General features: G+C 35.6%; 1 long non-coding RNA gene across 2 annotated transcripts; it reads right to left on the bottom strand.

Annotated features, from left to right (window-relative positions):
• Positions 1-4,972: 4,972 nt before the first annotated feature.
• On the bottom strand, positions 4,973-13,266 carry LOC136290721 (uncharacterized). Of its 2 annotated transcripts, XR_010721332.1 has the most exons (4): positions 13,108-13,266; positions 7,342-7,390; positions 6,422-6,842; positions 4,973-6,151 (listed from the first exon to the last, which is right to left on the bottom strand). It is a non-coding gene; the product is annotated as an uncharacterized lncRNA (long non-coding RNA). The 2 variants fall into 2 exon arrangements; XR_010721331.1 differs by having other exon boundaries at positions 4,973-6,842.
• Positions 13,267-60,948: the final 47,682 nt, after the last annotated feature.

Genomic DNA, 60,948 nt, shown 5'->3' with positions numbered 1-60,948 from the left:
AAGTGTTGATTTATTACCCTGAAATTATTTTTTTTCAAAAATCATTTATAATGTATTCCAAAGCACCAGTCACAGAAGACAGAGCACTTGAGCTTCAATCAGCACTTAAGTTCCCCCCTGCTCTTCTGTCATTCTATCATTCACAGATAACTAAGGACAAAAATATTTTCAGAAGCCCTTGAGGGGTGCATGGCTTTGTCTTTCAGAGTCTGCTCCACAGAGCAGAGCAGCTTTTAACTGAGTGAACCATCATGGACATGTGAGGATGTCTCAGGCATCCTGGAGATAAAGTTTCAGCAGTAGGTCCTTTAATAGTTCAAGAAATAATCAAGAAAACACATAAAAAATCTGGAACACAGGCTTAGTTCCCAAACTAATCTGCCTGCAGTAAAATATTGTGAAGAGAAATCATTTTCTACATAGGACTAATTTTTTTTTTTTTTTTTACTAAGTCCCCTGGGGTCTAGACTGATGACTATACTGAACAATAACAAATTATTCTATTTAACTCCCACGTGCTGCTTGTTTTAGTTATTTACTAGGTAATGAAAAAAATTCATGTCTTAGTGTTTCTTAAACCCTGCCTTTTTATGTCCTAATATCCAAGCTGGCAATCTTCAGAAAAACATGTATAAGTTAAATTCTCCCTCCACCACATGGGAAACGTAGATATGGTATTTCAGACTTTGTCAAAAAATTTGAATAGTTGTTCTCTGTAGCGTTTTTCTCCAAACTCTGGTCTCCTACTCAAAAAAAAAAAAAAAAAAAAAAAAAAAAAAAAAAAAAAAAAGGCAAATTGCTGTGGGTTTTTTTTGTGTACCCTGAGTTTCTATCCACGGAAACACATCATTAACAGAGACTGGAGAAAGGTATTGTACCAAGACACGGAGCAAGGACTAGGAGCCACACAGAGCAGAGAATTTCACACACACACAGCAGAGTGCAGCTTAGTCAAGGTTACTTTAGAAACAGTGTGCACAGATCTGACACAGGGAATGAACATCTCCCTGAAACCCAGCTCGGGCTAATTACTTCAGTGAGAGTGGGCATTTTGGGACCCTGAGATACAGCTGAGAAAATTCCTTTTAATGACTTACCTATATCTGTGCTTGCCTGATTCAGATCAGAAGCTACAGTTGGAAAACATGATTTTAGCTTGCCAGCAAGCTAGAAGCTAAATGCTGATTTCATAGTATGTGTGTTACAGTCAGCAATATTTCTCAGGGCAAGGAAAATTTACAAGAAATCATATGCTTTGGAACAGTCCCATTCTGGTCATTGATCAGGTTTTCTGGATCACAGAGCTGTCTACAGTGATAATACAGCAGCATTCAGCAAACAAGGAACTCAGCAGGTGCATACATAACATAACAGCTTTGAAAATAAATCTTTGATACCACCAGAAAATACTTCTTTCCTATAAATACTTGCTCTGTATATGAAAATGCATGTCATCTTGGTATGACTTTTATTCAACTAAAAACTCTTTCCTTCATCACAAAAATAAAAGTGCAGATCATAGTTATTTGTATTAGAAATTTCTCTTTATAATTTAAACACCAATGATAACTTGTTCAAGCATGCCATAAAATAACTTCTGGCCTAAATACCAGGTTTTCTTAGTCATTTTGAAGTGGGATAAAATCATAAATGATAGTTAATAAAATTATCTATCACAAATCTGTTTCTTTACTTTCTTACTACATCTTCACCTGTTCCCAGGGACAGACTTCCTGGTCAGGGAACACTGTCAGGATTGAGAACAACGTGGGACTATTGTACACCAAGCTATAATGTGAATTGGGAGTTTGTATCATGCATATCCTGGTCCACAGTTGTCCTGATTTTTAATTTCACAGTTTTCCGTTAGTCAGGCAGAGTCAGTGCAGGATAAGAATGTAACTGTCATTATCACCCACAGGAGAAATTGCCCCTTGATGCTGCTTCTGTCCTGGTTACCCCCCACCCAAGAGTGGATTCAATTGTGAATTTCCCCACCAATCTCACAAAAACAAACATCAGCAGTTTCCTGTTAATCCCCTTGGAGGCAAATTGGAACAAGACAAACTTCAGCCAGGACATTCAACCCCAGACTGATGGCAGCGGGTCATGAGGCTTGGAAGTTAAAGCCCAGCACTTAAACATCTAATACATACATAACATTAGGCACAAGTCAGAGGAGTTTGAATCACTGTGGTTTGAAAGTTGCATCACTCCTCTTTATAAGTCTTGAAACATCCTTTGAAAAGAACATGAAACACCCATGAAAACAAGGATGCCAAGAAGCTGCATTTTTACATGGTTAAACTCACAAGCTGCACTACAGTTGGGTCCTTGTTTTCTTTTTTTTTTTTTTTTTTTTTTTTTTTTTTTTTTTTTTTTCTATTTGTTTGTTTTTAACTGCAGCAAACAAGCACATAACTGCATTTCCACACACAGACTTTATGTTCTCTGCTTAGGACACTTGTATATATTACAGAAAACTGGCAGTCAATGACAGAAACTAAGAGAAAGGGAAGAATTTCTGATGTAGCCTAACATAAATCATTTACCACTTACTTCAAATATTCAGCTGACTTGAAGAAAATGAACAGTGTCTGATTATTCCAAATGACAAATTATTCTGCAACACTGAAAGAAAAATGTAAAAGCACAGGTAGGTAATTATTCCTTAAAAGCAATCCAGACTAACATTTATAAATGACAGCCTTAATCACAAGCATTCACTGTAGGAGAAAAAAACGTGATGAACTAGAGCAAATGGTCTTTATGCATGTGGTTACAGAGTCAGCAAGCAGAAATTCTCCGAGTACAATTTGTTATTTAGAATTACATAACTATCCATTTTTATTAGCTCTAAATGCTTTCAGTTATGTTTTAAATTTCTGCATCCAAGCGCCACTTCAAGATGATTACTCTCCATTCTTACAGTGAAGATGTAAAATTTACAAGGCTTCTAATGCAAACTTTAGGAAGTGCACTTGTTTCCAGATATTTACAATCTTTAGCTAACAAGTATAACACAACAGGATGATTAAAAAAAAAAAAAAAAAAAAAGCTAACACACAATATGAAAAATATTTGGAATCAGTTTTTTCCCCTCCTTCTTTTCAAATCAAATTTACTTTGGTGCTTTCATCTATTACATTACAAATACAAGATGTTAAGTAGATGCTAAGTATGGTGCAGAAGTGTCTCTAGTTAAACAGCAAGTTTTCACTGATGTTATTTTCATATCTGCATTTTGGCAGATGTGCCAGGTTCAAAGGTAATGGTTTCACAGCTAACTAAGCAAATTGCAGAAATTAAATCATGTGTAACAGAACTAACTGAGGCAATGTACCACCAGCAACCTAAAAGCTCTAAAAGTTAGAATATAATTTTGAATTTCAGACCTTGAAGATCTTCCAGATACGTTAAAGACAACAAGGCTAGAAAAATATCCCTCTAAAAACATTCTCCTTATTACTCATTGATCCTAGTCAAAAAATGCTGGGAAAGAAACAGCTGTGTGATAGTGATGGTGGCAGAAGACTGACCAAACTTGTGAAACTGCGTTTTCATTTATGCCATCACTGCTGGCTAATGATCATTGCAGAGGATTTGTACTTCAAACATTTAGAAATTTGGCAGTTTCTAACAAAAACTTATTTTCTAACAGAAATTTTCCTGACAAAATGAACAATTTCTGTATGAATTTTAAATTTTTTCAATACTAATACTGTAAAAAAAAGCAGTCCTATATCAGCTTTCCAGGACTTAAAATAGAAAGGTTAATAAACAGTATAAAGCACTTTATTATAGAGCTTTTACCAGAATGGCACAGGTAAATATTGAGACAAGAGTGTGGATTCCATGCCCTTAAGAAAACTGAAGGGCAGAAAGTGATTTCTATGTGCATTGCACATGAATTGACATAGTTGGAGCCACTGCCTTTGCAGGGAATAAAGGATCACTCCAGAGACACTAAACAGGCTTTCAGATGTATATTCATATACCTTTAGGGACATAAAACTCTAAAAATAACTGACAAAGTGACTGAGAGTGTCTCTTGAAATAACTATCTCTTTTTTTTTTTGCATGCTTAGCCAACCAAGAAAAAGGGAACTGTGAATCAAAAGCTACGAAGCCGCAGTTATTTTGAGAAGGGTGCTGACCATGACCACAGTGTCTTTGCAGTACATTTGCCTCGTGTGCAGCAGCCTTGCATGAGCTCCTGGCTCCCACAACCCTGCAAACACCTGCGTCACTCACACTGCCAAAGCTAGAATGAGTTTGTTTAGCCACACCCCACTTCGTGGTTCTTCCACTGCTCTGAGCAATGGACAGACAGACAGGACTCCAGGCACCACCACCTTCTATTAGCATTGCCTGAGTCACAGAATTAATCCCAAAACATAGTCATAAAACTTGCATCCCAAGACATCAAGAGGAAGTAATGAGGTAGGAAAAAAACTGTCATATAAAGGCAAGGGCAACAGGCAGTTTCTTTAAAATTAATAAATAACCAAGTTAAACATACACACCAAGTTGCAGATTCGTGCTGCCACTGATTGGCAGGAAATATAGAGACACCAAAAAACATTCCAGTGAAAAGTTCCAAATGCAAATGAGCATCAATCAATAGATGTACTAGGTAGGTACTTCTACCATGGATGAGGTAATTAACCACTCTGAATAATTTAGCGTTGTATCAAGAGTCAGTTTGAAATAAACCACAGTACATTTCATTAAACAGAAGCAGTAGCTAAATGAACTTTTACTACTGTAACTATTTTAATTTCTAGGATAACAAAATAAATACAGAAACCTTGATCCTGACATTCTATTTTGATTATGTGAGAAATCAATAGAGAATCAATAATTGAGAACTTGTAAGGGGCTACAGTATGAACATTTTCATCATGTAACTGAACATTTTCTCTCTGAACTATCTTGGTTATATAGTTCATTAAAAAAAGTACTACTGAAATCAGTTCTTTATTTATTATGAATAGTCTGGTTAAAGGAGCTAAAAAGTAAAGAAAATATAATTCTGACATTACATACTGTTGTAAAAAATGATGTTTTATTATGCAGTTAAGCATGAAGTGCTACATATAAGTAGTACCAAACACCCTTTCACTAAAGCTATACATAGAAAAATATTTTAGCATACAGTTATGATAACTATAATTACTTTACTGCCCTGAAGACACGTAGGTACGTAGCTGTCACAAGTTATATTTGTTAATGACAATGACTTGAAGACTACAACGAACTCTTTTTTTTTTTTTACACTGGTTTTAGAAAGGTAGTATAATTACAGAAGAAAATATATAACGCTTCAGAACAACTAATCAATTTTTATAAACTCCCATGCAAAACCCACTGAAGAAAATAAGGCATAAGAGAGCTACCACTCCTAAAGTGCAACTAAAAGCATCCTTTTTGAAGAATCCTGTTGTAAGACTGCAGACTGTTTTTCATTTCAAGTTAACTTTCAGGTCCGCAAACTAGACCAGAAATATTTGTTTTCCTAATTAAGACGGACTCCAAAAAAATGTCTTTATGACAAAATTAAAAAGGAAAACTGAGGTCAGTTTCCTCAGAGTCAATATTCAGTTTAGAACACCATTTGACCAATATTTTAAACATGATTTTTATTTGACACTGGACTGTCACAGAATACAGTAATGCCAGACTAAAATCAATTTTTTTTTGTTAATAGAATAGGTACACTGCAAATGTGAGGTTATATTTACACTTGAAGCAATTTATTTACTATTTCCTTTCAGTCTTACTCATATTAAGTAAGACTATCTGGCCACAATGGAAGTGTTGGCTTTAACTTAACCTCAAATTCAAGAACAACTCTGACTATTTAGCCACATGAAAAGGAAGGGGAATTGTTTTCTCTGTTTTAAATAATTTGTATGAGGTATAGCATTTCTTAGCCAGCTAACAATAAGGTCTGCTGATTTAATCTACATATATAATTGCTAAAATATATCTCTGAGTTACGTCCCTTTATAAATCATGGCAGTGCTCTTTCCATGTATTAGTAGAGATGACAAGTGTGCTCATAAAGGACTTATGTCTTACATGGGAATATCTGTGTTAGGTCAAATACAGTAGCATGCAGAAAAATCCCCCTCAGCAGTGCCACAAACTGTGAAAAGAAAATGTGAGAGAAGATATTCAGTACCATCTCCACTGGATCAATTTCTAGGTCAATTGTTTGTCCTTTAAAAAATGTCAAAGCAAGAAGAATGTTCACAACTCTAGTTCTTTTAAATAATATGCTACAGTTGAAAACTCAAATATACCCTATTGTAGCTTTTGACATCATTTTAGCTTGAAGAATAAGTTTGTCCAGAGGACAAACTTATTTGTGAGGAGAGAAATTTAAAATAAGAATAGAGAGTCCTCAGGTACATACCCTGGCTCTGACACACACGTCATATGGCAGCACACAGCAAAAAGGCTACTGGTGATCTCACAATTTCAGGGCAAAGGATTTGGAGAATGGGTCATTGACACCTGCTGCCTTAAACTATGCTTCTGCCATTCATTCCATATGCTGTTGCAGAGCTTTCATCCCTTTAGGAAAGTACTTCTTTGTTGGATCACTTCTAAAGTAGGTAATTTGAGCTTTATTAATTTTTGCAGGAATGTCCTTCACTCACGTAGGAGCTAATTAGTTGAAGTCCTGAAACAATCTACAGTGCAACACAGAAGTTTCTCATTGAGGCAAAAGAGCTCTTCGTTTTAGCCAATGCTAATTGTTCCATGAAGTTAAACAAGATCAGGCTTCCACTAAAGAAAGATGGTTCTGCTTTGAAAAACTTGGACACAGAGTTCTGAAATGAGAATACAATTCAAATGAGGCAATTTAAGCCAGCTACTAAACAGTGACAGTTTTCTAGTTCTCGTATTAACACATACCTAGTCCTTTAAGGATTAATGAGACCCTTGGGAATTAATAAATCTTTCCATGTAGTATTAAACAACCTCACTCTTACAGATGCTGAATGTCCTAATGACCAAAAAAAAACCAAGTTCATCTTCTTTCAGCATTGCACATTATTCATTTTATTGCCTACATACTGATAGGTACAAGAAATTTAATAAACATATGTATTTCAAGGCACTTTCTTCATGATTTTGATTTTTTCTCATATTTTTGTTCATGGCACTCCACAGATCATGTTGGCTTACACCAGGAGGCAATTAAGACTTTTGGCCACTCTTTCTCCTACCACCCTGTGTCTCTTCAAAGCTGACCATCCAGCTTTCCTGTTCCATGAGGATCATCACACAGGGCAACACAAATTACTTACAAAACTTACTTTAACTCACTTTTAATGAAATTATATGCCAATGTAGCAACAAAACCTCAGCATCTGACCTATGTTGAAAAAGAAAAATAAAGTAAGAAATTACATTACATAGCAGGGTAGGCAAACTGGCACAAAAAAGCATCTTCTAATCTCACCAAATGATTCTCTACCAAAAGGGGGAGAGCCTAATACTGTTAGGATTACTATTGATGAACAGAAAGAAGACAAAAAAACCCATTATTTTACTTTACTTTTTTTTTTTTCCACAGACCAATCCATTAGGTCTTTACTTAAATACAGAATTGATAAGAAATGTGGAATGATGATTTAGAGAAATAAAGTATCAAGCACAGAATTGTGGTTGTGACAAGTAGCTTTCACTAGTTCGATGTCTATGCATAGTGTAACATGTGTATCCTGAAACTGAGAGGCCTCTTCTATTCAAATCCAAACATGAATAACATCAAATGGAATGATGATTAAACAATGAAGTGATATGATAATGTGAGGTTTCTGTGCCATTGGGCAATATAAATAATACAAGGAACCTGCCAATACCAGAACTTTCATTATGTAAGTAAATAATTTACATGTTTAATTAAAGTTGGGAAATATCATTTAGCTTTGTATATTTACCAAAAAAGAAAGTGACCAACAACTAAACCAATCACATCTTTGTTATTCAAACAGAAAAAAATGGCAAACCCAAAACAATCAGATCAGTTTTAAAAATCAGCATCTTCTGAAAAATATTAAATTGCAAGATTGATATTTTTTATACACAACAAAAGTAGAAAGACTCTGTTGTCTCTTTTGAATTCTGGTAATAAACTGGGCATCAGCTATGCCAGATTTGGCAGAACAATAGATCCTAACAAGAATTGTGAAATGGTCAAAACTTACCCATCTGTCTTAAAATGAAAAGTACATTTGACGAGGGCTGTTTTCACTTTCTCATAGGGGTCTTTGTATCTTTTACGTATTGAAAGAAAAGTATATAAAATATCAGATTTAATGTGATTTTATTTAAAGAGTTTACTGCAGGTTTTCGTTGGTCTTTTGGTTAGCATCTGAATTTGAATGAAAAGTCCATTCCAACTATCCAAATCCTACCTGTTCAGAAACTGGGCTGAATATACATGAAGAACTATACAGTTTGTGAATAATACAATGCTAATACTAGAACAAGTATCTTGAAAAAAAAAAAAAAAAAAAAAAAAAAAAATTGTGAATCTAATATTCTCTATTAAAAAAACCTAACGCCTTGCTAAAGTCCATGTAATATTAATTTTCCAGTCATTTTAGCAAGCATGGAGCTCCTATTGTTTTCATGATTTCACTAAATTGTCCCGTTTCTAGCATCTTATTTCAATATATTATCTCCCACTAATGTTCTGGAAGAAAAAAACCAAAACACCTGCATAAAAAACCAAACCAAAAAAAAAAAAAAAAAACAAACAAAAACAAAAAACAAAAAACAGGAAAAATTATTTGTATCAAACCTGCATCAGCTGGAGAAGAAGCAACAAGCTTTAGTTACCCCTGGATCTGAATATGGAATCATATATTTTAGTGCCTTTCTGCAAATTTCACCTTTTAGGAGGATATTCTAGCAAGATGTTCTCGTGGGAGAGGGTGCAGCAGCAGCTGTGGCTACAGGCAGGGTCAGACCTAAGGGAGCACAGAGAGACAACATCCGAACACCTCTCTCCAAGCCTCTTTCCCAGAAACCTCAGGGGAATCAAAGCTTCTCATCCAGAGGAGAGCAGAAGAAATGCTGCCTTGGCAGCAGGAAGCATATATAGATGTCAGTGTCACCCCTCTCCTTCCCTGCCAGATTGCCTGCACAAGTCTCTCCTCATCCACCCCCAAGCTTAGATGTGATACTGCACAGATGAAGTCAAACCCACTTATTTTGGCTCTGGGATGGCAAGAAACAAACCCATCCATCTCTTTCTGCCATTCAGGCCTCCAGTATCGTCACCAATATGCTGTCCTGGGAAAACATTTGCCTACTGTCAGCTAGCTGACAGCAGCTTTGCTTTTTGTATTTTAAGATTCCCCATAATATAGGACAGCTATCATTAAAATTATCCTAGATGCTCCTCATACCTATTTAGAATTTGAAACTGGGTGCCAAAGTACGCTTGTCTGTATTAAAAGTTAACTGAAGCTAATTTAAGTAATTCATTTTTGCCATTATTATACCCTGTTTTTCACATATTTTTGCATCACTGTTAATTTATTCAACTTAGACCTACTTTGGAGCATGTAGAAGTATTTTGCATAACAGGAATGTGTTAATTAATGAAAAGATTTATAAAATGTTTAGCACATCTTTTTTTTTCAATTTTTGACATTTGACAGAAGTTGAAATACCTCATTAAGGATGGCATATTGCATGAGATACAAACACACATAGCAGAAGATCTCACGTTGACAAAAAGAGTGAAGAATATTATCAGATTCCTCTCTTCAGCCCCTTTCTACTTCTCATGGCATCCTACCAACCAAAAATATTTTTCAAGCTTTAAGGGGTAAAACAAATAATTGCCTAACAACAAAACTGCCTTTTACTTGAAGTTCATGTTTATTCAAATATTTAGTTGAATGCATTTAATTTTCCAAGATTGCTACTCCTACCATTTTACATTGTAAAATGTTACATTTCTGTAACAGCACATGTAGATACCTAGATTTCTACAGCTTTATGCCCCAAGATCATGAACTGTACTATTCATGGTTACATAAATGTGCCACAGTTTTTAAAGTATGCAATTACTTCTTTGAAAGCTGTACATTGTTATAACCCGCTAACTGACATTAATTATTCTATGTCAAATCTGCATGCTCTCCTGCATTTGTACACATATCTACAATGTTCAAATCTATAGAGTTTTCTGCTATGCTTTACAAAGGATTCTTCTGGTTCAAGACCATCCATGAAAAAGAAAATATTCTCCTAGATTAATATTTGGTAGAATAATTCAGTTAGGCCATTTGGATTAATCTCTATTAAATTCTATTAAGACCATTTCCTAAGGGTAGTGCTTTCATATAATAAAATCCTGTAAACACAAGGTCAGACAGTGAACCATGGCTAAGCTCCACAAAATTAAATTCAGGAAATGCAAGGTTTTCCTTTTTGTTCATCTAATCCTTGGATAAGTCATGGTCAATGCGACATAGGAAATACTTGGCAGACATGACCTTACATGCCTGTGCAGCAAACTGCAATCTCCTCTAGTTGGGCACAATGGGACTCTTGCCCCTTTAAAAAACATCTCCCAGATTTCACATCCAGGCTTCTCCAAGGAAACTGCAAGGCTAGGGAGTGGCAGGGCTGCCACTAACACATAATTTGTCTTTCCTTGGCAGTGGTGTAGAGAGTAGCCAAGACTGAAATGTCCATCATTTTAGTCTTGGCCTCAAAACTATCAGAATGCTCTAATTTCCAAAAGTACAGTACACCAAGCATGAATAGAAAGTTCTTACTTGATAGTAAAAAAATCTTTTTTAAAATACCCAACATTAACTCTGAAGATCATCTACACTGAAATCAGTTGTTACAAAAGAAGAAGTCATCACAAAATCTATGTCTGAAACTCTTTATTTCAGCTGTCTTCATTGGCTGAGAACAAAATTCTCCGAGTCTTAGAGCATTAAAGTATTTCATATGCTAACTTGCAGAAATGCAGTGTGAAACTGGCATTTTCACAATGATGATTGCACTCCTAGCTGGAAATAATCCTTTCCGTTTTAATCACAGAATCACAAGGTTGGAAGAGACCTTTGAGATCATCAAGTCCAACATAGCCCTAACACCTCAACTAAACCATGGCACTGAGTGCCACATCCAGTCTTTTTTTAAACACATCCAGAGATGGTGACTCCACCACCTCCTCAGGCAGACTATTCCAGTACACTATCACTCTTTCCGTAAACACTTTTTCCTAATATCCAACCTATATTTCCACTGGTGCAGCTTAAGACTGCGTCCTCTTGTTCAGCCAGTTGCTGCCTGGAGAAAGAGACCAACCCCCACCTGACCACAGCCACCTTTCAGGGAGTTGCAGAGAGTGATAAGGTGATCTCTGAGTCTCCTTTTCTCCAGGCTTAACAACCTAGATAAAGAACCACGAAGCTTTGCATGAAGCTTTTGAGGTCTACTGATCCTGATTTTTCTAATGTCATAAGGGGGGAAGCGGGGAAGTCAGTGCTGTACAATAAAGAACTTGGCAAAAGGCACTTCAAGCTAGTAAAAAATTTGTGCTGTTTTGCAAGGTAATAAATCCAATATCACTGAACAATTAATTACCTGCATTAGGAAGTAAATTCAATGCTATGTCTGGCAGCCTCTTACCAGGAAAGCCATTCTAAATCAGTTTAAAATGGGAAATATGGCAAGAAATGATCCAATGCACTTTTTGCACTCTTTGTGGTGTAACTTAGATATATTTAGGGGCTTTTTTTTTTTTTTAACATCCAGAGGGAAAGAGAACTCAAGGTCATACACCTGATCAAAAGCTTTGTTTATTATGATGTAAATTTTTCTGAAAATGCTGCATTAGAAGGCAGGTGTGGCATAGGGTTGTCCTCTCTTGTCAAGCAGGAGAAGTACAAAGATTAAATATTACCTGCTCTAGGAGCAAGGTACTCAAGTTATCCAAGACATGTGTCTGCAAATCCTTTAGCAGACCTATTTTTGATATAGCCACCATGCTTGAAATTGCACCTGCCTGGTAACCTTTCTGAGGTTCAAGAGATGTCTGCTTTCAGAACAGGTAAATAGTATAAATATTCTGTCCACCACAGACACACTAGTAAGTCAAACTTAGAATATTTTAATTGAATGAATCTCCTGAAACATTCAACAGGTAAATCTGGAATCCAGTTACTGAAAGTGTGAGAGTATAAACTTTGCTTTGCAAAAGTGTCACGTCCAAGGAACCTGGAACATTCAGCAGAACTGAAGGTGTCATGGGTTTTGTAAAGAGCATATTATTCTATTCCATCTGGGCGGAGCAGAATTGCTTATCTTTGCCCAAATGGGTCAGTGTCACTTATCAGATGGTGGAGTGCTACTTATCTCTCTTCATTGTTTTACTACTTCCATGGGAATGTCTTCTGCTACTGGACCATTAAGAGCTCATCAATGACATTACACATTACAGTGCACTATTGTAAGCTGCTCCACACAGGGAGGAGGAGCCAAACCATCCTAACCTAGATAAAAAGGACCCACAGTCCCACTAGGTATCTGGTTTTCCCACGGGATCCCTGGAGGAAGACCGGACCCATCTCACCATTACTGGACCCTGTTTCTTCAACGAGACCATCTCTACTCCAACAGAACTACATTTGCCACTCCAGGAGGGATTACTTTGGACTGCTTCCAACACCCTGATCAACAGGGTGTCAGGTTGTATTTTTGACTCTGTTAGGGTTTTCTAGGATTTCTTGTTTGTTTATTTGTCTGCTTATTCTTCTGTACTACAACATCTGTATTTTTATATCCCTAGTAAAGAACTGCTATACCTATTCCCAAAATCTTTGCCTGACAGCCTTTTAATTGCAAATTTATGATAATTTGGAAAAGGGGGGGAGGACCTTACATTTTAAGGGAGACTCCAACCCTCCCTGGCAGATACCTGTCTATCTAAACCAAGACAGAAAGAAATGAGTTACTGGTAAAAAGTAGGTAAGATCAGTGACAGAGGAGGTACGACTGACACTGAAGAAGGCTTCAAGCATCAGCACCTTGTTATCTAAAAGTCTCTCATACCTTTTCTCTGTAGCCTTCCATGGGCAGCTCCACACAGGTCTGGCTCTTTCTCTCCTCTCTTCCTTCTACAGTTCTAGCTAGCTCATTCCTGTCCCCAGCACAGCCACCTGACCCTTTCTGTCCCTCACATGACTTCCAGTCCCTCCCTCCTCACAGCATGGCCAGCAGAGCCCAAATGACCGCAACCAGCCCACTCACTCTTTATCACACCCACAGCTGTGAGGGCAAGGCTGTTGCCACTCTCTGGTAATCAGCACAGCTGTAATATATCGGGGGCAATGTTGCCTTCAGCACCATCTCTGTCTGTCCTCCCACAGATCACCTTTGCTGGAGGCAGAGTCTCATCACAAGACAATTTCCTAACAGGCAGAACTGTTAGTGAAACAATAGTTAGAAAGCACAAGGTATTGCAAAACAATTTATTGACCAGTTAAAAAAACAAAACATGAAGACTGATTATTCCTTCTATCTTCCCACAGGTCTGAGCAAGAAAGAATTGGTCCAATGCTGACAATAATACAATACTTACTATCCTTCTGTAGAGGAAATTGTGAGATCAGTGCAAATAATTAAAATGCATCTTAGGCTGATTAAAATATGTGCTTATTCAACACCCATACAAAAGGAGAAATTTTGCTTCAGTAGGAAAATAGGCAATTCAGCTTTCGGCCATTTTGACATGTGTAGTTTGAGTTGGCAGTACTCTTTGATCCATGTCCTTCAGGCAAATTTGACATCTATTTCACCTGAGGCAGGCACGGATTTTTTGAAGGGTATTTCTATATAATGAATGACTGACTGCTGGAAGTCCTGTCATTGTCATCCTCCGCCTCTTCAGATCCGATTTGCAGGCCAGGTGAATCTCATGACATGTCTCCTGGTAAATCAGGCAGGGAGAAGAAATGCCTGAAATAGTCCCCATCGTGCTGACACCAGAAAATCTAGATGATGAGTGATTTGGAGAATCTGAAGAGAAACTCAGCTTAGCCTTACATTCATTTCAGACTAGGGTAGCAATTTTAAAGAAAATTATGTATTTCAAATAATATATTGGATTGATTCTGCACAGAAAAAAAAACACCACAACTCCTTTAAATAAAATTTGTTTTCCCCTCTTAGTTCTCTCATTTTCTGCTTGTATGCATTTGCTGTATTTCCTTCAGTAAAACACTTCTTTGATATCATATCTGTTTATTTTAACTATGGGATCTTTATTTCTATGGAATATACTTTTATAATAGTTTTATTACGCACCCATATTTACTTCAGGGAAGGCTGTGTGACCTGTTGGTTAAGGTGATGGACATTTTTATAACTGCCTAGATAATTAAATCGTGGACATAAAACCAGGATCAAAACAACTGTGAGCCTTCCTAATTGTTGCCTTAGCAAAGTTCTCACTCTGGATGCCTCTCCAAGTGATTACAAGGTGAACTTCTTTATTTATTTGTCTTTCATTCCACACATTCTGCAGTAGCAAAAATACTCTACCCATGCGTAAGAGCTAATCAATTAGAAATAAGTAAAGGATAAAATATTTCTGGAGGCAAACAATCCAGAGGGGGAAAAAATAAAAACTTGCCCTTTCCAAATGCAATTTTATTTCCTGAAAATATGAAAACATTTCTACTCACAAGTTTGCTACAGCAATTTGAATCCTTTTTATCTTCCAAAGAGCAGCTGTGCAAGGTTTTGTTTTGTGCAAATTCAGCATAAAAATGAGAAATTAGTTATCCACCTGTAAATATTTTTCCTGCTTTTGATGAACAGTAAATTCTTTCAGTAGTTGTCTTAAGGAGAAAGGAATATGGCCAGAAACATATTTAAATATTGTGGCTCTGCAGTATTATTAAATGGAAATAGGGAGGTGAGGTTTTTGCTTTTCCTCTGGGCAAGGAATGTTGTTCATCTCCAGCTTAATTTTACTGATCTTTGTTTGGCCAAAACTGAAAATTCATTAATTTTAGCCAGACTGAAATAATGTGGTTGGTTTGCAGTGATGATGTTTCACGCAGTGCTTAATAATGAATATCTGACTGCATATTAAGCACACAGCAAGGTAGTTGAAGCCTTAGCGCTAAAGAAGAATACCTAGAATGGAAGTTGCCTTATAAACTCCATAATACGGAGCCCTTGTGGAATAGAATTTCTACTAAAATGGGGGGAAAAAAAAAAAGAAAGAAAATCCTCTGAGAAAAAATCTGATTCAGATAGATACATAGAGATAGATATAAATATACTCTCATGCAGATATACACATGTATGGTATAGATTTATACCACTATTAAACCTATGTTAAGAAAGTTCAGAGCAAGATGTTATAGATAGTTAGAAATCACAGGTATAAATTAAATGAGAATTTTTAAAAGATATGTTCTGTACTTACCACAGAGTATATTAAAAGGACCTTTAGGGCTGTGAGTATACATCCTTGCTATACTGCAGGTGTACATGCAACACCTTTCTTAATACCTATCAGAAGAATAACTGTGTCTCTGCTAAAACAAGTGCAAAAGAGTGGACAAACTGGGAAATGATTCGATAGCAAGGAGAAATACCTCATCGCAACACTCATACCATACATCTTAAGTGAAAAGAAAGGTTGAAAACATAGAAGTGAATTGGTTTCCGTAGGTTTGAGACTTGAAAAGCCATTATCTTATCTTTGAAATTCTAGTCAAAGAAAAATGTTTAAAAGAATTAAAGGGCAATAATAAAAATCCATTTTTAATGTATCAAAATATGTTAACTGTATTTTTTCTTCTTTTATAATAACTCATTGACTTGCAAAAGGGAGTCCCATTTTTTCATCCATAATGGAAAAATCTCTACCTTATCAAAAAATAAAATATACTCAGTGACTGTACTTTTGATGAAGATGTATTTTCTGTCCCAGATGGTTTCAGGTTATGGTCTTAATCTCAAAAAAAAATAAAAAAAAAAGGAGATAAGCCAAAGGCAAAGCCAGAAAACCCACACTGAAGTGAAATCTAAAGGAAGTTGCTGAAGATGGGGAGTTACCTTTCTGGGTTTGTTGTTTTTTTGGTGGGTTGTTTTTTTTTTTTTTTTTTGGGTTTTTTTTTCTTTTTGAGTTTTTTTTGGGGTTTTTTGTTTGTTTGTTTTTTGTTTTTGTTTTTGTTTAGTTTTTTGTTTGGGTTTCTCTGAGGATTTTTTTTTTTTTGAGCTGTTTGGTTTTGGTGGGGTTTTTTTTGTTTCTTTCTAATAGCCACACCTATATCTTTTCTCTCACTATGTCCTGACTAGAGATGTATCTTTCTGCTTTGGAAAAGGCACAAAAAGACTCACAAATCCAACGGAAAGACACCAAGTAACATCTGAAACAATGTCAGAAGTGAAATATAATAAATAAAAAACTCGACCAAACCCCTATTCCTCTCTCTATATACTGTTGTAGCTTATCCTTAGCTACGTGGCAAAATCCTTCATAGCCACTCTTACATTCCCTTCTCACCAGGGAAAGGAAATGAGTGGATTAAGGTAAAAAAAAAAAAAAAAAAAAAGGGAGATAATTTACCAATCACTCTCAGAGGGAAAAAAACCCAAAACATGACTTGAGGAAAATTAACTTATTTCCAATTTAAATGGAATTTGATAGTGATAAGCAAGGATGAAATCTAAAACACCTTGCTCCTACACCCACTTTTCTTCCCAGGCTCAGCTTCATATCTTCATTCCCTTCACCCCAAATGGCACAGAGAAGGTGAGGAAAAGGCAGGGTATGGTCAGTCCATAATAGCTCCTTCCCAACACTCCTCACATATTTTTTTCTTCCTCCAGCATGGATCCTTCTACAGCCTGGAGTTCTTTAGGACCAAACTACTCCTGCATGGAGTCCACAGGCCTCATTTCTTTCAGGACATTCCCTCCTGCTCCACTGTGGGCTCTTCCATGGGCTGTGGGGGAATCTCTGCTCCAATGCCAGGAGCAGCTCCTCCCTCTCCTTCTTCACTGACGCTGGTGCCTGCAGCATTTTCTCTTGCTCTTTTAGCCCCTTTACCTCAGTCTGTCTGGCATTTTTTTTCTGCTTTTTTAAAAAAGCTCCCTGGGGTGTCACCCGAGGGGCTGAGCAGTGCCTGTGGTGAACCCTTGGAACTGACAGAATCCATCTGTGTAAGGCATGTCACCCTGAGCCACCAAGCTCCAGGACAGACATCACAGACAGAAACACCTTGTGTGCACAGTATTAGCTCATTATTGTGAGCACAGTATTTAGGGGTCAGGTTCCCCACCTCAACACAGCCTTAAATCTGTGGGTTTTGCTTTTCTGTGTGACAAGCAGCACTATATGTTCCAGAGTGGTCAAGAACACTGGAGCAACCTTGGAAGCGATGCCAGACTGCCATCACTTCCTCCCTATAATACCCACCAAAATGGATGATACCTTTAAAACTCCTGCTAATCTTGAATAGCATCTCAGCTAGAAGCTCCCAAGGACTTCACAGACTGATATGATTTCTCAATACCTCACAGAAAATATTGTACCACTCATGAAAAAGTATTTTAGGGAATTATTTTAATGTCTTTTAGTTGTCTACACCCTAATATCAGAAAGGGCTCCATTTAACTCTGGTTTTGGCACTGATGGTCGTGTCCAACAAACTGGTGTACTGTAATTTGTATTTTTTTCCCCTGCTGGCACAGTTGGAGAATATTCATTTCAAATTTTAAATGGATTCGTCCCAGCTGCCATGAAACCATTTACACTTTAAAGAACATTGAGATTTTCCAAATTGCTTGGAACTTGTTCAGGTGGTTGGCAGAGAGATGTCGCTGCAGGTAGCAAACCCATTCTGCTCAATACAAAGGCCAGGCCTCTACATTTATTGGTTTTATGCTTCATAATAAAATTATAATTCACAGAGATGCTGAGCTAGAGAAGTAAATAAACATTCCCATGGTTGTGCAGCCTTCTCTGTGGATTGCATCCAAGGACCTTTGGATCCCACTCAAGGCCTTAACTCAGATGTTTATGCATAGGCATTTCTAAGGCACTCAACACTCTAGTATCACAGTCCTTTGAGAACATAATAAGACAAGCTTTGCAATATGCTTCAAAATAAAAGAAGGGTCATGACACCTTTTTACAAGCAGAAATACTGGGGGCAAGTACTCAAAAAGTACTCAAAAGCGCAAGGACCTCTTTGCTTTGTCACCTGAGAAATATAATTTACGATTGATCTAAAGGAAAAAGGTAATTAACTGGAGAGGTGGGGGGGGGGGGGGCTATTTTGGGGAGGGCTGGAAATTAGCTTTCAATTTATTACAGGAGTCCAATTGTCTTGGAGCATGGATAGAACACTGTCAGGGTACACACTCATTCACACACAGGACATTGAAGCTCCCAGAGCCACAAACACCACCCACCTCCCCACCTATAAGCCAGGAGCAGCCCCACCTGTGGCCACAGTGCAGAAGTGACTGTGACTAAGAAAGATGTGTAACAGGGCTGAGGAGGAAACTGCATTAATGTCCAGGCCTTAACCAGAGCAGTGGGTGGCAAGGACAGTCTCACAGGACTTGTCATACCTTCTGACGTTCTGCAACACTCAGGCAGGAACTGCCTGCGCTATGAAACTCTGATGTGCAGAGGATCATTAAGAGGCTGGAGCTCATCTCATTTTGCTTTTGTTAGGTATTTAGAAAATTTTCATTATTCAATTCTTACATTAGTTATATCAGAAACCTCCAGTTACTTTAAAACTCAGAGGTGGGGTACCCTTGAACTGAATTTAATTTTATTGTCAAAATCTGCATAAGTGTGCCTTAACTGTACAACTATTTCTTGTTTATGGGTTTCTTATTTATTGCTTTTTGAAAGAGTGAGAAAGTGATAGATAGTGGCCAGGATTAAATATTTGTGTGGTTGCGAATCTCAAGTTGTAAAAAATATCTATGCTTAATATAAGTGATTTGACACTTTTGTATTGTTCTTTTTTTTTTTCTTTCCTGATTTTAGCTTTGTCTAGTATAAGTCTCTTAGGATCATTTCATTTTGTGCTTAATTTTTCTCTTAATCTTTCCAGATGTTAAGAATACTACAGTTTAATTGAGAAGCTAAGTGTAAAAGAATAGTGTATTACCCACATGTTTTTTAATTATGGAAGTTGAAGGACATGTCCAAGGTCATGTAAAACAAGAAAAACTTCAAACAGTTCATCAGACTTATCTTTTTACAGTCTATCACTTCCCTGTGCTACTATATGTTAAACTCAGCCTTAATCACAGAATAAGAAGCAGTCCTATTATATTAATATATATAACATATATAAATATATTAGGACTATTATAATACTCCTATTATATAAATATATATAATATATAAAAAGATAGCATATATATAAAATATATGTTAATAAGGAAGAATTTTATTATTTTTATGCATTTAAACAGATAACCAAAGGCTACTACTTGATTATAATTCAGAAAAGGAAACATTCTTGTATGTGTATTTGTTTTCACTACAGAAGAACAAAAATCTAAACCTGAGATTCTTATGACAAACAGAAGAGCCTTTCAAAAGTTTCTCCAGGTCAACAAACCTGAGATATTTCATATTTGTCCTGAGTATAGCTGGAGACTTGAAAGCCCTTCTTCACATTACTTTCCTGTCATCCCTTCTACTTCTGTCTCTCACCATATACTTATCTATTTGAGTTTTTATTTTATCTCTGTTTCTAGGTTAAACAGAGCAGAAGTGAAGGAATAGTCTGAGAGTTTCATTGCTGCTAAGTTTGTGAACAGTTCAGGAGGTGACTAAAGATTTAGTGTGGCCTAGTGGGGAAAAAAAAAAAAAATGAGACATAGTACGGAGCGCCTCAAAAAAAAGACCTCAACAACAAAAAAAGTGAGCATACAGTTAAAAACTGAAAATAATCTTCTGTCTCTCAGCTTGGAGTCAATGCAACACATTATTTGTCTTTAACTGCAAAGTAAATATTTCTGCTTTAAATTCTTACTCCTCTCTTGCAGTACTCAGTATCAGAAACAAGGAACAAACCTTCATACTTTTCTATGGAGCCTTTATTTGGATATCACCATGCCAAAGTTGCTTCCAAACTGACTCCTGAGTCCTTTGTCTTTTCATCCTGGAATAAATTAACCCTTTCTTATTATTATTTTCTTGAGAAGGTAATATTTGGTACAAATTTTTAGCTTTAAAAAAAAAAAAACTACCAAAAAATGAATTTAAAACATCCCAAAAGTGAGCCTTAGGAATCACTCTAGAAGAAGAGATATTTTAGACCAAGGAGCTAGCTTTTTGGGGCTTTTTTTTTTTGTTTCTTTTTGTTTTGTTTTTGTGGGTTTTTTTGTTTGTTTGGGGTTTTTTTTGTTGTTGTTTTTTTTTTTAAATTATATCACAAATATTTTACCTTTTAATTCCATGGCAGAGAAACACCTTGGCTTGTGTGAATTTCAATATTGATTATTTTAAGGCCCTTTTTGTTAACCTAATAAAAGATTGAGTATTCTTATAGAACTGTTCAATAAGTAACCAGAGAAGTCAGTGTGAATATGTGAAAGCAAGGTCAGGCTGTTATGCCCTGACTGACCCACAAAGGGGAGCATTTACTTATGCAAATGAAAATAAAATGGAAGCAGATGCAAGAGATCATGTTACCATTACAAAATATGATGTCATATTTTTTTACTGATGATTGTTATAGGAAATAAACAAACTCACGAGTTAAAGAAATAACAGCTGGCCACTACAGCATCTTTTTGTCTTCAGTATTAGACACAAAAAACAACATAATATAGGTCAGTGTTTAGCTGCTTCAAAACAGGAAAAGACTTTTCTCACTCAGTGATAGGCTTTTTAAAAGGTACTAATTAAAAAAGTTAAAGTAGAAAAATATTGTCTTTTGTTCTTAAGGAAATGGACATTTTCTTCCTAAGAAGCCCATGAGAGGAAGTTGGGATTAGATCTTTAAACACTACACAACCATGAAATTATGTTATGATTTTTGTAAATATACTGTGCTGAGGTAAGGCCATTGCCATGCATTCCAGCACAGGGCTTTCAGAGATTGAAAAGCCCAAGGCCCTTCATTTGACAAAAAACCATCACAATGAAGTAGCACAGGCATTTGTTGAGGGAATCTGGCATAATTGCCACAAAAGATTAAATTGAAACCTGTGCAGAGGTTTCAGTGCTCTTAGAGGTAACTAAGAGCAGAAAGAATCCCAGATGAGCTCATTTTCCACCAAGGTGGTGTTTACAGACTGCCTAAAGAGCAGGAAGAGGTAGCAAAGCACACCAAAGAAATCTCAAATAACTTTGAAATTAGGTTTTGATAATGATTAAAAAACCCAAACAGAAACAATCAAATACTTCTGTGGAACCTATGGAGGCTTACAGGGTCCACAAGGGAAACCAATAAAAATTACTTGGGGTGTTACTAAAGTAAGCTTCAAAGCATTTCTAAAAAGTTACATTTTAAAAAAATGTTTTTCAGTTTTACAGCCAAACTTATGAAAGTAATCTCAGCTAAATTTACAGTTCTATAAAACTTATTATGGGCACTAAGGTAGTCATTTTGTATTTCGTTTGTGGTGTAGTGGTAAGAAATAGCCATTTTCAAGATGCAATTAATTTAGCTTCTTTTAGATGTCTACTTCAGGATGCAAGTAATTATCTTAGCGATACTGATTAGAACTCTGCTGATTACAACAGACACTTGGAATGATTAGCTCAGAGACAGATAGCACTAGCGATCAAGATATGTAACAAACCTTATGAGAAGGCAAAGGAAGGATTTTGAATCCAAGTCAGAATGATTCAAATTTGATTCATGGAATGAAAACTCTGACCCTTCCCCACCTGACAGGGACCAAATGTCCTTGTGCTACCTTCCCAGGAGCTTGCATGTGGGAGCTGCCATTCCTTGCAGGGAATGTGGCAACTGAACTCTGCCCTTGAGCAACTTCTTGTGCCAATACACTGTTGGTTAAGAGAATGGGGGCTGCCATTCCTTTACTTTCAGGACACATTTACAGATCCCAATCCAACACCATTTCTCACTCATGGATACTTTTCAGAGCTCAGAAATTAGCTTGCTAGTAGTACAGAGTGCCTACAAGTTAGACACATCTAAATTCTTTTTCAGGTTTGTCCCAGAGTTCTAGGTCTAGTAATGTCATTTAAGTGTATATCAACAGAGATGCAAAATCTTTACAGAGGGATATTTACTCAATAAACAAGTCTACAGAATCAAAGTTTAGCATATGAAAGTCAGATTCTATTGAAAAATTAAGCTACTTCACCTCAGGCAGACATTGCTCTCAGTGTTCAACACACAGCTGTGACAACTTTGGTTTTGTTTTCACCACAAGATTTTGTCCTTTTAATTTATTATCAAAAACTGGTTAGATATGATAATTCTGAGTGAAAATCTTAGCGCTCCTTTGAAAGCATATTCCAAACCATGTAGCATGTGCAGGATTAATCTTCCAACATTAATATAATCAAGTTTGTATTAACACACCATTTTCTCGTAATTGACACTTTATATACACCTAAGTAGAAATCAAGCCTATTTTTGTTTTCTAAGGCATTCCACTTAATGTATAACTGGTTCTAATTTTAGTGGTCATAGTGAGTCTCCTAACAATTTTAGCATGTATTTTTACTGATTAATACTTCAGTTGCTACCACTATGATGTAAAAACCATATCAGTTATGATGTTAAATGATGCAAAGTTATTCCATCATTGATATGATCCTACAGTATATTTCACGTGTGATACATTTTCCAGCTTTAGGTTCATCATTTTTAGGTGAGTGGTTACTGGATAATCATAATTTCTCTGATATTTTTCAAGCAAGCAGAGAAGTTTCTAAAGCAGTTTCAGAAGGAAGAAATGAGGTTTGTTGGCAGAGGCAATATCTTTTATTAGAGCAGCTGATATAATGGAGAACAATCAAGCAAACTTTCTAGCACTCAGTCATGTAATCAATTCTTTCTGAAAAACCTATATGAGCACAAAAGGAGAGTAGAATTTGAAATCTTATTTTAACACTTCATGTGCGGAATAGGAGGAATTCAGTTTTGAAACAAAGCAATTTTAAAATATATATTTTTCAAATTTTATATTTAAGTATTTTTATATATATATATTTAGAATAAGACATTCCTTTCTGTTAGTGTACTTCCAGTAATATCATGGGACATAACCAGATTTTTTTCCTAAAAAAAGTCCTTTTCTACATTTTTCCTCTATCTTATACATCTTATAAAAAGCACAAGATCTTTCATCTTCATGCAGAAACAAATTTCAGGGTCATCAAAAACAGAGGGGAAAAGAGACATATGCAGGCATCTGTGTACACATAATGGATACTTAATAATTTTCTATATACTTTTAAATAGGCAAGTATGGGCATTTGGTTCAATAATGCTTTTTCCCTTCAGCATTAAACCATTCACATTGAAAAAAAAAACAAAACAAAACAAAACAAAACAAAAACAAAACCCCACAGCTTTTTAAAAGGGAAAAAAATCTGTATACAAGTTATCTGGGAGACTGGAAGAATTTAAGGGGAATACATAACATTACTATGAATGTAAAAATGAAAAACTCAGAATTAAGGTAGGATAAATATGCTGACGTTAGCTTCAACATAAGCAGGTCTTCAAAGAGCTTACAATTAACCTTGTACATCCTTACCACAGGATTTCCAGATGATTTAAAATTTACAGAGGTTGAAGAAAGTTACTAGTTTTCTCTTATTAAGTGTGAGTGATCTATTCCTTTCCTCAGCACAAGGGAACAAAAAAAAGTCTCAAAGAAGAGTGATGAAGCAGGTGAAGGGACTAGAGGAAGAGTCTTTATTATGAAGAGCAGTCAAGGGAGCTGGGGATGTTTAACTTGGAAAAAAGAAGGCTCAGGGGAGAACTTACCACTCTCTCTCTGCAACTACTTGAAAGGAGGATGGAGCCAGCTGGGAATTGGTCTCTTCTCAGCAGTAACAAAGAAGTTGTGCCAGGGCAGGTTTAGATTGGTTATTAGGAGAAAATATCTTCACTGGACGGGTTGTCAGGCCTTTGAACAGGGTGCCCAGGGAACTGCTGAGGTCACCACCACCCCAGAGGTATTTAAGAGGTGTGTAGATGTGGCACTTGAGGACACAGTTTAGTGGTGAGTTAATTGCTGTATTCCATGATCTTTTCCAACCTAAATTATTCTATAAGTCCGGGATTCTGTGAAATAAACCAAAGGCTGCTATCTATAGTTGAGTGCATCCCTGAAATTCCCTTTTCTGAAGGGTGGGAGCAACAAGCACTACCAACCTTTCCTGTTTACTCTTTCATAAGCAATTGCTGTAGTCTGTTTTCAGACACGGGACAAACAGTTTCATGTTCTTATGTTTTGACCTCACAAATTTAAAGTGCTTTAATTTAGTGCTTTGAATGCTCTGCAGAAGTCGACACAAACACACTTCTATACATAAATATACACACACTAGAGATATTAAAAAGACTAAAACTGAAGATACCAAAAATTCAAATCTATTTCCTATACTTGGGAAACAACACTGGAATGCTAATTAAAAAAATAAAAGCTCCCTGTGCATCTCAGTTTATATTCAAAATACAAGTTAAAAAATGGGAAAATTAAATAAATCTAAATACAAGTAGACTAAGGAACTGTCTGCCATCAACACCCTCTGCAGCATGTGGTAAACTGCAAAAAATAGCACTTTCAGCTATAAAAACAGCTTAAAGGGTAGTGAGCCATCCAGGCTTTGGGGGTAAAATCCCTTACCTTCAATCCTGCATGAAAAAACGAGTCTGTCCCTTCATGTTCTATTAAAACTTGGGTCATTTTAATTGATCTTTTTGTACAAAAGTTCTCTATAATAAAATGCCATGAACCACTTCTGAGACTTCTGTCTGCAACACAAACATCAGGGAACACAAACTGATCTATGCTCATTTAGGAAAATATAAGAGTATATTGATGCACCTAGAGAGTAGTTTAGTGCTGCTAATAATGAAAAGCCAAAATTAAAGCAGTAGACAGAAAATTAAAGGTATGGGGAGTTAAATTTGCAAACGTAACATAAATGGAAGAAAGTTAGCATATAATTAGAGTTTCTAATTTCTCTTTAAATGTCTCTCAGGTTGCATACCAGGCAATTAGATTTCATTGGGCTTCAATTTACTGTTGGGAACAGTTGAAAGTGTAAGACCGTGGAGTAGTAAAGGGAATTATGTTTTTTTAATTAATATGCTGAAAGTTACTGTAATGTGAACACAGATTTCAAGCTACAAAGAAAATTGTTAGCCTTTTCTAAAAGAAATATTATTAATATATCTTAGTTCCCTTGAAATACAGTTTTGTAAAACAGTATAGCAATATTTTAAAATGCTGAATAGAAGTTCTAGAAGTTAAATAAAACAAAATAATTCCAAAAAAAACCAAATAAGAAAAAAAAACATCCCAAACAGCATAATTTTACCAATAGCACCAAAAAACAGAAAATGCACCAGAATTTTTTCTCCACTACTTCACGGCAGTCTTCCATAGCCAGACTGGTATGGAAGTCCTCAGATACTCAAATTCTAATCAGTAGCTGTAACTAACAAATTACAAATGCCTGTCACCAGTAAAAGTAAGTTCATATGAAAGATGGACATGAATTACCCAGGAACAATTGAAGTAACCATTCAAGAGTTTGGCCTCGTCTATCCTTAATGTTCATTGCAGAATTTAGAGTCTATGAAATTACCCTTGCTTTCAAGAAAAGAATCAAATATGAAGGGAGATCTTAGGGGTTTCATCCATACTAAATATTTTAAGGTGTTTGTTATTATTAACTGGGGAATAACATCACTTCACATAGTTGTAATTTTTGGGAACAGGTCTTCTGGAGACACACAGGGAACTAGTGCCAACTCTGAACAATCCACATTCTAAAGTTCAGTTCCCTGCACTCACATTGTTAAAGTTAATACTAGTGCTCAACAAATAAGATTTTCCTTACTAACAAAAAATAAATTGTTAATAAATTTTTCTGCTTTTCCTTTTTTTTTTTTTTTCTGTAAAGAAGGAACAAATCCTTAACCTTTTTAATCTAAATATTAAATTTCTCAGCTTATTTGAGAAACTGGGGCTTCCCTTCAAATCATCAGATAAGGTATTAGAGAGCTGGCCTCAAATAGGGATTTAAGCCCTGTGAATATGGTTCAAATATCAAAATAGCATAGGAATCACACATCCATTTACTTAGCAATCTTCTCATCTGAAATGTAATGGCATGAGAAACAACTTTTATATATCTTTCTATATCATTATGGTATAAAAATTCAGTATTACAACTTTGAGAAATGCTACAAGAAGACTTTCATGGCACCATTTTTTATAATGGAATCCTAAAGGAGGTATAGGAGAGGAAAAACTGGGTAAGAGGGTTTTTTTTATTTATTTAATCTCTTCCATAACACAGCTACTGTATGCCTTTCTGCACATGAGGGATTTGGCACCCATAAATACATGGGCTCAGTAGGAAAGTCTGAATTTTGAAATCCATTTTAAAAAAAACTGTATATGTTTAGGTGTCCTAATCAGTCAGCAAGTTCTTTTACAGCCCTCAAATGGTACACTTTCCTAAATACATGCAAATTAAGCATTTGTAAATGGTAAACAAATATGTCATACTCTTACAGCTCATTTACTGAACAGAACTACTGTAAATCAGAAAAAAAAAACCAAAACAAAACAGATATTTCAGATTACTCCACCCCTGAATTCCTATAAATTAAGCTAAAGAACACTTACATACTCTAAGGAGGTCAGTATGATAGATACTGTCAACAACTGCCCATCAGGATCAACTCCAGGCAAAATAAAGTTAAAACTGCCATTTCCTTCTAAAATCAATGCTGACTAGACAGAGAAACCTCATGGCTACTGCCTGTATGTTTGAGTTCCAGTATTCATCTTATTTCTGACAAGCACCCTTACTGAAAGGCCATGAGCTGATTACTAAGAGAGAAGGAATAAGCTGATTCCCTCCAAGTTATTCTACTGAGCAAAAATTAATTCAAGCTTCAGTGGGTGAAAGTGAGAGCATAAACAAAACTGGTCATGGAAATTCTCTAATGAAATGGGAGGAAAAATTGTCTATGTGTCCCCAAAACAATGAAGATTTTGTATTTCACCCAGTGACTTAGTGTTTACAGCAGAAATAGTACAATAATGAGGACTTTACCTAGATTTCCATTATAACAAAATGCAAACATATTGTAAAAAATAGAATTGCTCTGATCTTTTTACAGAGAAATTAAAAATGAGCTAAAACTATTTCTTAAATCTGTCATTTGTTGTCTCCTACACCTGCAAATGCATATGGCCAACTTTTCAATTCTAACCCAGTCCTGAGCAGTTGTTTTATTACAACACCTATTATGAACTATTATTGATAATAGGTGCTGTAATAAAACTTAGAAGAGACACATTAAAGGGGAAAGATCTTAGAGGAGAAATGTGGTAATTTAACTGTGTGATGCAACTTCAACTGTTAAACATCTACTATTAACAGCTCTGTAGCTTATGGCAGAAATATTTATTCCATGCATCTTTTTGTTTACTGCTTTTATTGCATGTTATTTTCTAGATGCATTTTCTCTGAGGGAGCAGCAAGAATTCCCCAGAAAAGAATTTCTTGCATCATACCATCAACAAGAAATTGAGGCAATGTTCCCTGTATACTGGAGGACAAAATTCCAGTGCATGGGTACATCCAACAGAAACACTGGGAGAAGCATCATGACTACAGCATGTCTCGTATGTTTTTAAAACTATGGGACAGGCCTGGAAAACACCTCAAAATATTTGCATCTTTCAAATAGTAACCTCAGTACTGACTATGAGTGGTTGCATGTCCAGTTGTGGCATGGAGTTAAGATGCATACAGAATCATTTCGCTTAGAAAAGATCTTTAAGATCACTGAGCCCAGCTCTAAATCTCACTGCCAAGCCCACAACTAAACTGTGAATCTAAGTGCCACTTTTGCACATAAAAACCACAAAACAAATGGACCCAGATCTGGGAACCTCCCACAGTACTCCCAAGTCCTGCATTTTGATAGGTGCCAAATAAACTCCAAGTGAACCCTGCTGATGGTTCCATTCCAGTTAGTAACACTATAATCTTATTGTTATAGCTTGCTTCCAAATGTATTCTTCTTCTTCTAAGATTGTGAATGGTGCCAAGCTCAATTCAACAGATTATATGAACCTCAAAATAAGGATGTGTAATATCTCCAACGAGGTCAAATTGTCTGAAAAGGAAGAAACATTTTAGCTGCATTTCTCACACAGAAATTCTCAGCAGTAGTTTTCTCTTTTATTGCCAGTTTATGTCAAAGACATATGGTTTAGAACAGTCTCCCTTAGGAATAGTTTTGCTTTCAATAAGAATTAACACACCATTTCTTCTCCAAACTCTTCCAAGGCTTTGATGTCTTAGCTGAGACACAGCATTCTTTAATCTTGATATTTGGTAAAAGAAAGCATGTTTTTATTTATTTCTTGATTTAAATATATTTATAAATAGCTTAGGTTAATGTAATTAGTTGTCATTTCTGGCTTGACATTCATAATTCAAAGGCCATATTCTCCCAGCTGAAATGGCATGTATAGTTTTTAATTAAAAATAAAATTAACCAAAAAACCCTCCTCTCTTTTGAGATTATCATTTTCACATATATTCTGCATTTTGAAATGCTTAAAAGATGCAAAAGTAAGTTTGGTTCCTCCAGCAGGTTCAGTAAGCATTACCGTCTGAAAAGCTGCATTTTTCATCATTTGAATTTCAGTCATGAAGTCCCAGTAGAGTTGAAATGAGGATGTTTATAACTCACCATAGGTAATGGATGTAGATTTGCCATAGAACTTGGCATTACTCTGTGTATATTTCAACTCCTTCAACATAATCAGCCTTTGTTCCTGAAGTGGCCTCTGCAACAAGGTAGGAAGCAAAACTCTTAAAATGTCTGGTTCCACTGTCGTGTTGTGTCCAATTCCAGATCATTGGTGGGTTCCCAGTGCAGTGGGAACTGCAGCAAAGGTCCAGAACACACACAAGAGTTTACAGCAACTGATTCTTCAGCACCTTTTTTTTCCTAAAAGGTTAGCAGACTACTCTACCTAATTACAAAACAAAAAGCTTTCCTGAGTTGATCAACTTTTATATAATATACACTTGCATAGGAATGTTGTCTCGATACTATAGTTAATCAGAACATAATTCGTTTATGACAACGAAATTCAGTGTATTGAAGCATTGTTTTTCAGTGTTTCACAGTTTTAAAGAACAGTGAAATTTATCAAAAATGCTCAGGTTAAACTGTTGAAATTCATTTTAGAAGCATATATATGTGGCATGATTATGAGAAAAAAACATACACAGTATTTAATCCAATTAGTTGTTGAGATATCTCAATAGGGACATATAATGATTGTCTTCCAATTTAAAGACATTTTATAATTATAAAAGTTGCATTTGCCACTAAAAGTATTTTTCACTTGTTCATTTTGCACAAAATGAAATACTTCTCTACTATTTCAGTTTATTATAATTTAAATATCTAAGGTGTTTAAAAAGTAAAGATCTTATATTTCAAGTATTTTATGTATATTCCTGAGAATTCCTTGTAAAAAGTTAAAATGAAGAGCTAGAATTTTTCTTACCAAGTTTTAGAAGTAATTTAGCAAACACATTTGAAGTTTCAGTTTGTAGCTATTTCACATAATTTTCTCCTAATATAGATTCATTCCTGCTTTTAACACAAATTCAATATTCTTATGAGCAAAGCCCTATTAAGGACTCCTTTCACTGCAGTTTAATTTCCAGTACCTCAAGAAATATTCACCAGTATTGTCACTGCAAAGCACCAAATCCAGCTGAAAATGAGTGAATGAGCACAGAGAACCCCAGTGTCCTACCTTACATAGAGGTTTATCAATTTATTCTGTATTTTATCATCTTCCATTTCCCAGTATAGCATTCCATCTGTGTTTAATCAAAAAAATTAAATTACCATTTTAATAGATTAAGATATTATATCTGAGAGTGTGCGAAGATAAAAGCAATGAAGAGTTCTTTTAGATCCATTTTAGACCTATGCAACTAATTTTGGATCATTAAAAAGTGAAGGAACCAATTACAGCCTGGAGAATCAGTCCATAGGAGTTTATGAAAATGCAATGAAACATTCAAGGCAAATAGAAAGCCGAGTAAATAATTGATCACACACCATAAACTATTAGTTGGAGCCTTGCAGATCTACTTTCATAAATCAAATACTTTGGGAAAATGAGATTATCATTTCCAGTTTTTATTACAGATCACTCATAACAGAAGAAAAAAAATCTCAAATTAAGGTCAAACTACTGTTACTTCATGAAATATTAGAATTTTCCTTTTATAGCCATCACTTGTAACTATATAAAGCAGACATAATAATTTAAAAGACATGCTATCATTAAAAAACATGCCTAAAAAAATCCAGTCAGAAAAGCAGGGAAAAATCAGAAATCCTCTATCAAGACATTTACCTGCCTCCATCATAACAACAGACCTGCTGCATGTACACCTGAAGAACCAGAAAATATAATACATCAGACTGAGGCAGGCCTGGAAATTAGGAGAAAAGACAAAACCCTACATTTACCATACAGACACTTGCATGATTCTAAGATAACATTTTGCATTTTCTGGCCTAGCTGTACCCCTCTCAGTCTTAACAACATCAGTTTTGTAACCAAACACATTGGGGTTTTTTTGTTTTTGTGTTTTTTGGTGGGTTTTTTTTTGTTTGTTTGGTTGTTTTTTGGGGTTTTTTTTTGTTATTTGGAATTTTACATTTAAATTAAAGGGTGGAAACTGTGCATAGGGATCAAAAAAGGGTCAGCCTTTGGCAGGGCTTGTCCATGATCTCAGTGAAAACTGGGAAGTTCCTCAGAGGCAACAGTGACACAGCAAGTAGGATGAACCCCTCACATTCTTATTTCCCTTCTCCCATGAAACACTTCTTTCTTGACAGAAAATAAAAAGGTACCTTCCTCAATTTCTTCTTCTTTCCTTCTCTTCCATGAATGATTTCTGACTGTGATGATGAACGTTGGTACAACATAGGTACATACAAAGAGACTCTGACCACAGGTATTCCTTCACATGGATTTTTTTATCATTAAGCCATATTTTATCAAAAATTTCTGTGCTTCTTCCTGTGATTCAATTCACTCCCAGGACATGCAGAGTGCCCTAGGTCCTGTACCTTGTGTATTCCTGATCTGTCAGCGCTGGATAACAAATGCATTCATGTGAGTGGCACTGATACCCGTTGGCATATTTCCAAATAATTTTAGGTTCTCAAATTCTCATCACACTGACTGATCTTTGGACATTCAGTTTTTGCATGAGTGGCTATTTTCAGCACCACATCAAGAAGACTGACAGCCTTACTGCTTGTCATCCTGCAGTACAGTAGCTGACTGCCCCCGGATAAGGTGACCTGAGGCTTCCCAGTTTGACTTAGCTAGTGTCTGGTCCTGTTTGCTTTTTCAGGATTTTCCTGCTACCATGATAGGGTTCACTGGGATACAAAAATGTCCTTGGTTTTATTTTCCCTCAGACAGTGTGTGCCAAGCTGCTTTATTGACTTCAATCTTGCCATATCTGTACAAGCTTCTCTCCATACATTTTTAGCTCTGATCTTAGTAGCTAATCCCATCTGCAGATTTTTCCTGTAAACTCAAATTATTTTATGTTACTAATTCCACTCTAAAAAAGTGCAAGGAAACCAGAATTGCACTTCATGTTGTAATGATCTGCAGAAATTTTAAAAATATAAATGAAACCACATCAAATGTGATCTGGATAAGAAAAGGAAAATAATAAGCAAAATGGTTTATGCCTATTATTTGTAATTATCACGTCTTCTGAAGCTGAACGATATTATGTACGTGGATTTCAGGAGCACATATATTGCTGGAGTAGAAAATAGAAGTTTCAGGATGACAGATTAACTGTAAAACCCACAGCTTGTACATCACCTGCTCTGTCCTCCCAGTTCACTTCCTCTCTCTAAACCTTGCAGCTGGAGGACTGAAATTATATACTTTTAGCCTGGAAGTACTCACCTTTTCTCCTTGATATCCCCCTGAGTCAGGGCATGTTTAAATCTCTAAGGACCTCCTAATAGTAAAGAAAGAAGGTAGAAAACCTAATTACTGTTCTTGTAACTGTGCTCTTTTTAGTTGTTTTCATAGGACCTACTTTGAAATGCCTTTTTTCTTTATTGTCAATTTCTATTTTTTTCATTTTTAAATTGAAGCAGGTTTTTTACATCTCTAATCTTTCAAAATGACAAGACTTTGACAGTAATTGCCAAGACTATATGATTCACCATATTTAATTTTTTTTTCCCCCAAGTACTCAAAATAAGATTTTGCATAAGCTACTTTCAACTCTGAGCGGTCAGTGAAGAGACAGTGTAATCAAGATTTTTTAGAACATGCAGCCTACACAGTCAGATTCTCTGATATTTTTTCATAAATAAAGTACACTTTTGCAGCATTCCTGAGGCAATGTTTTCTCAAAGCAGCCTGAAGATCTTAACACGGATATTAACCCTAATCAATCAGAACTAGAACCAGTAAAGTAACCAAGTTTACCCTTTTTATCACCTTTCCCCAACTTCTTTGGCAAGAGGAATGGTACACAGCATATTAATCCATGCATTGTTTCTGTGCCTTTCCTACATTGGAAACATTTCTGCAGAAATGTTTACGCAGCTTTTCGAGCAAAGGCCATTTGTGGTTTAATGCCATAGAAACTTATTTTACTTAATCCTGGCTGTGTTGTACAAAAACAAAATGTTTGTAGTATACAAGCCTGATAAAAATAGGATAGGTATCCATGTTGCCAAAACAATTGTTAAAATAACCCACCCAAAAGCCTTTTCAATTACCAGCTTTGAGTACAAGTGATTGTAGAACATTAATCCCATGAAAGACAAACCTGCTGCAGCTGGAAACTGGCCTGGCAAGTTGGAATGGCTGTTTGTGACCTTGCTGTCAGCTGGCTACCTCTGTGACATTAAAATGCAACTCTCCGTAAAAAGTCATATCCTTCAGTTTCCTACAGAAAAAAAAAAAAAAAAAAGATACTCATAGTATATATTTTTGAAGCATCTAGCAACAACTTGGAAAATGCTTATTTTAACAAAACTAGTCATGGATTTAGTCTGTCTACTTGCAGACACGCACTGAAAATTGGCATGAATTAAAATTTAAGAGGGCTTAAGAGGGTTGGCCGGAATATTGTGAATGAAAATTTGAACTATGTTTTTTGTACTTCTATCCAGATATAAAGATAAATGTGAGATGCCATTACTTAGGTTGATGTTTAATTGTTTATTTATCCACTTTCCCAGTGAGTGTCATGTAATGGGGCACAGCATCTTGCATAAGAAGAGGTGTCTTAAAATCGCTTGCTTTTTCCATTAGCTGCCAGCAGGCTGTTCTTTGGGCTGCTCTGCACTCTTTACATTGAATAATTTTTTATCTAACAAAAATTCTGAGATTTCTCTCCTCCATTATTTTCATTTTTAACAAGCAGGTAGAATAATTACTGTAGGGTTTTTGTGGGGTTTTTTAGCAAATCTCACATTGAAAGAGAGCTAAAAGTCACATAAAATTAATACAAATTAAAGTACACATACTAAATCGGGGGGGGGGGGGGGGGGGTGGGCGTTATTCAACAAAATGTTTGGAGGAGAAAGCCACAAAAATACATATTCTTTTGGCCTGTGAAACTCTCATCTTTTTTGGAAACCTCAAAACTAGTTTACAATAAGTTTTCTACCTCCTTGCATGTCTGTCTGTCTCCGGCCATCTGGTAAAATTGAGATGGTAAGTGTGACATAGTGCTGAGAGTAGAATAGTACTTATCTCAGCACCAAACACAGACATGTATTTCAGCTTACACAGAACTCTGTCTTACTTACTGTGACACAAAAATTCTCACCTTCAAGGGCCAAAGGGCCACAAGCTGCACAACCTTAAAATTACAGCCTGTGTAAGATTATTGTCAATTCTGAATATGGAATCAGGATTAGTCTGCCATTTGGGACCCTAGAACCTTAATTTACTTCCCCCCCACCCCTCTCATTTATTTCTTTCTTAACATTATAGCTCCTTAGAAGAACTGGAATGAGGCAAGTCATCACAGAGAAGATGGATGATTGAGATTCACACAGATGAAGCAGTCAAATATGTAAATTAAATGTAGTGCAGGAAATGCATGTCATAGTGAGTATGTACAGTCTGAAAGAGGAAGGCATAAAAACGCATAGAAGCTTTCTCTGTCTACACTGCTTTTAGAATACAAGTCCCTTGTGGCAGAAGTACCGCACAGCTTTGGTCCTCAATAAATATTTATAGAAAGCATTCCTTAGTTCCTGCAGTTTTTTAAGGAACAGCATTTATTTTGTACCACTGGCATCCCTTTCCCACTCTGTTATCTTCTCTCTCCTATGCCTAATTCCCATATTTTGTATGGATTTCAGTTATAAGCAGCTGCTCCAAAGAGCAGATTTTGATGGACAACAGTAAATACAAACTTTAGAAAGTCTTTCTAGTGTACCCATTAAAGAACTTAAATATATAGAATAATCAATTTTTTAAAAATAAAATTAATAAATTAATTTTATTAATAATCATGTTTATCAGAACAGACTTGGGATAAAAGCTGAAGATGAATAACAGTGACTGCATGACAAAATGTTGAGATGGACATCATTGTGGTGAAGTGAATAAGAACGAGTCAGAGCCCAAGGAAATTGAACTTACCTGAACTTTCTGAGACTATACCACTTCCTGAACATAGAAAAGGAGAAATGCTGGGTGTGTAGACCAAGCCTGTTGGACTTTTTCAACAAACTTGGGACTGTTTTTTACCAGTCGGCTTCCTTTCTATAGGCACAGCAGCCATTTCCTCTGAATGGCTTGAGAAAGTGAAGACAGACCTGCTGCTTTCCAAATCCCAGAATAAAAGAACTATTGACAGGAGATCAGTTCAAAACAGATCAAAAGAAACAACTCCTTTCAGGATAGGTAGCTGCATGAATTGTATATCCTTCCTCAATAGCATCACTGTCATTTTCTTATTCTGTCAACAGCAGAAAATCAGGTTGGGCCACTGGCAGACTGTTAGTCTGACTCTGTAGAGCACCCCTCATGATTACAATCTCTGCTGTTTTGGCTGGTTTTGTGATGGGAAGCAGGTGAGGATGGTAGAAAGCTGTACCTCAAAGCCAGCACTTCCAGTAGACTGTGAGACTTTAGGTATGTTAACTTGTGAAGAGTCTGCACAGTTAAATTTCTGCTTGCCCCAAAGCTGTCTGAAAGCAATGGCTCTATCCATTTTACTGTCATTTGTAGCTTTGAAACCCATCGTGTCATCTTTATCTAGATTTTATGCCTGTCCTTGAGCTGGTTCACTGATAAAGTGGTTTGCTGTGGAATGTTTCTACTGTTGATTGCCACTATAGTTATATTCACAGCTCTCCTCAACCACTTTCTTTACATAAATATTATTAAGGGTTGTGGCTTAATGGAAATTATTAGTAGTTTATAGATTACAGGAGCCTTCTCGTGTCTGAGTAATTACATACAGCTCTTATTGCATTTAATGTAAATAACACTATCTAATGAGAAGTCTCATGGTATTTTTACCTTTCACAGCACTTTCTCAAAAATATAAGATATATAATGAAAATTTTCCTTTTTCTTTTTTACAATAAGCCATTTTCTTTACCTTCATAAGCAGCATTTTCCAATTTTTCTTCTTCTCTTTAACAGAAACATCTTCACTTTGAGTTTCTGTTTTCCTGAAGTTGAGATTCAGCTGAATACTTTCCATTACACACTCCTTGCTTACAAAAAAGCAATCACACACCCTTGGTCACAGTTGTCTTGGTTATATTACAGCTCAGGTATACTCTGCAGTGAGCAAATGCTACCTCCTCTCTCAGATTTTTGAAAAGGTATCTATTCGCTGCTGCTAGTATTAAATCAGGTCTCCTCCTTAGCCCTGCAGAGAGGGCACAGCAAAGAGGTTATCTGGACATTCTGCACATCAGCAGTATCAGTTTTCTCTTAACACCCAGCTAAAGGATGGCTCAGTCCCAGAATGACCACAAACAACAGGTGTAGAACTCAGCTGCCTGCATGGAGACCCTCTGCTCAGGTCTCTTCCCCTCCTTTGGAAGTAAACTGGAATTCACTTCCTGCACAATGGTGCACCTTATCACACACTGGTGTGACCCAGAATTAGGTTCTGATTTACTGTAGCTTCCTGAATGCTTTGGGGGCAAAATAAGCTGCAAATAGATCACAACATTAATGTACATATTAGTCTTTAAATTGAATGAATATTATGGCTTTAATTCATATGGGGTTTTTTTACTTCTATTTTAAATTGACACATGTCCATTAAGAGCACAATTGTCTTAACACAGGGCAAATTTATCTAGAAAGAAAACCAAGCCTGCAATGCTGAGCTAAAACAATCCCATACTGGCACCACAGAGACTTTGCATTTTCTTTGAGAGATAGGTGGGTTATTTCCAATACCTGCCGATCTCTACTTTTAATCAGATTGCATTTTTGTACAATTATCATTTCAGGCTTCTGTTGATTGCTTTCACTAGGCATAATGAGTAGAAAGAAACACTATCTCATTGTGCAGAATATTGGATTGGTTGGCGTAATAGACTCGGTTCTATTTTTTGCCTAGCTCTTTGAAAAGTTAATTTTCTCTTTCATCAAATAACTAGCAGACTACTAATAGCATATAAGGTTTTAGAGGGATTTGCATTAAAGAATGCAGCTGAGTGCCTTATCTACTTTTGAAACCGGGGTGACATATGGATGCTCCTTTAGTATTGACTACCTAAGATAAAGTTTAATGCTTGCTGCAAGCCCCCTTAGTTTTAAATTCATGGAATGAGAACATGGATTATCTCTCCCTGAAGCACACTCGTAGCATGGGGAGGAGGTGAGGGTGCTAGTACAGGCTTTGCACGCATAAAGTTGGGGGGTTCAAAGCCTCATCAAAGGACCAGAACCCTGCACTCCGGTCTGAAGCTCAGAGAAATCCTCTTAAGTCATATGCCATTGTACTGGGTCCTCTTTCACAGCCAGCAATAAGTGCCCTGAGGAGAGCTGAAAGCCTTTGACAGACAGGATGCTTTTCCTTTGGTGGATGGTGCCTGGGACTCTTTTTGCCATAGGACATGGACACAGAACAGCATAGAAACCCTAAGATTTTCTGCAATCAATGTAGCAAGTACAGGAGTGCTAGCTAGACCCTGCCAAGTGCCCTGTAGGTGCAAAGGTCAAGGCTGTGCCTGGCATACAGGCTGTCTGCCCCATTCAAAGCATAATCCCTGCAGTACAGCTCCCAACCTTTCCGAATGCTCCAAGTGGTTTGGATGTGATGGAGAACCCTCTGAAAAGACAGATATTTCAAGGAGTAGACCTAAAATCTGCCCTAGACAGAGAAGTTATACATCTAGTTTCTCCCCTAGAAAGCTAGTGACTACAACAATTTGCAGTCCACAGTGCCAGTTGATTGTTCCCATTTGACAACAGAAAAAAAATTAAAGCCTGATTCCTTCAAATAGGATTTGGAATTCACACACTGCCTAATCTGATAGTTTCTGAGCTGTTACACCTACTCACAGTCCATATATTCTAGCAAGCTTTAACACTTTTAACTTCAAAGTGAAATTGAATACAAAGGAAAAGCCCAACTCCTTATCTTCCCAACAAATCTAGCAAATACTACACTAAGTGTATTTCGGTGTGTATTTCCTTATATCAGTCTCCATGCCATACCACAGCACCTAGTTTAGGCATTCTATTGCTGTCTCTAGGTGAGGTCTAAGACAAGGTTCAATTGTCACAGCAGCCCTCTTGTAATAGGGTAGAAATGAGCCCAGACACAGATTTCCTTTTATCACAGCATGAAGAGGGTGCTGGTTTATTCCTCTTTACAGCTCAGCCATCCTGACTCCAACCTTTCACTGACTGGCTACAGCAAGCTCCTACTGCAGGTTTCCCTTGCAGCCTCAGACTGCTGGTCATTTCCTGCTGAACTCTGACGGCAGGGATCAGTTTGCAGACTGACTGCAGGCTTTTACCCAACTAGACGGTGGCTGCAGGTTCCAACAACAGGCTCTGACTGCAGACCCAGACTGACCTCACAGCAGGGATTCTCCCTCCTCAGGATCCTTCCTCTTCTTCACAACCACCACATTCCCCCTTCCTCAACATTCCTTCTCCTTCATAATCCCCCTCACCAGCTAACCCACTCTCTTTTGTCACACTTATCTTTATTGGATGCAGCTGTGACTCCTCAGGGGCAAGGCTGTATTGGTAATTAACACAGCTGTTACTATCAGGGGCAAGGTCACCTGTATCCCCTTTTCCTGCACTCAATCATGCCTGGATAGAGTTTCTGTTTTAATCTACTTACCCCTAACCATCATCGTAAAAACTGACCCTAGACTTTGCCTTGGTTCAGTGGAACCTGAAAGAATGAACTACAAGATTTTTCATGGATTAACCCAATAGTTGTTATGTTAAAACTACGTTGCAGACTCACAGAAACAGTCTATCTTGAATTTTACTGAAATGCACTCTACATTCTTGTTACCAAAATCATTATTTTGAGTCCTTGTCTTACTGAATATAGCACTTACATCATCCCTAACTCCCACCTATGGTGAGAGCTAAGGGCCCTTCAATGGCTCCCAGGGAAATGACATTTCTTATTTTTTCACAGTGCAATGTAATGGCAGCTGTCCTAAAGTCACTCAAGGCTATTTCCTTTGGGCATTTCCATTCAAATTACATATATGTTACTTACTATTTATAACACAAATGATAGCACTTATCTGAGACCAAATTCAATGATTCCAAAAAGCATGATGCAGTATTTATGTAACGTAAGTAACTCCTAATCTTAAAAAAATATTAGCAGAAAGTCTAATGACATGTATAATTCTGTCCACAACCACTGGACCTTTTCACCACTGCTTCTCTTGTGCATATGTCAGCACAAAGAGCTGTTGGACTCCATGTGTCACGGAAACAGCAACTACCCCAGGAGTGGACAGAAAAGCTGCAGAAAGAATTGCAGTGAGCACTTGCTCATAGGACAAAAAAAAAAAAAAAAAAAAAAAAAAAAAAAAAAAAAAAAAAAAAAAAACCAAAAAAACCCCACAACTTTAGTAAAATGTTTGTAGTGTTACTCTACATGTTTTCACACCGTGCTAGCTGGCAATTCACACACTAAACAAAACATCAGACTAAGCCAAGACTGAAAAATAGCACAAGGTAAGATGAAGGGACATTTCTGATTAATTCAGGGAGGAAATTGGTGGGTTATCTGCCAAATGTAACAGATGAGCTCCTCTTTCACAGCACTCTTACTCACCATACAGGTTACTTCTGTGAGCCTTTACATTAAGGCTATTCCTAAACCCATTTTAGGCTGAGATGCCTTGGATGGTACTTAAAAAGTAGAAATGATAAAAACTTTATTGATTCCTCCATGTCTCCATTACAGTGGTGAAGGGGAAGCTGTCGAAATTCAGTGCTTATTATTTTGGTTCACTGACTGTTGTAGGTGTTGTGTGAAAAACACACAAGGCATGTAGTCTAGTTATTAAACGAATACCTACAAGTGAGTGTTTATTATTTCAGCTGTAAGAGGCCTCACAACAGAAAATATAAAGCAGTATTTTGCATTCAAAAGGCCAGCAAGTATGGGACTGACATTTGACTGACAAAAATAATGCAAAACAAATGAGCACAGCTAGAATCTTTCAAAGTGCCAGTGTTTGAAATTTAATGCCTAGCTTTGGAAAGAAAATAATGAAACTTTACAATTCCCTTGGCATTTTCTCTCTTGCCCTCTTGAGTTTGTTCACATAGAAGTATTATGTTAATTTGACTCAAAGCATATTTATTATGATTATTATTAATAACAATAATAATAGCAATAAATATAAATTAAAGTTAGTAATAATTAATTAACTTTGATGCTTACGGACACACAGAGAGCTGGAGCATTGATTTCTACTTCCTAGCTTTTAATTTTCCTTTTAAAAGTTACAGACAACTTTCTTTTGTTTGCTTGATTGTTTTTCTGTAATTCTGTCCTCAGTTCTTACATGGCTGGAGACTATTGTTCCAGTAACTTATATTATTTAAAATAATAACAAAATAATAATAAATGGATGACTTGTGCTTGCATAATAGAATTTCTATATGCTTGTGTTTATTTCATTTCAAAGAGTTTTAGAGTATTAAGTAATCTTAGATTCACTCTCTCCCATTCTTTATTTATTTGCCTTACTTCATGAAATATATAAATCATGGCATGACAACATATCAGAAAATATTGTGAAAAAAATGTTTCCAGAAAGTAATTATATTATGGCAATTGTGATATAGTCTTGACATTATTTATTACTATTTTCTACTTCTGAAACATAATTTCCAGTAGACTTAGTCCATCTCATAGACTTATGCCATTCTCTGTATTAACTAGAAAATAAAACTAAAATTCATGGTATTATGAAATAATAAGGAAAGCAGAGATAAAGCTGATCTACATCAATCTTTTCACTCTAAGAAATATATAATTTAACACTTTTAACACCAAAAATTTTGTATTTTTAAATTAATTCATTTGTTCAAGCACGTGTAGAATCTGTATTTGCCACTTTGTTCTATTAGTCTGGCATGTGAAAATTTAGTCTTGCCTTAAATTAAGAACTTGTTAAATTTATGCAAAGTCAATAACATTTTAGCACATAGAGTGTTTTACTTTTTTGTTTGGTTAGGGTTGTTTCTTTTTTTTTCATTTTGAAGATTTACTATACCTATTAACTTTTTCTTTGTAAATGTTCCTTGTAGGATTGAACACTTTCCATACCTAAATTTTCATACTGAAGTATTTTTCATGCCATAATTTTCCCTAAACACATTTTCAGTGCTCCGGTGTGATCTTAATAAAAACTGAAACCCTAGTTTTCAGAAATCTTATGGTTGGCACAACCTATAAAGATGTCGATTCCAAGTGACAGTCAACACATTGCAGGATATAACCATATGTTTATAGAAAAAACAGAGAAGAATTTATGACAACAAAGCCTTTGTAGGAAGCGTATGCATTTGACTAAAAGCTATTGCCCATCTCTAACTAGATTCAGTCAAGTCAGATAGACTAAGATATTAAATCACCTATGCAATAGTAGGAAACCAGATGAAATCTTATGATTGTCACCCATTTATTGTTGCCACCCATTTGTTGTTGTCACCCATTTGTGACTTTTCAACTACAGTGAAGATGATATTTTCCAAATATAACTGCAATCATGACGATGTTTCTCTTAAAATAAAGTCCAAAGAGAAGTCGTGAAGAGATCAGGAAAAAGCCTTCCAACACATTTGACATGAAGTATTTAAATTATCAGTCACAATTAACTGACTTATTTAATTGGAATTTTTTAACAGGAAATGGCCTTTGTTGAAATTTTACTATTTTTATTTTTCTAAGCAAAATAATTAGAAACATAATAACCACAACCTTGAACTCTATGCTTTGGTATTTTTGTATACTGCACCTCTACCAAACCTATCCTAGGCTCCACATGGAATTTAATCTCCAGGAAGGCAGAGCAGTAAGATTCATCCCTTTCAACTCAGAGGAAAAATGCTGATAGAAAAGTAAGATAATGACCACAGATGATTCAAATTCAACCTCTTTCCCAGGCTGCTAAGAAAAATCACATTATATTATTATAGGTAACCCAAGCAACATTGCTCTGAGTTTAAAGAAATGTATGGTACAGCTTTTAAAAGGATATGTCAGAAGATGGGTGAACACTGGACCTGTGCAAGTGATGTCACCAACATCTGCTTTTTTACAGCATCTTTCAATAGCAAGGTTTTGGGAATGTATTATTTTGACTATATAATATTCCTGGAGACTATCTAACTTTTTTTTTCTAGAAAAAGGATATAGTGATAACTCTGGTATCTGATTTATTTGTACTTAACAGTCAAGTGATATAGGCAGTAAATGCACATTTTATCCACTTTAGTAACTGTTCCACACAAAAAAACTAATAACCTCCTTCATTTGTTTGAACAAAAGGGGTTTGGAGTGTGGACCTGAACTGGAACCATGCCAATCCCACAGTAGTGATTTTGGTCCTGAAATGCTTCTATACGCCTTTATTCTGCAAAATTTGTGTAGTGCCCACAATAAAACAATAAGGCAAAGCACTGTAAAGCAGCACTTCCCATTTTTAACATTTTTGTTGTTGTTGTTACATGAAGTTTTTCAAACTTTAGCTGTTTGGATTAGCCCATTCTAGTTGCATTCATCTTTTGTGTAGATTAACCCTTTGTTTCTGGTGGAAGAGACAGGGAAATCAGTGTACTATAACCTTTGTGAGAAGTGGTTTCCCTATGTTTGCCTGAAATCAAAAATGTCAAAAGGGAGCTTTTGTCGATCTTCTGAAAAGTCATCCAAAGTCTGACAAAATACTAAAAGTTAAGATCAGTGTTGGTGAGGGAGCTGGGTGAAAGTATTATCTTGTACACTCTCAGAGATAGTAACAGATAATAACTCCTTTCTCAGTTCAGTTATGCCTTCAGTGCTTATCAATATGTCATATGCCTTAGATCCAAATTAATCTGACTTTTTCTAAGAACTGTTCAGCTGTTAACTTCAAACATGGCTTTCTTCATTCATGCACAGATTTAAATATCTAGATTTTAGACCATCCAACTGATGCCTGTGTTTTCAAGGAAATGAAATTCACTCTCCACCAAAGGCAACTCTGAGGTAAACATTCAAGGCTATCATTATGTTGTTATTTAGAATAAGGATTTAATCCTATCAGGAGTAAAACTTCCAGACAACTGAGTGAATTAAAATACAGCCAGTAAGCTTCTGAAATTACAGGATATCTAGCTCCTGTTCATCCCTTCCTGACTGTCATTTCTTAGTAAAAGCTGTACTGAGAGATATTTGTGCAGTCTGCATGAGACCATGAAATCAAAGCTTAGTGCCTCGTACATTTGGTGTGATGCTTTCAGATAAATGTGTTCCTTCCACTGAAGCACATCTCCCCAGCTCCTTCAACCATGGAGCAGCTTCCAGATGCAGTGTTGGTTTCCAAGATAATGCAGTAACTTCTCTGGTTAATAATAAAGTGTAGATGAAAGCTCTTTTTTTCCCCCAAGCCTACTATATATGATTCATTGTTCTTTTGCAAGTGAAGTTATCATTTTGATGACCCAAAACCAACGGTGATATTTCATAAGTCTTTGAAGCTCATGACATTGACAATATTTACTTTTTCTGTCCTTGAATACTGTTATTTTTCCTGCATTTGTGTCATGGCTATTTTTATTTGTAAATAATGGAAGTTAAACTGGTATTATGAAAACAAATATTTGTTTACTTTTACAGTCTACATTTATTTTATTTTACTTTTTGATACATTTCTTCTTAAGAAGTCAAAAATTTGAGAAATTTCTATGACAAGCTCATAATATATCCATTTTCTAGTAAAATAGGCAAAAGAGATTTCTTCATGTCATTTTTTTTCCCTGGATTTTCTTATCTTTTTTAAGTGTCATTATAAAACTAAGTAAATTAAAAAAACAAGGGAAAAATCAATTTTCTTTCTGCAATAGCTTGCATGAATTTATTCTGTCATATTTTGTAGTTTATAGTCCTGGCCTTACTTTCTGCTATCATTTTTCTCTCTGCTGCTACATTAGAGGTATAAAAAAATTCAACTAAATTCACACAAAAGATACAAACTTCTAAAGTAGGACTTTATTTTTTAATCTAAATCTGAATTATAACACTTGCAATCCTTAGGTTTGTACCTAGAACAGGTGGTACATTTCATAGTACCTGAAAATTTATTTAGGTCTCTTCAATGCCTACAGCTTTACCTGTGCAAATATTCAGGCCTGACTGTTTTTTCAACATCAGCTCAGTGCCTGTGTTGTGTTTTTCTGCAGTAAAGATCAAGAGCTAAGGATATCTCTGTTATGCCCCCAGAAGTTTAGAATGGCTGTCCTAAAAATACAACTGATAACACTGATTCCTCAAAAAATAAAGTAATTTGATTTTTTTTGTTGTTCACTTTCAGACACAGGGGGAAAATTGTTTGGGTGGCCTCAGAGCTACAGGTATGATATATAATGCTTATTGTCTCTCTGAATTTGATTCTTCCTTTTAATTGATAGATACATCATTTATGTTTACCATACTAAGTGGGAGTTGAAACACTTAGGACTGTGAAGTTTTTTTCTGGTTTTGCTTTCATTGCTTGAGAACAAGATTTTCCTGAAAATTAGTGCATCAACTGTTTTACACTTTTAGACTTAATTACAAATTTTAACAAAGAGACTGATTTTAAACTTAATAGAAACTTTGAAAATATATTAAAACAATGGAAATTCAGTTTGGTTGTCAGTTATATGTTTAAAATTAGTAATGTAGGTACGTAGTTTAAATGACACGTTGGCTTAAAAGAGACAATACTATATATCCTGCAACTATAACACCTAGGGGTAAAATCTACTTCCAGGTCCATGGAAGAGTCTTTATTTGAATGCATTCACCTCAAAAGGCTGAGCAAGCAAGTGAGAAGATTCTACTGTGCACATTGTCTTTAAAGTTACACAATATCCAGAAATATCTAGTGGATTTCAGGGTAAGGGAGTGTAAATTTTTGTTTATAAAGCTCTAATCATTTCCTAAATAAAGTCAATACACCCTTGAATTTCTTTGATAAACTAAAAATGAGACCTCTTGACACAGGTATGAATAGGGACTAAATTATTATTTTGTGGTGGGTCATTACACTGTGCAGGGTTCATGTGAGCCAATATGTACAGGCAAGACAAATCATCTCACCTGTGGCCTGGACCAGTGACCTCCAAGCTCAATCATTGATCCAGTATTCCAATTAGTTCTCGAGGTGAGATAATCCTTTAATTCCAATTAGCTCTCAAGGTGGACAATCCTTCAACATGGGGACAAGCTTGGACTGTCTCAGCTTGATGCCCGTTTTCATCACTGTCAACAGCTGCAGCCAAGCTCCTGTTCCTGCAGCAAACAGCTCCAGAAGCTATTAGTGTTTTTACAGATCTCAACAGACAGTGTTGCTGCACATTTGCAAACAACTGTTACATGTGATTAGTGTCAAACCAACTCACTAAACCAAAATATTCTGAAAGGGAGGTTTAAGACATGAGAATAATAGTGCCATTGAAAAATGTGTATAGACCTCTAAAGGGAGTGTTGACTTTTACAAAATAACATTTTGGTTTTTTATCTTGCTATAAAGTGGAGGTGGGTTCAGAAGGACAAATTTTAAATGCCACACAGAGCTATTCAACGCGTCTGAACAAAGAGCTAAACGTAAGGAGATCTATAAAATCAAAGAATGATAGCAATCTAAATGCTGCTATGCTCACTTTTCTACACTGACTCACATTTATCTTAAAAGATATTATGAAGGAAAATAAACCCCCATATACATAATTTGAGAACATTATGTTATAAACTTGATGTTTTCTAAATCTTTTTTGAATGCATCACAGAGACTAAAGTTGATATATTCAAAAAACTCTTTTTCATGATGTTCAAAATACTACCATATACAGCAGAGGCCCTAAAAAGCTGATGTGAAGGAAAATTCCCTAATGTATTAGCAGCTTTAGGCTTAATATCAACATGTTACAAAGTGGAAAGAGGGCACCTGCAGGCATTTTATTTTGAGGACATCATTTAAGCTTGCATTCAAAAGCTGTGCTTTAAGTCTGAACTTTCACCCCTAAAGTGATTTTTGAATTTGGCATAAACTATCAGGGCAGTAGGCCTGAATCTTAAGTATTACAGCTCCAGAACTTGGGGCTAAATTAGAACCATAATTAGGATGCCTTTGGCAAAGGAGAAATTGAAAGTCATAGCAAACCTCATCAAAGAACAGGTTTGCACTCTCCCACAGTTGTTCTGAACTGCAGTTTCACTCTCATCCTTACCCTTTTTCTTCCCCCTGGAAGAATTCCTCTTTTGTTGCCTTGCACAGAAAGTAGGACAGGCATGTTGTCTTCCAACATCTGGCTGGCTCTGTCCTCTTGCCATCCATTTATGGAAAGAGGTGAAAGAAGCCCTTGTGTTGCTTTTCTTCCTCCATCCACTCTGAACCAGTCTGAGCCTCCAAATAAAATGACCTTTGACTGTTTGAGGAGTGGTATCACTGAGCTCAGTGACTGGTTAATGCTTGTCTTCAGTACTTTTTGTCTCTTATTATATGAGTGCCTATATCCTACTATCAGTCAGGAATTTTTTTCTCTAAACATTAAATGTTTTTTACCTAAACTTTGCCTACCTCCTCGACGGCATAATATCATTTTCATTTACTATGATATCAATTTTCTAGTTCTCCTAAGGTACTGCATTTAAGAAAGATAAACATTACAGTTATTAAACTATGGGGTTTACATCATAATAATTCAGAAAAAAAAAAAAAAAAAGAGCTGAATTCAACTAACAGAGTGGCTGTGCCGCAAGGGAGAAGCAATCTGTAGCAAGACATCAAATTGGTTTCAGGGAAACAGCTGAAGAGCCCATGCCAAAGAATGCTGCTGCTGCATTGTGTTTGCATTTCTGTGATGGGATTTACATAACTCAACACGACATTATATTGGCTAAGACACAAATCTAGTCTTTAATCCAACAAGACGCACAGAGCTTGCTGTGTTGTGTCACCACGATCCCCTCTGCCAGGCTTCTGTCTCTTGCCCAGCCAAACACAATCTTTACACATATTTATCCATTTAATACCTGCTGCATGTTCCCCACTGCTTGCGTGCCCACCAAGTTACAGTATTCACATATAAAGTGCTCTCCTTGCAGACTGGATATTTGCCAATGATACAGAAGTGCCCAAAGGGCAATTGAAATTCTGTTTACACAGTGAATGAAAATACGTCTTTCCTCTGTTGGATCATAACTGCCCCTTTAATCTGTCTGCTTTCTCTCATTCCACTCATATTTACTGGCCCTTAATGAGGTTTTAGCATGGACACAGTTAGAATTGCAATCTGTCCATTAAGATGCCTCCAAAGGGCTTCTTTTGCAAACCACTAATCAAGAATGCAATTGCAAGTGTGCACTGTAGACAAGGTGGCAGTTCTGGAGGATGTGGAATAATTTTGAAAGAACATACTGACCTGATACTTACTTAAACTGCTCAAGTTTTGCCTAAATCTTCACTAAACACTTTCTGTTGCAGTCCATCCTTGGTTCTTTGCAAAAAATCAATGCTTCAATCTCCCTGAAGAAAAGTAGACGCAGGAATAAGTTTATGAGTGTTCTGAATAGCAATATCGGTAATACCATCAGGCTGGTCAGTGTCAGCTTACAATCAGCATAAGAGCAAAATACAATTCTAGCAGTTTAGTGTTTAATCCTAAACCCATGTTTAGATTTCAGTTTTGCTTTTTATAGACACAATTACCATGTAAAATGACAACATTTTAGAGATATTTCTTATGACTCTGCGTGCCTGAAATATTTCTCAACTCTCCATGAAGACAAGCTACATTGACTTATAATATTTAAAGGCAGCTAATTCTCAGTTCTTCCATTAATTAAAAAAAATTATCCTCAATTTATCCTATCATTTCTCATCACTCGACTCCATACTTATGTTTTTGTGAATTTTGATAGGCTTTTTCTTCATTATAAGAGTATTCTTTATATTATAAAAAGTTAGTTTCTTTCCATTCCATTTCACTTCACTCATAAATTTGAATGTGTTTGCTATTTTCAGTCCCACAAAATTACCTGATCCTCCTCTTCAATCCATCAAACCCTTTGGTGCCTATATAGACCATCTTAAATCTCTGTTTCCCATTTGCAGTCCACGAAGATTTCCACAAAGTTCCTTTTTGTTTTCCTTTCCTTAGAAACCCATCTTCAATTTCTCTGGGCAAATCTCAGAGTCAGAAAATCCTTTCCCGCTTCAGACACTTATACCTTTCTCTTTAAAGTGGGGGCTCTTTCAGCTGCTATCTGCAATTCCCAGAGCTTAACTGAATTGAAAACTGCAGACAATACAGTGCTTGAGATGTAATCCACTTACTTTCCTGAAGAATTCTCTCAAGAGAGTCTCAGTTGGCAATGCCATTTTGGCACCTAGATCAGAGTGATCTAGCAATCCCAGGTTAGAATGGAAAATACAAAACTGCAAAAAAAAAAAAAAAAAAAAAAAAAAGAAATTCAAAAAATCACCACTCTAATCCATTCTTACAAGTAGCTGGCTTTCATTTTCCCAACTTTTCTGCAGAGAGTTCCCAGCTTAGTCTATTTTGAGGCAACAGCTGGCTGTTGACTAGGCATAATTGGATTCAGGCAAAAATAAGCTGCAAGAAATGCATCATTTTCCTGTGCACTTGTGGGTTCAGTTTCACTTGGTTGTGAAAATCCCTTAAAAGCTTCCCTCTGCTATCAGAAAAAGGCTGAGGTCAGCTGGAGCACTCCAGTGAACACTGCCTGGATTTAAACTGCTTTGGTTAACAGGTTCATTCTCGGTAAAGATTTGTCAGTTAAGGATTCTCTTCCCCATATGCTCTGGCAGACTTCAAATCTGTTGAGCATGGTTCAGATTCCATCCTCTCACACTTTTCTCTTCATTGGAACCCTTTCTGACTGTTGCCTTTGAACATATTTTTCCTGGGGAAATAAAAATAGACACATGTATTATTAGATTTTATTTCTGTACTCAAATGCTTGTTAGAAAAGGCAAATTTAAAGAATGGGGTAGTTGAAAACATAGGAACATCCAAGAGTCTTTATTAAGCAAAAATTCAACACTCAAATTGGAACGACAGGAAAATAGGATTATTTTTTTTTCAAACTGCTTGAAATATACTATAAAGCTACAATAAAGAAAAAATAAAAAAGACTAAACTCATAAGCTCTTACCAACATCTGTCACCACACAACATCGCAGTAACTATACCTTTATAGTAGTTTAGTGCATCTTCAGTCTAAACCACCATCTGTTCCAATCTGTAAAACTGCATTTATAGCATGGGAGACAATGGTGGCTTTTAAAGTCAGAAAATTAATTTGTGTATGTGAGTTGTGATAATAAAAAAAATGCATATTTAAAGTATTTTATTATTTTATAAGGAAAATAATCCTATTAGCTGAAAAGAGTCTAAAATTAGTTTTGATTGTTGCAGTACTTCCTGATTCAGGAATTTCTCAGCAATATGCTGATGAAAACTCATAGGCATGTCCATAACATTCACAAATGCAAATGTTTGTTTCAGCAGATCCAGTTTCCAAATCCATTGCAAGAAGTTTCATTCTTTGACAAACACATAGCCAGATGCTTTTTAAAAATACAGTTTTCGAAAACATGAGTTCATTCTGTAACAAGTTCTGCCTAATACCTCTATGTGCCTGTGGGCTTCCCATGATGAAAACAAACAAAACCTAAGAATACAGGAAGGAAATTTATCTGTCAGCAGAACATTTCTCTCTCGTTGTTTCTTGTGGTTATTGCATTGGTCATGTCACACCCAAAAGTCAAGTTTTTTTGTGGTTTTTAGATTCATCATAAAGAACTCTTTAAGTAGTAGGAAGCTCTATGATAATATAGAGATTTTGCCAGGGTTTAACATTTTCTTCTATTTCAGTAGAATCATGTGCGCTACATCATAAGTGCTGCTTTGATTGGTAGGCTTGGAAAAAAAAATAGGTTTATACACTTGTGCACTAAAGAGATAAGGAAGCCAAGGGGTACTATTAACATTTGGAATTTAAGAGAAATTAGAATTGTCATATGGAGTGTGCCTTTAAAAATGATACCTCTGGTCAATGGAAACTTTTTTCTGTCTGAGTAAACAGTATTTCAGCCTTTGGAGCTGCTAGAGTACTGCCAGGAGAAAGAATTCAAATGTTGAGCAAGCAAAGCTTCCCACAAGCATATGGCTGCAACATCAGCATGGAAAGTGGGCATTTAGGAGTCAATATCTGCCACTACTTCACTCACCCTTAACAATAATACCAGGAATTTAACTGAAATTCCTCACACATCAGTAATATCTTGGCCACACTGTATTAAAGGAAGTTGAACCTGGCACAGCAGACAAAACTCTGAGGTGTTGCTCATCACTTCACAGTAACCTTCCATGCACTATGAACAGTTACAGCAGCTTCCAAGACTTTTTTTTGTGCCTGCCATATGACCCTTACCCTTTATAGAAAATAGGACAACCTGAGTGTGACTCTGTCCTGGACATAACCTTGTACTACATGGATAATTATATGAAAAGATTTACTTTTCAAGTAAGTACGGAATGGAACACGCAAATCAAAATATGTCTATACATGTGTATGTGTATGTGTATGTGTGTGTGTGTATATATATAGATAAGCACACATATACATTTACACACAGATGTATATGCATATTTTTATGAACATAGATAAAAAATGTTTGCAGGATTTCTTTGAATTATAGTTATTAGAGATTGGCAAAGAGCTTGGTATTATTATGAGTGTTTTTAACCAGAAAATATCCAGCAATAACTGCAAGAAATCAAGATGCTTTGAGTCTTTTCATCAGTGAGATCCAATACTGAGATAACTTTTCTATGGCTAATAGTCACAACAAAACAAACGCGTGAGCAGCTGGTGGAGAAAATAGCTTATTGATGTTATGCTGGGAAAGAACATGAGTCTTGCAATCTGTGCAGCAACCAAATACAATAAGAACTGTAGATTTGATTTTGGATGAAATACTCATTTAAAATGTTTACAATTGTATTACAGTCTTTATTCAATATTTCTTTCATTGCTCTAACTTTGTAGAAACAACTCTTGAGCAGTGGGTAAGCTTCCAAAGTAAAATAAATGATAGAGTAAGAGAGAAAATTTATAAAGCATAATAGATGGAAGAACAGGTGCATCAGAGAGTTTTGTATTTTGGACAGATTTTTAAAGAGATATTTGGATGTGACTGGGTTAATAATTCTGTAAGCAGAGGTAATGCAAGGAAACAGATGTAAAGCAAATTGTTCTAGATTTGATAAGTATTATCATTCATCGATGAAATACTAGACACTTGGATGAGAGAGTGGACATGTCTGAAAGTTAATACAGGGAATCTACCCTCATTTACTATTTTTACTCCTGCTCTGTGCTTAATTTTGTTAATATTATCAGTTTTATTACCCTGTGTTATGAAAAATTATACCTAAAAATTCACTTCTAGTTAAAAAAAAATAATTTAAAAAAAAAGGCTTCCTTGGATTTAAATCAAATCATCTGACTGAAAAAGACGCTATCTCATTTATTGCAGCCAAAATCTGAGCCCTGGCAACAGCTTGATAATTGATACAAATTTGTTGCAAATCGCTTACACTTCGAAACCAATTCAGGTACTCTCCAGTCCTTATGTTCTGCAATACTCCTATTTCTCCTTCACATCTTCAAAAACCTCTTAAAACATACATCTAAGTCCTAGTACTCAATTTGTGCTTCCCTGCAGATTTACTCTCCTGACGGGGTGATTCAGGAGATTCACAGCTGTGCAGGCGTGGCCCTCACAAAGTCAGGACAGGGAGCCTCAAGTCAGATCTCCAACTGTAGTAGAGTAATTTTCAGACAGAAACTACAGAATGAAGAATCATTTCTTTCAGTAGAGAATGAAAAATATTCATCTATGTACCTCTAAGACATCTCTAAAGCTCTATCTTTCCAAGAGAATTTTGCAATGCCTAGACACTAGGCCTACTGTCACACTAGCTGGAAACTGCCAGAGCACTCCCTACCTATTTCTTACTTTGCAAACATAAAAAAAATGTATGGGATTGCATTCCTTTGGATTGGCTGTGGTCCCTTAGATTGCTACAAGTCTGGTGCCACAATCAGTTTTTCCTTTTGAAAACGCTTTGTGGTAGGCAAAAGAAGCAATATTTTTAATTGGCTTAATCCCATGAAAGGGCTGAAATTTCTAAACATCTTTTAGCCTGATTAGCGTAGTAAGAGTAGAAGATATTAGGAGAGTTACAGGAGCTACTTAGCATCTAGAAGTATCTCTAAAAATTATCATGCCTAAAACAATATGCTCAAAGTAGGCAGGGATGCTGCAAGACTTTTTTGCAAAAATTGATATTAATATCCCCTCAAACATATTTCCCTCAGCTCAAACCCCATGGTATTTCAGTGTGCATGCCACTAATGCTTGTGCCTTCCTCACTCAAATCCCTCACCTCACGAATTTAATGAGTTTTGGTTACCCACCAGTGCTAATACTTCTCTCTGAAATGCCTGCCTAAATTCTTGTCAATATTGTGGGAAAAGATTGTCCTACGTCTACAGGTTGTAGGTATTTACTCATAAAACAGATCTTTCGTTATTTTCTTGACATTTCAAGTCAAATTAACTTGAAGTCTTTAGGAAGTCTTAAATGCTTGGATCTCCAAGGTCACAGTTACAGTGTTTAAATCCCGTATATTAATTAGCACAGTATGTGTTTTCCTTACTATGTGCTACATATGAGTCTAATCAGAGACCTGTGTAATGTCTGCTGGGATATCCATGCAGCAAGTGACACATTTACTAATTAGAATGGTGGAGGAAAACTACTTGACTCATTCCTAAATAAAGAGAAATATCCCTTATAATGTGAGTTTTGTACAGTAAAGAGTAGCTGGAGATTTGAGGATCTGGCCTGAAATAAATAGAAAAATAAACAAAGATAACAAAGAATTTTTTTTGTCTCTTTCCACTGGTGAGGACAAGGTCTGGCTTCAGATGCACAACCTTACACTAAGCCAAGCCTTATTTATCCAAGAACTATACCATACATATTTATTTAACTGCACATAAATATATGCTGTACCATAAGATTTTTTTAATATGTTTTATTTTTAGGTATATTTTTATTCCTTTTAATAATGATAAACATGGCTCTATGTGCTGTGACCTTTTAAGCTTATTTTAAATTTTCCTCATATTTTATCATAAGGTCTTAATTTTTTGGAAGACATTTTAAATTTTTTGACATTTTAAAAGCATGGCACTTTTAGTTATGTACTAGGAATGTAAGGTCAACACTTAAGAACTAATCCCCAATAAAAGTGTAAGTCAAATATTTCTTAGCTGGTTTAAGCATTAGGAAAGGATGAAGTAAAAGTTCTTTGAATTAAATAGTGGCTTGAACTCATTTTCTAGGTCATAGGGATTGTGACAGAGCCCCTTGTACTGTATTCTCAGTGTTAAATTTTACAAAAAAAAAAAAGAAAAAAAAAACCTAGTATATTCACAATTAGCAGACCACAAAATTGAGTTAGCCCTAATAAAAAAAAAAATCTTGATTTAAATAAAATTAATAATTTACCTATTTTAGTGAATCAAATTGTGTCCAGCGACACTCCTAACTGACTGGAATGTAAGAACTTTTCCAGGATTCTTATGGCTCTTGGCAATTATTGGTTTTCCAATGAATTCACAGACATGCTATTTTGCCAAACATGGCAAAATGTCCCAAGCATGCTCACTCTCTTCACGTGCCCAATTTACCAGTAGAAACGTACCTCTACATTACTCTAAGGAAAAAGGGAACCAGATTTTAAATATCTCTGTGCATCTTAAAAAGCAAAAGCTTTGATGGGATTAAAATTTGGAGACCTCAAAGTGACCCATTTCAAGTGGATATTTGTCCTCTGAACCATTATCATGCTATATGGCAGACAGAGTGTTTAAATTCTGTTCCTGCTATTTCACTGAAATCTGGCCTGAAGTATTGAGTCTTTCACTCCTAATATCTCTTTTAAAGTAATTATAAAAGAGTTATTTATCACTTCTTCATTGAAATAAATCCTGAAAATTGAAAACTTTGATTTGAAATATGATTACTTTCATTGGTAAAGCAAAATGGGAAATGTTTACCATTTAATTTTTAGATTTTTACTTTCTATTTAATTACAGTATAGTGCTTCCCTGTGATCACTACTCTAGTGAATTTTAATTAGAGTCTGATGGATTTCTACTTACACATGCAGTCAGATGAATTTGATCCAACTTTCTGCCCAGGACCAGATGTGAACACATTTTAGATTTTAATATTTGCTTAAATCCTGTAGACAAACAAATTTCAGTGAGTTCCTGATTAATTGTTCTCTTTCCTATTCACTCTGTACTGCTGCCGTCTGTGCTACGAGATTGGATAGCTTAATTAAAATATTTTCGGAGCAGAGCAAGAAGCAGAGCTATTATTTTAAGAGAAAGATTAAAAAATAATTAACATCAATCATTCACATAAAAATATTACTTTCCCAATATAAAAGTCATTATTGTTTAATTGCCTCTTACATTTCACAGAAACATTTGCCTAAAAGAATCTGAAATATTATGATATTCATTTTACAATAATACTGGTCATTTGAGCAACTACTGTAAATGCTTGTCTACTCTTGAGGAATATGATTATCGGGTTTATTTGATTTGCAGGTATTTCTTAAATGTTTAGAATGTTTAAAATCCATTCATTACATTTAGAAATAGTGTAAAAAATACCTTCAGTGTTATAATTTTCTACAGACTCTGAGACTCAAAAAAGTTTGGTATGGTGGCATGGTATCTAAAACTACTACATCTGGGTGATTTGCTCTTTCCTCTGTGATGGCTTCTGTTTGATTTTGTTTTCTTTCAGAAATTATTTTTGTCAGATTCATAACAAATCTACAGCGTAGACTCTGCCACAGCTCATTTGCCCACCAAATACTGTAGCCTCTCTGTAATTTAAAATCATCTTTTTTTCCTCACACTTAATAAACTTGCTGTACAGTGTCAGCCCAAACAGAACTAGAGATTCCTAAATTCATTGTTCCTGATTCAATGCAAGAGAGTAAGAACTGCAGGTTTTAGGAACCTTCATAGTCAATTCTCTTACTCCTGTGTCCTTTAGTTCACCTATGCCGAGCAAAACTTAAGATAACTGGAACATAGAAATTTAAGAGGGGGTAATTAGTATAAAATTTAGAAGTATTTCTATAAAGAACACATTAAAAATGAAGTTTTTAAGACTCACATTACTTTTTCTGACAAGCTTCTAAAACCATCAGAAGCAGACCTCTGCTCTTGAAAAATCATAACATCAGAAGTCCTTTAATTTCTGAATTCCTGCCTGAAAAAGCACTTTTCTAACTTTGATTGCCATGGCAACTCCTATTAGATACTTTATTATCTAAGTTACAGCCAGGGAACAGATTACCCTATTTTGTATAATCATGTCTTGGGTAAGTAAGGTTGAATTTTTAACAAATTTAATTGAAAGCTTTCATGACATTTTTTTTTTTCTGAAAAGTAAAAATGGATGATTCAGTAATATTAAGGGCAACAAAAAAGTCCCCACCTTATATTTCTAGTGTTAAAAAAAATAAAGATTTTGTAATGGTTCTAAATGAGTGGAATAAACCCTAAATATTATAACCCTTCCCCTTTGACAAGCTACTGTAACTATTGCCAAAGAAAACTACATTCTCAAAAAAAGGAATTAATTTTCACTAAGCAAAAGTTAGAAAATACAGAAAAAAACTACTCAGAAGAATCATGTTTATTCAGATGTTATTTACAGTTACATAAGTGATTTCTGTGAGAAGCATAAACACTTCTAAATGTCATTCATATTATCTGCCCAGGCTATGTGGGAAACTGCAAGAAAACAGTGAGGGATGATGTAATGAAAAGTGATTTTAAAATAATTTGCCTATAATAAATCTCCAGGTTCTCTGCAACCATAAGTAACTCTACTTCTGTGGGTTTTCCAAGTATTTATAGTGAAATTTGCTATTTTGTTGTATCTATCATAAAATATAAGAGGAAGAGCACATATGGATATAATTGGTAGAAAGAGTAAGAGGCAGCACTAAAGTACATGACCTGAATTTTATGAAGCACAGAGACCAAGACTAGCAAGATTAATTTCTCCAGGAACAAATAAGCCTGAACTGCTCCAAATCACAATTTTGTTAGTCTGGGGAATATGAAGCATTCCTCTTTTAGCAGGTATCAATGATAAGCCTAAATATTCAGAGCAAGATGAATTAAAATATTCTATTGCAAGCAGCTTGGGAGAAAAATACAGAGTGCCAATACTCCATAGACATTTGAAAGAGATCAATTTCTTTCCCCTTTATAAGGACAGATACACATTGTACAACAGCCAGAACTCAGGAATTGCTGTATGAAGGCACCTCCATTCTTCTCCACTATTCATTTTAAAACATTACTTCTAATAAAGGCAGCTCATAACAATGTCTAAAGTGTGAACACCTAATCTGATTGCATCGTAACACCTACAAACTTTGCTGTAATTACAGCTGGAGATTATAGATTACTTTTCCTCTGAAGCAGGAAACTGATCACCTCAGGTGCCCCCTATATTGGACCACGTATGGTCCCTAGAGTCACAATGCAACACTTTTTGATAAACTAGCTTATGATGAAAAACCAACTGCTTTAAAACCAAGGTTCACAGAAAAGTGCAATAAATACTTCCATAAAAAAGTTAATATAGAGAGTACTGAGTTGATTCCAGAGCCAAGTGGTTAGTGAAAGGTAGCAGCAGACATTTTACTAACTGAGCAGCCATGTGAATTTCAAACCACAAAATTTAACCTACAGCAACAATTTTGTTAACTGACAGATAATTTTATTTGTCTGCCTCCATTCATTTTATTTGTGCTTTTATTTTCAGAGCTTTCGTGACAAAAGTAGATGGCTTCAATTATGACCAGTTATCTTGATTTAAAATTACTTAAAACCAGATCTGGATCTTGCAACATGGAATTTATCATCCTCTTAGATCACATTGTTATAACAATTTGTACAAAAGGATGTTTCAAAATAAGTCCCTTAAAATCATGTGATTCACTCATCAAAAAAGAGAAAAAACAGGATTTTTCTCAGTGTTTCATAAGTCTGAATTACCAATACATCTGAGTTCTCTTAAAAAAAGTAAATAATAACATGCCTTAAGTCAAGTGATGTAGATCAAATAATAGGGAAGTATCTTGTAGAAGGTAGGATTACAGTGTTGCAAGAATTTCATCTGATTTAATCTTACATTTATTTCAAAAAATGTTGCAGGAAAAATGATTCTTGACAGGCTGTAATTCCTTTTTGGATATTTAAATAATTTTATTAAAATAGAGATTATTGCACTAGGAAACTTCCCAGTGCTAATTTGAACACAAAGTTGCGGCAGCTTTTCTTGTTACAGTATTATACACTTTATTTTTTAATAATGGAGTGAGAAAAAAACTTCCAGAAACACAGATAAATCTGAGCAAAAATATATATCTATATACATGAATCATCATAACTTGTTCATCACTTTCTTAGAGTTGTTTTAATTGCAGATTATAGAAGTATTTCTAATACAATACCACAAAAAGCACCCTAAAATACCCAAACATAAATCCTACAATCTGTTTTATGTCCTGAAAGATTTTAAAATTACTTTTTGGCATAAGGACTTCTCTCTCTTTTTGTTTTTTTCTTTTTTATTATTTTTTATAAAGTATATGATGAGTATACAAGCAAACAAAGGAAATTAAGAACAAAATATTTGTGAGAAACTGCATGATAAAAAATGTGATAGATCTCAGCAATAAAAGCTTGGATTCAGGATATATTTCAATTGTTGAACAGAACATAAAGACAGTCTCTTTGTTATCCTTTTCTGTGCAAATATTAATCAATTAAAACTCTGATTGTATACTGGCAGTTTATTCATTGGTTTAAGAGAATAAGATGGCTGCCCTCCAGGCACTCACTAATGGTGTTATTCTTGATGAATTCCTCTTTCCTTGGGATATTCCGAGGATATGAAGTACTGTGAGGCTTGATTTATGCCTGACATGAAGCTAAAGTCTAGAATACTTCTCCAGTAGACAAAAAAGATATTTTACTTACTTCATTAGCCTGCACAAAGGAAAGCTGAAGAGAGAAATTTATATTAGTCATTTGGGCTCAGAGATCCTAATTACATTTAGTATTGAGATTCAATGAAGGGAAAAAACCATCAGTCTAGTGAAATTGTTTATTGTTCTTGTTTTTCGTCTAATAATACGATGCCAGATGGAAACCTCTGTCTGTATTAGCCACCTAATTTTAATTGTATACATTGCTTCTTTTAACTGATAGACTCATTTGCAGAAAATAAGCTATTCCCTCCCCCAAATATTTAACAGCTTCTTCTTAACTTAGAAATTCTAAAACATTTAAAAGTCTCTTTGAAGCTTTATTTTCTTAGCCTTATTGCTGCATTAGAGCAAACATATACTCTCCCTAAACACCTCAGATGCTTTATATTTTTAACCAGTCCTTGAAAGCATAATTTACAATGAAAGATTTTCTACAAATGTATTGGAACAGAAGATGCCATGGAAAATCTTAGGGTGCTCCATGACTCCATAAGTTTAAAAGGGCGATGAAAAAAACTGAGAAGTCAACTAAGGAAATATTTTTTAATTTTATTTTATTTTTTACATATCCATTCTGCATTTCCTAAAGAAAACATTGGTTTTGCAGGGACAGATACAGCTGGACAATAGAGAGAATTAACCTTTACTTCTTGATATTAGGAATCCTACAAAGAAATAACAAAAATCTCTTTGTGAAAGAGTCCCATTGAGATTAGAATAGACTGTGTGAAAGAGGAAATTCCCTTCAGCCTAAAAGTGGAAAACATGAAGGAGAAAGCAGCAATGCATACAATGAAATTTTGTTATGTCTGGGTATGCACACTGAGGAGATGTTCAGTAGATAAGTACAGCAGATGCTCTGCAGCAATCTGTTGATCTCATCCTGTTGCCCAAAATGGCCTACCTGGTTGAATTTGGATAGGCCAGGATGTACTTTCAAACCGATTCCACAGAGTTACCTTTGAGCCCTTTTCACGTCACAGCTGAGGCAAAGCTATCAGATCTCTCTGTTCTTGCTTCTCCCAGAAATACTACAGTGCACACCTATAAAGGTTTCTGTGCTACTGTGTCATTCCCCATCTTTCAACTGGTACATGTAGAAGTTTGTCAAGCATTTTTGTTGTTGTTGTTATTTTCAGGGAAAGAGCAGTAACCTCCTCCCTTCACAGGCTTTCATATTTCATGGATTACAGCAAGCCCTCAGAGTATAGCTAGACAGACTTCTGCCTTATCTTCATCTATGTCCTTTACACAAAATATAGAACATAAAATGTTGCTGTATCATGTTGTAAAACACCTGTAAGCATCCATCCATGTACAAAATTTATGCTTGGATTTTATGAGAAACTTAGCTGAAACAAATAGCCATGCAGTAATATTTGTTATCACATTATTATAAATTGTAACAAAGCTAGAAAACATATTTTTAACTGGTTTGCCATCATAAATTCCCTTGCTGTACCAGAATTACATTTTAGGTAGGGAGCTGAGATTATTTACTGGGATTTTTTTTAATGATAAAAGAAGTTTTAAAAATAATTTGAATTCAGAAAAATCATATAGTCAATAGAGTGAAAATACCTAGTAGAACATACTCTTTTGTCAGAAATATGACATACACACTAAAAAGTTAATCATGCAGGCGTATTATTAATCATTTAAAGTTTTATTATGCTTCCCATCTAATATAATTCTGTCTGGTGAACACTAGATTCTGGTGATTACAGTACATAACTGATGGTTGGAACCGGTTACATTGCTAAAAGTAAAAATTTTCAGAGTCATTTCACATATATTGGATGAATCCAAAATCTAAAAGTGTGCTATAAACCTTTTTTATTAAATATGTATTAATATTTTCATTAAAAGCCTTCAATTTAAGCAATGCACTTATGGAAAGTATATAATATTTTACAGAAATTAAAGTGAAGGTGTTCATAGAGACTTCTATATTTGAAAAGAAATCATATGGCTGTCTAGCTACACAAAAAAGACAAATATAGTTTTGGAGGCATACATGAAAAGAGGGAAAAGAGGGATTTACAGAAATGCTGAAGTCGACCTAACTGGCTTCAAAGTCTCAATGAGTCTTGTCAAACAATAGGCCATTCACACAGACTGAAGTAACATCAGAGGGGCAGGATCAGGTAGTCAAGTAGTTCTGCCTGTCATGGCTTTCAGAGCCAACCACTCATGTGAATGACAGAAGAGCACTTCAGTATTTACCTTGAGATTTCTTACCTGTAATGACAGATCTAGCTTCTACTATTAGATGCCTCTGAGCCAAATTTATGTGGCCCTCAATGAGCTTTACCATGAAAGGTGACAGTAGGTCTCAGTTTCCAAATCTTGCTGAAGATGAGGATCTACAAATAGATGCTCCCAACAACGCTTTAAATCATCTTGTGGAGGACTCCAAAGCAGATGGAGGACTTTTGGGCACAGACCCAACACCAATAATGGCATCCTGAATTGGTTCTTGCCTTCATGAAAATGGTCACTTCTTTTTTCCCCCCTCCATTTTAAAGATTAAAGAAAAAGTGGAATAGCACTGTATTTTTTCTAAATATCCAGAGGGATCATATGCTGAAAACTGAAGTCGAGTTTTTCCTGTTCAGAAGAAAAAGATAATACATTCCAAGCAAAAGAGCACCATTGTCCAATCTTTCCCATTTTTTT

Source organism: Chamaea fasciata, unplaced genomic scaffold (assembly GCF_029207755.1).
Source record: "Chamaea fasciata isolate MVZ Bird 193981 ecotype frontalis unplaced genomic scaffold, bChaFas1.0.hap1 SCAF_6, whole genome shotgun sequence".
Taxonomy (NCBI): domain Eukaryota; kingdom Metazoa; phylum Chordata; class Aves; order Passeriformes; family Sylviidae; genus Chamaea; species Chamaea fasciata.
The sequence above is the reverse complement of the archived record's forward strand: the minus strand, read 5'-3'. Positions and strand labels throughout refer to the sequence as shown.